We start from the raw sequence: 72,089 nt of genomic DNA, 5'->3' as shown, positions 1-72,089 counted from the left end.
GTTTTGCAGGGGCTACAATAGCGTCCCAAGGCTTAGGGTTTCACAGCGGTGCAAGGAGGAGGCTCCAAAATCTGCTCCACAACAGCGGTGACTAGCGACGGTGGTGGTGCAGAGCGTCAGTGCAGTGGGGACTGCGACCAGGTCTGTGGGTGAGTGATTTTGGGTGGTGCAATTTTTGTGGTTTTGATTTTAAAAAAAAAAAAGATTACCAAAATCTGAAATTAGTTGTACCGAGTATCTCGACTAGTCGTTTGAGATGGCAGAAGACGGGAAGTTCCGAATTAAAAATTCGATGGTACAAATTTCAGTTGGTGGAAAATTCAAATTAAGGATTTGCGAGTTCAGTTACTGAGCACATCAATAAAATGAATTCGATCTTAGCCAGACTTATGTCAGTGGGCATTAAGTTCGATGATGAAATTCAAGATTTACTACTGTTATCGTCTTTGCCTGACAGTTGGTTCAGAACGGTTACAGCAGTTACCAGTTCAACGGGATCCGATTGATTCACTTTTGAGAAGATTCGTGATCTCATTCTTGGCAAAGACGTCCGAAGAAGGAGTTATGGGGAATCATCTAGTGAATCGCTATATGTCATCAGAGGTAAGAAAAATATCAGAGATAGTGGGAGCAAGAACAAAGGAAGGAGTCAGTCAAACACTCGGGATTGCTTAAGTGTAACATGTTGTAACTGCAAGGAGGTGGGGCATTTCAGGAATCAATGCCCAAATGATAAACAAGTTAACATTGTAGAAGATTCCGCAGACGAGGACCTCTTAGTCTGTTGCGCGGATAACAGTGTGGATTCCTGGGTCATGGATTCTGAAGCATTGTAGAATCTAGTTATTGGAGACTTTGGAAAGGTAAGACTAGCGGACAACAAAACTCTTGATGTTACAGGCATGGGTGACATAGTGTTGAAGACACCAGTTGGTTTATGGACTTTGAAGGATGTCAGAGTTGTTCCAAGCTTGAGGAAAAGTTTGATTTCTGTTAGGTAGTTGGACGAACAGGGACATGAAGTGCAGTTCGGAAATCAGCAGTGGAATGTCGTCAAGGGAAATCTTGTCATGACCTGCGGAAAAAAGAGAGGTTAGTTGTATATGGTCGGATTACCGTGTCTGAGGGAGTGATCATCCCAGTTCAGAAGATAAACAAAGTCCAGTTCACAAAATCTCGTGGGCAGAAGAGGGTTGTCTTTACAAGAGAGAAACTCAGAGCCACAGGTCAGATTCAGGATGAACGAGCATGGAAAGGTTCAGGTAGACCAGTTAGAGGTACTTGTGGCAGTGGGAGCACGGATTGTGCTTCAGCTGAGGTTCCTAGACGACAGTGGGTTAGGAGAACCAGTATTCCAGCTGTTGAAACTTCTCCAGAAAATTTCTTGTTGAATATGAAGAGTGTTTGTTCTCAAGTTGTTCCAGGATCCGGCAATTCATGTAAGTGGGAGTCGGTAGGAAAAGAGAACGGGTCAGTGACTGACGTGTTGAAACTTAGGGGAGTTTTAACGAAGTCTTCAAAATGATTAAGAAGGTTGGTGGCAACTAGAGGTGAACATTGTTCCGTGACTTCAAGTGGGAGATTGTTGGGTATGAAGTCAAGACCAATTGAGTTGGGCTGACAAGACACCATGTACACAATTGAAGCGCAGGTGAACATTGTTTCGTGGCTTCAAGTGGGAGATTGTTGGGTATGAAGCCAGGACCAATTGGGTTGGGTTGACTAGACACCATGTTTAGTGGGTGGACTTAATCATTATGTCCCTTTTATAATATCTATTTAAAGAGATCATTGTACTTGTAATTGGTGTGCAACAGGACAAAATGAAAACCTAATAGTTGCCCGTGTGGATGTAGGTTGCAGTTGGCGACCGAACCACGTTAAATCTTGTGTTGTTTATTTTCCGTAGTTGATTCGTGATTGTGTGTTGCTTCCGCGTGCGTTTTTTCCATCAACACTGTCTACGTTGCACGCTTTAGCTTATTCAAACTCTCGTTTTTTATAGATGAGAGTGGGTTCTCTCGCTCACGCACTAAATTCACATGCAAGGGTCACAGCTTGGCAGGTTTGCTTTGCCAGATTTGCTTTGTCTTCATTCAACAATGAAAGAAGAAAAACTTTGTATTTTCAAGGTGCACCGCAGCTTTAAAGTAGATGTAAGAAGCGTGCTTCGAAATAGTAAGACAGACTCCTTGTTGACCAATTTTTAGTCCTTAAATGAAGGGGTATTTCCAAGCATATTTTTTGGACTGAAATGACGATGCATGCATAGCCTCACATATTGATATTAAATACCAACTTACACTCTGCACTCTTTAGCCAAATCACCTTCTTGCGAAACTTGAGTCTGTACGCATAGCCTCAGATATTGATATTAAATAGCAAGCTACACTCTGCATCTTTAGCCAAACCACCTTGTTGGGAAACCAAGCCGGAGAAGAAATTTTATTACCAACTACACCTGGAACCTACTTGTGGGCACTGTTCTGAAGAAATCCATCTTCTAGTTTAATATATAGACTTCTTCACTGTAGAACCTACTTGTGGGCACTGTTGAAGACATCCATCTTTTAGTTTGATACATAGACTTCTTCATTGTAGTTGAGTGTTGCTAACTCACTAATTCATAGTCTTCATAATATATGTTGTAAGTTCCCAACCAGAAAATTATATTTATTGTATGATTTAATTTATAAAAACTGTTTGTAGAATTTTTTTCTACTTATTACGATAATTATTTTCTATATAGGATTAGTAATATTTCATTAAGATAACTTATGAAAGTTTACAACTATTTTATTTGGATTTGTTTAAAGATATTCCAGTATCATGAATGAATTATAATCTATGAAGTTTGGATACGATGGTTGGTCTCCGCTTCCGCATGTCGAACGCGTATCAGATGCGGACACCCGACGGAAGCACGAATGACACGGTGTCAGACGACTTGAGCTGGGTCGGAAAACATAGAAGATGAAGGGTTTCTGAGAAATTTTTTCAAAATGAAAAGTGCAGACTGTAGGTAGATATTGTGAAGTGGGAAATTATGAAATGAATTTATTTATGACAATGACTCTGCTTTTTCAAAATGCATTCATTATTAAATTATTATTACTTTCACTCTAACACTAATGGTGTCGTGCCTCTCCATTTTAAATTTAATATTATTATGTTTTAATTTAAATACAATTTATTATATAATTATATAATATTCTGTATATTTTTATTTTACTTTATTTTTAAATTTCAAACATAAAATTATTTTTTATAATTTAAATTAATTTTTAAACAGTAATGTTTTGTTAAAGATTAATATTTTAAAATAAGATTAAACTTTAACTTAAAAGAAATAAAATATTGTTATGAAAATATAACCACTTAATTATAAATATTTTTATGATTATATAAATATGTAAATATGTAACTATAACTAGATAAATATTCGTATGATTATGCAAATATGTGAATATAATCTTTTAAAGATAAATATTTGTATAATTATGTAAATATGTAATATAACCACTTAATGATAGATATTTATGGTTATGTAAATATATTCACATAATGATAAATAATTTTATGATTATATAAATATGACTACTTAAAGATAAATATTTGTATAATTATGTAAATATGTAAAAAGAAATAAGATGATACCTAAAAGGACAAAGGATCTAGTATGTATCCATAGTAATCTTCGTCTTCTCTCAAGAAATTTCTCAAAATACAAAGAAGAAAAAAACTAAATTGTGGGATATTACATGATATGATTTTTTATTGGATGAAAATGGATTTTTTGAGATTGCTAATTTATCTCTTGATGAACTAGAATTAAAAGCTGTATTTTCCAATGAGGATGAATAATTCAATAAGGATGAATAAATATAAAAATTCAAACATTATAATTTAAATATGTTTATCTTTTGTTAAATTTTTTTATAAATAATTTTTTAATATTTTCATATTAGGAAGTATAATTTTAACTGTATCTATGGACATAACATTCTCCTAAGATATGAAAATTCTGTTTGACCCCATCTACAGACGTCCAGAAAATCTTTTATTAGTCCTAGAGTGTAATTATGGTTTTTTAAAATTTCGCAGCTGCAATTCTGACAATTCTGGCGACATCGCGAAGATATTTAGTGCCTTTGTGACCATGAAATTGAGACTACAGTGGTTGCATTTGTTTGCAGACTCAACTCAGAGACTCTTAGAGTATGAAAGATTGAGACAAAACTAAAAGTCTTAGTATGAAAGATTGAGACAAAACTGAAAGCATGAATAATCTGTGATTCATTGTAATTGTTTATAATTGTTTATTGTAATTGTTTATAATTGTTTATAATTTTGTTATTAGATTTGTTACTGTGATGCAATTATTTATATTATTTAAATTATTCATAGTATATATAAGTATTTACAGTTATTTAATCATTTGAAAATAATTATAAAACTTATACTTTTTATATTTTAATATAAATGGTATTTAAAAAAATAAACTGGTTTACGAAAAATGTATCATTTGATTTGTGATAAAAATAATTATTAGTTCAGACAAAAAAAAATCATAATTTATGATTTGTTTATAATTTAGTTATTTGTGATTTGCTACATTAGTCAAATTATTTATATTATTTAACTTATTTAAAATATATATAATTATTTATAAATTATTTAATTATTACAAAATAATTACAGTACTTATACATTTTTATATTTTAATATAAATGGAATTTTAAAAAAATAAACAGGTTTAAAAAATGTATTATTTGATTTATGTTGAGAAAAAAATTAATAATTTATTATTCATTATAGTGTTTAATATTTTGTTATTTGTGATTTCTTACATTAGTAAAATTATTTATCTTATTCATAATATATATAATTATTTACAATTAATTAATTATTTGAAAATAATTACAATAACTATAGAACCGTTTTTTATGGCATTCGGACGTCGTCTACCTTGTGATATGTCTCTATTGCGCCTTCAAAATAAGCATGTTACTAAATTCGGGAGGGTAACGAACGATTACTACGACCAAGACGACATGCCATCTGGGTTATTATCCACCTCCAATTTGTAGATCTCTGAGTCATTCATATGATAAATGTAGCTAGATTTGGACATCTACTAAGCATTCCCTCCATCGACATTAACCATCACTTGATCATTGCACTAGTTGAGAGATGGAGACCAGAGACCCATACTTTTCATTTTCGACTTGGAGAGTCCACAATCACATTACAAGATGTGGCTCTACAATTAGGTCTTTCCATCAATGGTCAACCTATCACTGGATTCACAAGTGGGGACATGGTTGAAGTGTGCCAATACTTGTTAGGGTCCATCCCTTCCCTTAATGTAATTAAAGGGAATACCATAAAATTATCATGGTTGAACAACAACTTTCAGCAATTTTCGGTTGATGCTACAGACGATGTCATTGCTCAACATGCTAGAGCACATATTCTTTCATTAATTGAGAGTTTGTTAATGCCAAACACATCAATAAGCAGAGTACATCTAATGTATATGTTATTATTAGCTGACTTGACCCATGTCGCCACTTATAGTTGGGGTTCAGCTGTGTTGGCGTGTCTTTATCATGCATTAGATCACAGAATTGACTATCACCAAGACAACATAGGAGGTTGTATGCTACTATTGCAGTGTTGGGCCTGAGAGGATTAAAACCCTTTCCTCAATAATTGAGTCATTAACTCCTAAGGACATTGCCGCCGGACATGGTTTCCCACTAGCCAAAAGGTATATTTTGATATTTAATGTCTCATGTATGCAAATGAAGTTCGATGTCCAATGTTAACAATTTTGTTATTTATACAAGGTGGTCTCGTGCACCGTCACAAAGGTACCACCCACCTACCTACGAGGACAGTTAGTTTGATAAGGAAGACAATTGATAATTTACAGCCAAAAAAGGTTCATAAAAACATCAATTTATATTCTATATCCAATGTTTAATTATATATTTTGTCCAATACTAATAATGCCAAGTATTTTGCAGTTCTTGTGGACTCTATACAACATGCCAAACGTCGTTGTATTGATCACTACTGAGGTTTCTCCAGTTAGTAGGCAGTTGTTCCCCTTATTAGTTTTGCCACTGTTGAATTTCACCAAGCTGACCGGGTTATGCGAAAATTTGGTTTTCAACAAGGTATTCCATTAGAGCCACAAAACTTAGATGAGTTGCACAAAGAAGATATGAGGGGCAGAACAAACAGATACTAGCCAGAATACCATCAGCGGTGGATAGTAATGTGGACTGATAGACATAATCATCTAATAGAAGGCATTCAGTTTAATGGTAATGGTCATTTGCATGATTCCACAACATACATGCAGTGGTACATTAACCATACTATTCGTTACATATCGACTCAGGAATCGTCCTCTGACGAAGATGTAAGTTAATTCATATTCATGCCTTTTATTTTTAGCAATAACAACATGTTTATAATGAAGTTAACATTATTTTTCGAAGAGTATGACATGCCACAGGAGCCCATGGAATTGGAACTGGAACCGCAACCACAACCACAACCGCCTTCGCATCCGACTTATTACCCTTCGAGGTTTCCTTATGGTCATGATTTTGATGTTGGTCAATCCAGTTATTCGGGTCTTCCACAACCATCCACATCCACACACATGGATCATCTTCACCACCTCTCACTTCATTCTCCACACCATCAAATTCCTTACACGTATAACTTTTTACCTTCTCCTTCGGGTACTTTTTCCACTCCACCGAATATATTTGGAACTTCGGCATTCACCCCTCCTTCTGCATATAATCCAACATCATCCATGCACTATCGAGCCACAATGTCCTCACCAACATCTCATAATGAAGCCAATAACAATGTTGATGAACATATCACTGATGATCATCTTCCACCTCCTCCTCCGTCTTATCATCACCCTCCACGAAGACCTCGACGACAAATATGAAGACCACATTGTGGCACGTCTTCCCATAAATAATTTACTTCTAGTTCAACTTTATATTTTTATTTTATATCTTGTAATGAATCTTACTAATTTGTTTAGTTCTAATTAATCTCTTCTCATCATTACGTGTTCTGTAAAATCATTACTTCTCAAGCTATTTATTTTGCAAATTCACAACAATAATTCTCTATTTATTTTCCAAATACAATAAATTTTCATTTATCTATTTATTTCCAAATTCAATAACAATTTTCTTCATTTTTTAATTAATCAAATAATCAAGTTATTGTATTACATTACCGTCAAACATGATCCATACACGATTATCCAATTTTTTGTTCCTTAAAACTAACACTCTTAGAAAATTATGTATCAAATTAATTTTTAACATTACATAACTTGCTACCTAATATATAAACAATAAAATTAAAAAAAAATTATGACGTGGATTTCAGTATGATATGACAAAAGTTATGCCAAGTTGGCACAATTTCAATATGACATGACAGAGTCATGTCAAATTGGGACGAATTGTCCATATGAAATCGTGTCATTGGCACGACCTGCCTAATTTTTTTTAAACGGACTCCATTTTGATAAAAAAAAAATCCTAAGATGATAAAAAAAAACCTCAAATTCAAGTGCCAAAACAAATATTTTCAACAATACAGTACATGAAGCGTAAATTTGTGGTACGCAACGCTACAATTTGGTGTGCAGTGAAGCATGATTCTGGTCGAATTTACAATTGAAGAATTTTTTATGTGGGGTCCACGAAAATTGAATTGGAAAGGGCCATAAAATTCTGCATGTTAGTTTGTAAATTGCACCACGGTGGGCCGTGCCATTCCAATTTGGCTGCAGTGAAATATTTGGGCCAAGCCATATATTGGGCAATAATTTTTTTTGTTCTCATGCACTATTGAAATTTTTTTGATTATTCTTTAATTTCTTTTTAATCCATTCTAGAAAGATTTCTCTAGGTAATTATTTTTTAGTGTCTAATTTTTTTAATAGTTTTTAATTTTTTGTTTCTCTTGAATTTTTGGACATTCTTTGAGTTTGTCTCATTCCTTTTAGTTTAGCTTTCTCAATTTTGAGTTTTTCTTGATTTTGAATTTTTATTGACATTTTGAGATGGAAATTATCCCTTAATTGTGATCTTTGGAAAATGTTACTAACATTGTTAGGTGGCATATTGGAGAAAAAAAAAATCAAGTTAAGGATGACTACTTTTTAGAGAACAAACAAGTGGAAGTTCAAAAGTAAGAGTGATAAACACATAAGAGGAAGATTTGGCAAGCTACAAAGATCAAACATCAAAAATTTATTTTGTTAAGTCATATTGTCATGGAACTTTGTGTTAATTTTTCATTTGTAATTTTTGTTTGTTTTGTGTTTGAGAAAATGCCTTTAAAGCAATCCAAAAGATAAACATTGTAATAATAAGTGTTTAGTCTTGTGGAAATGTGTCAATGGACTCAAAGTATCACTTGCGTTTTCACTTAGGAATTTTGTCTAGATTTTCTTGCTTTACTTTATTTTCTTTTTGTTAATTTCTTGATTTCCTTTTATTTTCTAAATCTTCGTGATATCTAGGGTGAATCTCTCAAATTTTATAGTTGACCTTTCTTTAGTCTCTAGGTCTCTTGCACACACATCTAGAAAAATCATTTTGAAGTTTCCTTTTAGGAAAATTTGTTAAAATTAGTTGAGGAGTATTTGACTAGAAAATACATTGGTCCTTAAGTAGTCCTAGTGACTCACTACTCTTTCTCGAGAGTGAACTCAAAGAAATTTTGACTTTTTGACCTTGAGAGAAACTTTCAAATTTTTAAACCTATTTTTTATCACTCATTGTTGAATCAAATCTCTTGTGAAATTTTTTGCATTTTATTACAAAGTGGACTTTAAGCCTAACTCAACCCCATAAAACAGACTTATGGGGTGAGGTTTGCATCCACTTATATACAATGAAATATTCTTATCTCTAGTCGATGTGGGATCTCCAACACATTTTCAAAATGAGTGATCATTCTCATGCATCAAGTGTGCCAGGTAGCAATAGGGATTCAAGGGAGGAATATAGTTGGAGGGAAGAGACAATATTTATGAGAGATAAATGGGAGGAATAATTGGAAGAACATAGAGAAATTACAAAAAAAAAATTGATGATTTGAAGGAAATGACAACATAAATAAGACCCATAGGGAAGAGGAGCCTAGACATAGAAGAAAGAGTCTTGACTCCAGGAATCAAAATAAGGGATGATATAGTCCTTATCATAATGAAGATTATTACCAACCACCCCTAAGAGATTATTATATACCAAAATATGAATCTTTCCCTAGAGAATCAATGGTAGATCTTCCTCTCTTTTATGGTAGAAACAGTGTAGAAGAATTTTTAGATTGTGAGATGAAGGTAGACCAAATTTTTGAAAGTCACCATATTGAAGAAGAAAAGAGAGTGTCCCTAGATACACTTAGCTTTTAGGGAAAAACTATGTAATGTGGACATTTTTTAAAGACCTTTTGGTTCATATTAGTTAGTGGAATGAGCTTAGAGATGCCCTTAGGAAACGCCATGTACCCTCCTATTATCATAGGGAGTTGATGTATCAACACCAAAGACTCCAACAAAATGATAAAGTTGTAGAGGAATACATGCAAAAAATGGAGTTACTAATGATGAGGGCTGGTATAAGGGAAGAATCAAGGGTTACCATTCTAGATTCTAAAGTGTCTTAAACCTTGAAATTCACGATAGGGTTGAACTTTTTCCTTTTAATGACTTTAATGATTTGGTCCAACGATATGTTAAGGTAGAACAACATATTGAGAGAAGGTATACCTCTAGGGAAGACTATCCTAAGACGTTCTATTTTAGGAGAAAGCCTAAGAAGGAGGGTTATCCCCCCATATCCGTATTTGAGGGGTCACAAGGGGAAGATAAGGAAAGAGAAATAGAAAAAAATAAACAAAAATTCTGTTATCTGGAGTTGAACCATGTATTGATAACATTCTACCTTCCATAAAAAACCTTGTAAGGACATGCTTGAAAGTTTGTGTCTAGAGTTGAAGCAGATATAGATATAAACTTTTCATCCACAAAAAAATCTAATAATTAGTGACTAAAATCTTGGTAGCTAATTAGATACCAATTCAGAAATTATTTATCAATAACAGAAAATAATTTAGATACTAATAATCTTTTTAGTCTATAAAATAGTATCTAATTTAGTCAATATAACTAATTATTTTTTGTCTCTAAAATTATTTTCTATTTAATGATTTTCTATAGTGTATGTTTTGATGCCATGATCGAGTTTGTTGCAACCAAGCATTGTACTTAGAGTGACTAAGTGTTCATGAAGCCTCAACATGATGACGGGGACTTCACCTTCACCTTTGTTTACGAGTACTTATGTTGACTGTCATGAATGTGGCACCAAGTCAAATGCATCCCAATAGTTGAGCTTTTTGAAGGCTTTTCAAGTCCTTTGCACCTATCTCTAGATTAGACTTTCTATTAATACTTTGTATTTTTATCAATTTAATCATGAGGCATAGGTCGGTTGGGCTTCAATTAATGGAGCCCAACATGGTCCTCTCTTTACTGTTTACTCTTTTTCTTTCAAAAATTAAAAAATTATATTTTTTAAAGTTAAAATGTGTACCGCAAGACCAATTTAAATGACATTTCTTTTATTTCAACTTCACACTTTATTTCCCTTTAATTTGGGAAATCACTGACAAATTTAAGTCCTGAGCCGAGTATCTATTCTCTCTCTCAAGGATATGGTAGATGTTGAATTAATAACGAGTCTACCTTGCTCGAGCTGTAATTTTTCGAGGTGGATAGATGCCCTCTTTAGGTGAGTTGACCTCTTTGTTAAAAAGTGAGTGATGATTCATCTATATAAGATTCTTCTAGGTTCATGTTTATAAAGACTTAAGAGATATAATAATATTTAAGTTAGAATACAAGATTATGATATTTATAGGGTTATGAGCTATGAGGCTCAGACACTTCTCTTAAATGGCGTATCGGTGTCGACACTCGTAGGACACTCATCAGTGAAGTGTTCAATTCAAAAAATATTTGTTGGATTTTTTAAAATTCTAGCACGGTTCTAACACAATTTTAAAAGGTATAAATACAATAATTTTCTAAAAACTCAAATTTATTGTATAAATTTTTATTATGACTATAAAAATAAGGAACAAATTCTTTTGAACCAATCATGAAAAATGTATTCCTGCTCCCAAAAAAATCTGAAACATACTTTTACACATAAATATTTTTTTTCAATTTATATAATTTAAAATTATATAATATATATTTATGTCCCGTATTCTACATTTTAGAGATTATACCTATCTCTCCGTATCATAAATGTGCGCCGATTTTCATGGACATAATACGGTTATTTTCCGTATTAACTGTATATATATATACGCGGTAATTGGAGGTGGTGGTTGAGTATCACGTTATTAGTTATTAAGTGTGACTTGATTCTAGCTATAATATCTACTAAACCTATAAGAGAGATTAGAGCGTAGGCGAAATTTAATAATCAAAACAACCTTTGTTATACGGATGAAATTAACTCTTGGTCAAAATTAAACACGCTTCTTATATATTATATAATATAACCATCAATAACTTTGAGTTCATAAAACCATCACAACTTTCTTGAAGGTTTTGGGCTTTGACCTTTCTCCAAAATTTGGCAAGCATTTAAACAACAACGTGACCTGATTTGACGATTGTCAAAAGCTGCACGATCTGCACATAATGCTATCAAGATTCTTTTGTCAACAATACAATCATGACGGTGCCACACGCCTCCCTCAATCCATCAAAGTTTATCCCATGTCTGGTTTAATTTTTTCAAAATTTTTAAGATACAAGCAAATCCCCAACCTTAAGCAGAATCTGTCTTCATGTGCTGCTGAGTGTTTAGATCACACTCCTGCAAAAGGAAAGACACAATTTGACAATTTTGCAGATAGACATGCTGCTGGACCTTGATGATGTATGAACTTCCTTGTCGCTTTGTTATTAGAACTGTTTGAAGCAACACCTGAAGCATACGCTCCACTTGGTTGCATAATCCACATTAGTGACACAAGAATTAAAGATGGGGTACCGTGAGCAAAAGCCTGAGAATAGTTGTTTTCTGTGTTTTTTAGTGGATACCCTTTTGATTATATGTTTTGCTTCTTGTGGTAGTATTGTTTGTGATGATCCACTACCACCAGCACCTCCACCACCATTTGTCGTATTGACCCTGTTACACTCTGTACAACAATTGACACCCTTTTAGGTGTTCTTTCAGATTTATGATACCTTCTTTTACTTTTGCACGTGCAGACCTCACTCCTAACATGTTCTTACCCCCCCTTGGTCCTACAAAAGATAAAACTCTTTATAGCTACCAGCAGTAGCAGCTACTTCTTAATGCAAAGATGAAATACTTTTTATTCCCAATAGTTTTTTCTCTCTTCGATTTTTTGGCCCTTCGTTAGTTTTTCTGTGATAACTATTCCATATTTCGTAACGGGGTTTTTGTTTCGAGTGAAAATGATGACGAACCCTTTTTTTGGGTTAGTTTATATGATGGGTACAGAGAAAAGACAATATGATATTCTGGCTAGCTAGGTACAGTGCTTCATCAACATAAAGATAAGGACGCGGCGATATGATAGACAATTAACTGTAATTTGTTTTGTAGTACGGACGTATGTTTAATTCGCATGATATTGTAATGATTCAAAGCTAAGAGCATGTAAAGCTGTTAATTATTTGATAATTGATACATACGATATGCTTCTAAACTCATACATCTCCAATGGAGCACCAAAGATCATAGAAATCTAAAGTAAAAAGAAGGCACATATATATATATAGAGAGAGTAATATGTTTGTGTATAATAGTGGAGAATAGCCTCATTCATGAATCATGTCTGCAGGAGTGATTAATTGGTTTGAGGGACCAGGTTTGTTGCAGGGAAGGTCCTCCAATTCCTCCATGGTGCAAGCAAAGGAGGTTCCAATTTGCATGTCTGCTAGCATTTGGCGAAGATCAGAAGCTTCTTCCTTGAGGCGTGTATTCTCTTGGAGGACTCTGTCATGGGAGTCGGACATATGGTTGAGTTTGTCAATCAGGTTGTGGTTCTCAGTTCTGAGCCTAACAACCTGTGACCACAGTTCATCCAAGTGCTTTTGCTTTCTCATCCTTGATCTGCGGGCGGATTCTCGGTTGGATATCATTCTCCTGTGCTTCCTTTCGTCGATGATGTTAAACTGAATTTCATCAGCTTCATCAGAGGTTGAGTTGCTGCTGAGGCATGAGTGAGGAGCAACAAATTCAAGGCCTGAAGGAGGGAAGTGGCAGTTTGGAAAGTTGCTTAGGAGGGTGTTCAGATGGAGGTTTGGGATGTCATTCTGCAGAAGGCCAAAGTTGGGTGGAACTAGGAATGGATTTTCAGGTGCTAGATAGTTGACTCCTCTTATCTCACTAGGAACCATGGTTGCAAGTTTGGAACTAATTTTCAAGATTATTCTTTATCGGTGTGGTTGTTGTAAGGTGTATTGAGAGTCTGAGATGATATTGGAACTGGGGAAGGTTGTGTTAGGATTGAGCTGAATTTATAGAAGATGATGGCTAGAAAAGTGGGGTCAGTTTGGGCAGAGAGGTACTACAACAGCTTACATGGGCAGAAATTCAACAATAATTGGGAAGTGCTCCTAATGTGTATGCATGTGGTATGAGATATACATCCAGGGGAAGACCACTTTTTATCATATAAGTGGCTGTGCAAAGTCCATGTCATAAAGTTGTTGGGTTATATGTATGTGGCTATGCGTATTAATGTTACTTCTATCTAATCTATGACTCTTTACATGTTCTTGTTACTCACTGGTAATATGATGTAAATGTGTAATGGAAATTTAAGACTTGAAACTTTTGGCAAATAATACTCATTGATAATCTCCACAAGGCTTGTGTACATATTTAACCAGTGTTCCAAACCACTCCAGTCAGTTTATGGTCATTGTAATCTGCAATCAAGTTACTAAATCGCATTTGTGGCGATGGTTGACAAATGAAACTGATGAAATTGCAATTATGATCATAAAAACATAAAAAATTTATTACGGTCCATTAAACTGTTTCATGAAACCCTGTTTATAATCACTGTTTGATGTGTTTTTAGTGGTCATCATAGTCCAAATGTTGCAGCCGCATCATGTAATGTGATTTCTAATTTAAATCTTTTTAGCACATTACAACAATGCCAAAATCAATTTCAAAGAACTTTTCTTGAGGACCCTACCCAATTTTGAAGCAATTTCGAAACCTATGAACTCTTACACCCAATAATTTATTTTCATACATGACGCAATAAAGGCTAACTTAAAAGATATAATTATGATGACTCATGAGCTACTAACATATATGGATTGGATGGACTATGCTGGAGCAATTGAGAGTTCTCAGCAAATAAACTTCTTGCACATAAATTCCAACCATTCATGATGTAAACCGTTCTATTAACCACACAAGGCAAATAAAATTACATAGACTGAGTGTGTGCAGTTCTAATCAAAATGATAAACTATAAACAATTAGGGCCATAGCTTTTGGAATCCATTACTGATATAATAAAATGACTTGTGTTCAGTATGCTTTTCCTTTTCTATCTCACTTTTGAGTTTTGATCCTTTACGTTAAGTTTCTCCAAATTGATTGGATGGGAACTGAATAGCACTATGTGCATGAGATTAGAAGCAGTTTATGAGATTACAGATGTCTCAAGAACACTGTAGTAACCATCACATTTCAAGAGGGTCTTCATCGCTTCATGCTCACTCAACACCTTGTTTGTGATCACAACATATCAGGAGCTGCCATGTCTATTTCCTTCTCTAAAATAGTACTTTACAACTTTTTATGCTTCCCTGTAGTTGCCTAAAATACCTTATTAATCCTATCTCGTTCAAGGCAACAAAAAGTGGCTGCCACTTTTTAACACATTTGCGTAATATATATAATAAACATTGTTCTTGATAACAGGTTTAGTTATTTTGGTAATTTGTCTCTCTATTATGGCCCACATGCATGATACGAGAAAGAAAATAAAATATGCCCCAAAAGATTAGATCTAAAAAGTTTAGGCAAATCTAAGAGGCTTGGCTGCAAGTTGCAAATGCAAACGTTACTGTTTTATGCTTTAAATGTCCTATCCCTCAATGGTCTTGTTAATTTTCTTGGACAGAAATGGTTATATTTCTGCATTTTACCTATATAACTTATTAGGCGATTCCGCACTATCGAACGTTTCCCTTCATTCTAAACTAATCTGATAAGGGTGAAGTACAAGATAGTTGGTATGAGAAAAAGAAAAACAAAAAGTCAGATAGTGGTGAAGTACAATTAAAGAACATTCCAAATAAACATCTCTGAAAGGGTAGTAGTAGTATGTGTTGGAATTTATGTGGAAGATCCTTGTAAGACCGTTGTACTTTATAAATTCCTTGTAAAGGGCATGTCATAGTGCTTTACCATTATATATGTAAATTAAGGGGCACGACTTTTAAGAATTCAAAACCAAAAGCCAAATATGATGTTTCTCCTAGTTAAGGCTGGATTTCTTGGTTAGTTAAGAAATTTTGTTCCTTCTATTTGCAGATAAAAAATGTATTTGGAAGAATCTATTAATGTCCACCAGAAAAAACACTGATTGTTGGATGCAATTTAATAGTAAAACCCTGTATATATCCTAATAATACGTGAGAGAACTTATCTTTTGTGAAAGAATCATGATTACAGAAACATTAATTTAGTAGTTGCAAGCTCTAGTCCATTATGATGCAGGAAATGGATTAAAATATATATTGAGAATAAAATAGATGATCTAAGAGTTAGGTAAGAATTTTCATTATTCCTCCCACTCTGCATTGCTAAAGCTTCAAAGAGCTATAATCAAATGACAAGTAACTACCATTAGCATTTATTTCAAGGTGGCACTCTTATAGTTAATGAATCCTATTTAAAAGTGAACGCATCATAAACAATTATCATATATACAAATGAAATTTGATTTAAGAATATGAAGAGAAGCTAAAATAAGATATAGTATTGTATAAACTGTTGAATGTACTTCATGGGGGTCATAATTTTCCATAGTTGAAAAGAATGACCCAAAAGCTTGGAGAGCAATACCTATAGCATGAGATGAGGATTTTGAGTACATTATTGACCTCTCTTGTATGGGTTATGTCCTTTTGAGGCACGGGGGGGTGTTAAGGTTTAGCTAAACACAGTGCACACCATTTCCATGAAAATTGGTGGCCTACAAATGCTCATCTCTGCATGGGCAAAAGAATCAGGGAAAGAAAAAGTTGGAGTGAACATGATGGCACTGTTAAGATGTCTACACATTTGGCCAATTTCAGTGGTTGCATCGTATTCTTGTAGGGTGTACGGAATTGTCTTGTCTCCCTTCTAATACCAATTTTATAATATTTTTTTTTTTTAAGAAATACATGTGTTATTAATTAGGTACTATCTAGAAGTATGTTTAAAAAAAGTAAAATAAAGAAATACACATAATTTACTAAGCTAGTATTGTTAAGATTTTGGACTATATGGCTAGAAGGTCTATTAAGTTCATACATGGTTTATGAAACAATTAGACACTCTCATGACCTGAAATCATATATGTGTTGAGTGAGTTGATGAAACAACACTTATAAGATGATCTTATAATATGAGTGTTTATATGTTTTGATGATAACAAACACTATAAGATGTATTGTGATATGACAAAACTCATTTATGTGTAGTACAATATCAGACAAAAACAAAAGAAAAAGTGAGCAAGACTCACTAGACATCAAGAAAAAATGTCGTTAGATAAAACAATATACACATTGATCAGACGATCCAATCTTCATGTTCACTCTTGAAACAAATAATATAGTCAAAGAGAACATGGAAAAGAAATACCGTTGTGCAGGAAAGGGCATCAGATGTAACAACATCACATAAGACAAAACACTCATCAAACAAAGACATATCAGACAAAGCTCATAGACAAAACGCATAAGATGAAGGATCAAACAATGGAGTTGAGAATGGTCACATTAGATGATCCAAATGTTGGTGAACACTTTAGAAGCTTACATCAAACAAAACCTCTTGAGCAACAACAAAGCATATGCATAGGCTCAGTAGCATCAAACACATGTTGAAACTTATACACATCAAATGATACAAGCATCGTCCAAGCGTCAGAAGGGCAAATGAATTTGCCTGCACTTAGCGAATCACAAATCTCCTTGAACCCCCATGATTCCTATTTCTAAAATCTATAAATAGGGACCTTGGGGAAACGTTCAAAGCATCAAGAGGCATCACGAGGCATTGAGACACTTAGGTTAGAAGGATCAAGTAAGATGCGAAAAAAAGATTTAGATAGAGAGATTTTGCTAGTTTGGACTCAGAGAGTATAAAAATTCAGAATCCAATCAGGCTACAAGGTCAAAATCTTAAAATAAGTGAAGGTCAGTCTCGGGAGAAAGGAATCTTGAAATAAAGTCGGTAACAACATTCAAGGATCCATGTTTGTTGTGTTTAGCTTCTCATCATAAGCTTTATTGTAAGATTTTATTATGAGTTGCTAAATCTATATTGTTGGGATTGGAAGACAATGTATTATTTCTAGAATTATTGTTGTTTATAAATGCATGTTTCAATGCTCAATAGTAGTGTGCTTAATGCTCAATGGTGAGGATTGACCATTGATTGTCCATAGGGTACAAATGAGACCGAAAGGTGAATTTATGTTACTTAACCTTATTCAGCCAACTATAGGATTTAATGGTCGCAGAGCACATAGTTGAGATATGGTGAATTGTTTCATATTAATGCAAATATAAGTCATAACAATGGCTTATTGCTCTAGATAACCTTGAGCGAGGAATCAACTTGGTTTGACCAAAACAAGAACAAAGATTTTGAATAAAATATTGCTTTTATAAATAACAATAACAAAGGAGATTCGCAATATTATTCCAATTCCAACACATGTACTATATTGTTAATTCCTTACTTCAATGATTTGTCTAACACTTTACCTCTCGATCTAAATATATATTAATGTTATTATTATTATAGTTATTATCTATAAATATTATATGCAAATCATCTCAAAATCTTCATTGTAAAAGATAATCATACTTTGATATCACTAATTTCCTGTGGATACAATAATCCTCAGTTGTACTATAGTTGACTTAGTTTGTTTGCTAAGTAAAATAGTGGGGATTTGACTAAACTAAAATAGATTTATCCTAGCCCACCACTGATATCTCTAAAGCTATCTCTTGTGAAAAATCTCCAAATCGCTACTGCTTTAAGTGGGATAGTGTTTATCATGACAATGGTATTGTGGAACAACTCTTATATATAGACAAGTACTCAAATAAACTTGTTAGAAGAAACTGGATTATAAAAAGCTATGCACAAAAGGAAAGATTTGGGAGCAAGTTCACATAAAGTGTCTTTTACCCAAGATTGGGTTAAAGTACCATATAACTAAATACAAAAAGTTTGTGTTATATCATCTCCACCCTTCAATCTTCCCCACTTGTTGTATCTCAACTTTTTGAAGATGTTGAAGAAGGTTGGTGATGCATCTTCATTTGTAGATTTTCTTTTTCATTATTTTGATTTGAATATCTTCTACAGAAAATTAGTGATATTGTGGAAGCATGAAGAATTGTAGAAATTTTGGAAGAAATGAAAATTATGAGATGAATCTAAGAGAGGTTCCACCAACACTTAGTTAGGCCAACACTATCGAGGAAAATCTACATATTTGCCTAGAAAGAAGACAACTCTAGACAGAACTTTGAACAACTAAAAGTGTCTTTTTCAAGTGTTTATCACTCTTCCTTTTGAACTTTCACTTGTTTGTTCTATAAAGAATGGTCATCCTTAGCTTGATTTTTTTTCTTCTCCAAGATGCTACCTAGCAATGTTAGTTAACATTTTTCAAAGATCACACTAAGAAATAATTTCCATCGCAAGAGGTCAATAAAATTCAAAATCAAGAAAACTCAAAATTAAGAAAGTTAAACTCAAGAGATTATAGAATAGACAAACTTAAAGATATTTTTTAAAGACTCAAAATCAAGAAATTAAAAGTTCATGAGAAGGTAAACGCTAAAAAAAATTACCTAAGATTTGTTCTAGAATGGATTAAAAAAACAAAAGTAAAGAATGAAAACATGGTCTAAATTTCCCAATGAAGCACAATCACCAAAAGAAGATGGGTGTTTCTTTCTGTACCCCTACATTTTTCTTCCTACATTCCTAACTTTTTTTAAATAACCAAATTACCCTTGACTGTTTTCGGTGATTCCGAAATAGGAGTTGAAGTAAGCAAAAAATATTTTCGGAATAGGAAATTAGAAAGAAAAAAATCCATTCTTGAATATCCATTCCAGAACACATTTTTTTGACTTTTAGAATGGAAAATCTAAAATTCAAAAAATTTGTTTTGGAAAGGGTATTCCAAAAGGGTTACAGACGATTTTGTTGGGGTAATGGACTACCCTTTTTTGGAATAAAGGAAAGGAATCTCATCGCCGCTTCTTGCTACTACTTGCTCTCAATAGTGTCCATGAAAATGCAGAGAAGAAAGAAGGAGGGTGGTTTGTGCTGGCTTTGGGATTTTTAAAATCTCCAGGTCAATTTTGTAAATTCACATGAATGTAGGGGTGCAAAAAAGGAAAATGTAGAGGCGCAGGAAGAAACATCCATGAGAAAAAGCTACAACACTAGTCCAATGTTTCTCCAAATATTTAACAGTTGTTTATTCCGTCATTCCTACATTTTTCTTCCTCCACCCTTACATTTTTCAAAAAATACCGAAATTATCCTTAATAGTTTTGGGTGATTTTGGAATAGGGAGTATTCTGAAAGCAAAAAGTATTTCCCAAATATGAAATCCAAAAGGCAAAAAAATCCATTTTGAAATACCCTTTCCGAAACACATTTTTGACTCCAGAATAGTAAATCCAAAATTCATAAAATGTATTTTGGAAATGATACTCTAAAATGATTATGGATTATTCTTTTCAGGAACAGGTTACGGAATGCTCTTTTCATAATGTAATATGCATGTACTCCTCCCTTTAATTATAGATTTTTTATTTCCACAAATATTACTATTATAAATTCCAAAATAAAAAAAGAGACTTACCTTATTCTTTGGCGAATCACGCTTCCAAAAACATCCAATTATTATCAAATTGTCATTGGAAACCATACAGGTCCACTAAAAACGCACCAAAATCATAAATAAAGGGAAGAAATCTTATCGTCGTTGCTTGCTCTCAACAGTGTCCATAAAAATACAGAGAAGAAAGGAGGGTGGTCGATGCTGGCTTTGGGATTTTTAAAAACTCCGAGGTTATAAATTCGTATGAATGTGGGGTGCATGAAGAAAAAGGTAAGGGTGCAGAAAGTAACACCCATATTTAATTTGTGTAGCCCAAAAGGAAGCAAGTCACCGTCTAGCCCGTCTGGCCCAAATATGCGTGGCCCAGTTTCAAAAACTGCTGCAGCCAAATTGGAATGGCATCATGGACCCCACCAAGTGTAGATTTTCACATGCAAAAAATTGGTTTCAGCACTTTTAATAAAAAATCAGCTAATGTTAAAAAATTTAGCTCCCAGTGCCATACTGATTTTAATTTGTCTGACTCCAAGTTCTTGGTGCCCACAATTAATTAATTCAGCACTTCCTAGCTTCACAAACACTTTCAAAGGATGTGCTGGTGCGTCAATCAAATTCCAGCACCAATTCAACCAATTATGAGCCAAACTTTTATTCAATTAAGCATTTCACCTCACAAATACTAGCTTCCAAAGAAAAATTGTTCAGTACCGCTTGGAAAAACTGTACCAAGACTTTCACCGAGAAAAGCACCAGGATTTTACCAAAAATTCAATGAATTAAATTTTAATAAGTATAAATTCTGGAAGAGATGAAAAACATCAGATGAATCTAAGATTCTGTTTGGATTGAGAAGTGGAAGTGTACAAATTTGAGGAACTGAATGTGTGGGGAATTTGAGAGAAAAGTGTGAAGAAAATTAGTTTATTTAGATTTGGGTATGTCAGAGTGAATTTGTGAGCAAAGTTCTATGAGAGTATTTTTATTTTTTTAAATGTGTAAAATATAAAATTACAAATTTATCATTGTCTTTATAAAAAATAGAATAATCGAATACTAGGTATTTTTTTTTTGCAAATTTGGATGAATTAAAAATATTAGTAGTATAATCCGATATAATTCAATAATTAATTTCTGAAAAAAAAATACAAATTACTTGACGAAAAAATAATTTACATGCAAAAATTCTCGTTCAAGTGAGTAAATTCTCGCTCAAGCGAAATCTGGGATGAAATTCGGGGTGCTCTCGACTTAATTCTCGTTGAAGTGAGAGAATTTTTGCTTGAGCGAGACTAGAATCCCTGGGTAAAAAATAATAATTTATTTTTCCCTTTAAAAGGTTGGTTTATTTATTTTTTTATAGTTTTACTTATAAATTATGTAAACTTTTATTTCATGTATATTTAATTGAAAATCTCTATAATTAGACATTTATATGATTAGTAGATGAATTGTGGTGTCTTTTGGAAATCCTAAAATTTTGTATGATTTGATTCTTTGATGTTGGATTTTGTGAGGTTCAAAATATGAATTTTAATCAAGACATAGTATTTTCAGGAAAGAAAATACCATGTTAAGATTGTTTAGGATGTGCATTGACTAGGGATTCGTCTAGAATGAGATATTCTTACTCTACTAAGATAATGGAATCATATAGATGAAGCTATTCAAGTGGTGAGAGTCGAAGGAGGTTGATATGAATGGGTAAGTTGTTTGAAAAATATCTTGACCTATTATATGAGTTAACCATGTCATACTAGGAGAGAGATGATATTGAGATTATTTATGCGCATAGCTGTGTGGATTTCACAATGATATAGTATGACATGTGCAGATTTTTGAGTCTAAGTCAACGTATGAGTCTTCCAGAAGTAGAGTCAAGTGTTTATCCGTTGTGAGTCAGTAGAAGTCTAACATGAGAGATATGAGTTGTGAATTTCTTAGATAGACACTTGATGGTTATGTGAAATGTTTGAGAAATGACATGAGACTTGATCAATTTTGTGTATTAATTTGAAATTGAAATTATATAGAATTTTTTTTATAACTCGCTTACCCTTTTGCTTTGTTTTGTGGTTGTTTTCTTTAATATGTGATGATCGTGTATTTACACGAGAGAAAATGATGTTACAGATGATAGAGTTCCTCAGTGAAAAGCTGGATGATGAAAATATTGTATTTTCTTTTGAAATTTTTTGTTAATTTTATGTAAATACTTAAAGTCTTATGAAGAGAGATATTTTGAAACATATGAAAGAATTGTAAACATTTGTATTATGTTTATATATTTATTTTGATATTTCATACATATTATGGTTATTAGATGTGGAAAAATATAGGGACGTTACAATTGTTATATAGAATAAATAATTTAAATATTCATAAATTTAAAAATTGTAATTAGAAAATCTTTTTTTCTAAATGCAAATAGTATCATTATATTTATAATAATTATTTTTATATAATTTGTTTATTATAAATAAGTATATAATTTTTTATTCAAATTTTTATTATTTCATTTTATTAAAATATTTGTGTTAGTTAAATTTATTTAATAAGGATAAATTCAAAAATAATTTCATGCTGACGTGATTTTTCCTTTGTTTCTCTTCCTTTTAAGGGGAAAATATATTTACTGTTCACACTTGTATTCTCTCGTTCTCTTCCCCAAAACCCTGAATCTAAATTAGTGATATCTTCTCATATCTTTACTTGTGAACGGTACATCCATAGAAACAAGCAAATCCTAAGGTTGTGTTTTATACTTGCATAGACAAAGTGGACCTAGATAGTACCTGAAACTGGTTGTATAATTGTTGACGTGTCGGTCGTTTGGTCGCTCCTTTGCTCCTCACTTTAAGTCTCTTTCTTTAATTGGTGGTGCTTGGTCAGGGTTGACTTAAAAAAGATACTCCGGTGATCAAGTAAGTACTCGGAATATGGAGTGTATATTAAGAACTGATTAAAAAAACATACTTTACACCTCTGTAGATGGTTTATTTATAGTGTGTTTAATCATGATCATTTATTGTAATAGACTGAATCTATCGTATATCAACATTAGCTTTAGTCTAGGGAGTTCTTGCAACTGCCTTAACTGATATTTATTGTAGGTGTTTTAATTGTGTCTTCACTCGGTGGGTCGATCACCGAGACTGAGTGACATGACTGGTCCGGTACCAACCCGTACATGTTTGGATTGAGGAGTGAAATTGTGAGGATTTGAGAAAGTGGATATGTGAGGACGTGAGAGAAAAGTGTGAAGAAAGTGAGTGTGTTTGGATTGAGGTATGTTATAGTTGATCTGTGAGGAAAGTTTATTTGAGTTTGTGAGTAATGTGATGGTTGTGAGAGAATTTTTGAATTTTTTTAAAGGTGTAAAATATTACTTTACAAATTTACCCTTACCTATTAAAAAAATTTCATAATAAAAAATAATTTATTTTTTAAATAATAAACACCTTTCACATATTCGTAAATTTAAAAATTATAATAAGAAAGTAAATATATATTAAATATAAATATTAGTATATTATTTTTATTAATTATTTTTATTTTATTTTATTAATAATATCATAAAAAAATTCTGTTAGTTCAATTTATGTGATAAATAATATTTGCATTTGGACAAATTTAATATTATTTGTTTCTATTATATTATGTTATATATATTAACTATGTATATTTTAGGTATATAAAAATATTAATAATAATCTAATTATGATTATTATTATGAAAAGTTAATATATTTTAAAATTAATTGAATATTTAAATATTTTTGTAATTTTTTTTAAAAATATTATTATATATGAATTAATAACAAAATATTTTTGACCAGCGATAAAAACAATAATAAATGATAATATTAGTTAGTAAGAAGACAACTCTAGAAAGAACTTTGAACAAGTAAAATTTTCTCACAAATTAGATAACTTTTCATTACTCAAATCAAAGTTAAAAATCATGTATAAGAGACTTCTCTTTATAAAGAAAGTCTCCCAAAATCTTTCAAATAAGAGTGTGACAAGTGTCACCACCTTATTGATGCAAGTGTCACCACCATTGGGAGAGGACATGTAAACCCTCAAGTCTTCCTTTCCTATATTTCTATTTGCACTTCTCTTCCACTATTTTACACCCTACATTTTTTTCAATTTACACCCTACTCTACTTTGGTCTTGTATAAAATAGAGGCTCAATACTTCCTAACTATTTTATACAATTTTTACAAGATTAAGAAGAATAAAAAGATTTCACAATCTCTTTAGTAGGACTTTTTTCTTCGTGTATCTTCTTAGTCGAAATTTTTGAGTTTTGATAATTTTAATGAATAATATTCCTTACACTGCCTTGGTCAATCGTCTTCTTGATTACTAGGGTATATACAAAACCCTCTCAAAACTAGATATCTCCTAAAAGAATGATATCTCTTGAGGAAGTAAGAGCCATGGTTGAAGAAAAACATGCAGAGTAAGAAAAAGATCATAATAAAAGAGGAAATCAATTGCTAGAAGAAAATCATATCCAAATAGAGAAAGCAGAGTTTTCAGTTAATGGAGATACTGAAGTTATCTTCCTTGGTGAAGAGGAAAAGATGTGGTTACTCATCTTAATGCCATAAAAGTCAGTCCAGTCAACACTGAAAAAAAAATTGGTTTTACCGAAGATCAAAATATGTTCGTAAATGAAAATTATTGAAAAAAAAGGATAAAAAATTTGTCGATAATTAATAAAATTATTAATTATTATTATTATTAGATATTTTTAAAGAAATTAAATTTAAAATTAATATTTAAGTGCAAGGAGTTAAACCCAGGTCCAATGAGTATGAACCTTTACCGTTAGACAAAAGTCATTTAGTAATCATGCTATTATTAATATTATTATAATTATTATTAGTATTAATTGTTATAATTATTGTAATTATTTTTTTAATATTAACATTAATATTATTAGTATTAATATTTTTTTAATTATTATTATTATAATTATTATATTGTAATTATTATTATTAATGTTATTAATATTAATATTATTAATATTAATATTATTATTGTTATTAATATTATTGTAACTATTACTATTAATATTATTATTTTTAATTTATGTTAACATAATTATTACTATTATTATAATTATTATTAATATTGTGGCTGACAAATTATATTAACATCCAATTACCGATGTATATTACCGATGAATATTTATTCGCGTTTAATTTTTTTATTTTATTTTGAGATCTATCTGTAAATCTATTAGTATCATCTATCAGTAATAAAAAAAATTACAGACGAACAGAAATATGTCAGTCATTTTTTGTCGATAAATCAATAATTTATTGTAGTGCAATGAAGCATAAAACTCAGGTGAGAAAAATCTTATGTATTTTGCTATGTTATGGATTGAACTATTTGTACGCTTGTTTAAATCAGTTCTCAATTAATTCATGAACTCGTACTTATCACATGACCACTTCTCTTAAATCAAGAAAACTCGTCTGATTTTCTAGGTGGTTGAACTAAGTCTTAATTGCAAATTCTAGGATGGGATTAATTCTTTGAACTACAATGTTTTCTATTACGCTCTTTTTACACTCCAACCTTACCCAAACAAGTTATGGTTATCATACTCTTCATCAAAATTAAATACGAAAATCAAGGATTTTATTCAAGACCTTCCTTAAATAATCTCAAAACATGTTTTCCTATATCTTGAGAGAAAAGCTTATAAAGATCTGTGTAATCTCCTTCAAACTGCAATGTCTTCATTTCTTATTTGAGTGATTTCAAATCTTCAAGTTAGAGACAATTATTCCTGAACCATACTCATCTCCATCTACCCAGATCCTTAGGAGAAGTTTTTTTACCAATTCCTAAACCCATTGATTCTTCTTTTTGATAATGACAAAAATGGGGACAAATATAAAGGGATGAGTTTATAAAGGGTAAGTTGGATGATAAGAAAAATAAGAAATTGGATGGGCATAAAGAGAAAGATAAGATGAAAGAAAGAAATCCAAATTTTCAATTGTCTAATATTTGTAATTGTCCTGGGCAGGAGCTCGGTCCTCGATCTTGGACCAGCTACTACTCGGTTCTCGGGTAGGGTAGAGGTCAGCTCGGCCATGGACCTGGAGTCAAGGTAGCGGTGTTGGGCCTGTTTGGTTAATGGGCCTAATTTTTTAACGATGTGCTATGATTTAAATTCAAGTTGCATGTGCTTAAAGATAAAATATAAAGAGATGTTTTATAAAGATATAAGATAAAATATAAAGAGATATTTTATAGAGATATAAGATAAAATATAAAGAGATATTTTATCTGTTGCACGTAAAATACATGTTGATAGATGTTGCTAACCCTAAAAAGATAGGGAGTGTATGTATAACAGAATGTGGCTTGCAGTTTAGCACCTAAAGGTCATTGGTGCACGTGGCAAGTGGTTTTATGTTAGATATATGTTTATTTTCAATTAATATGTGCTTATCTCAAGGGCAATTGCTGCATGTGCGGTTATAAAAAGGGGCTGAAACCCTAAGTGAAGGTACGCTATTTTTAGACGTTGTTTTTACACACTACATTGAGAATTATTGTTGCTTTTGTGAGCCTTTACTGACTTGAGCGTTGGAGTGCAAACGACCGTAAGGGCGCCCTCTATCTCTACAGGTAAAAACATTCAACAACCCAAGAGAAGTGTAGATTCCAAAGGAGACAGGCGGAGCTTGAACCAGTCGCCAGAGTCAACCGGCAGCCAAGTCACCGGCGAGAACATTTGGTGCCCACTGTGGGGCCCGATAAAACTAGGTCCCACCCACAATCGTGATCAGAGCTATCAGGCGATATGAGGAATACGAGACAAGGGATATCTGGACAACAAGAAAGTGACAACATTACCATGCAGCAAATCATGGTGACCATGAAAGCCTTCCAATCAGTGAATGAAGAAGCCAAGGCTGACCAATTAAGGCCATTCCTCGAGCGTAGAATGTGGCAAACCTCAAGTTGTATTTCAGCTAAGATGTTCTTGCTTAGTGCTTTCTTTTTGAACAATTAAATTTGTTCTTGGAAGATGACACATTTAGCTTTGTTAATTTATTTGAATTGGCACATGATAAGTTGACCTAACTCGGTATAAGTACGAGCATAGGTGCTCTATGGGATTCATTTGTTTGTTGATTTGCGTAAGCACAACACAGGTAAGTCAACCTAGCTCGGTGTCAGTACGAACACTTGAGTATAGGCGCCCCGTGTGTAAATGATTACCTAGTGGCAGGTAAGACAGGGGGCATGTGTACCATGCAGGAGAGCTCGTCATCTCGACCCAAGTGTTTGGGGAGGTAATCTCGGTGTTTGGTTACGAGAGGTAAGTTGTGAGCTCAGCTCAGATGTTGGTCAGCCCAGAAAAGGTAACAAAGATAAAGGAATATTTTATCTGTTGCGATATTATATTTTATCTGTTGTGATATTATATTTTATCTGTTGTGATATTATTATGAAGTTAAAAGATAAAGGAATATTTTATTTGTTACAATATTATTCCGAAGATGAAAGATAAAAAGATATTTTATCTGTTGTGATATTATTCTAAAGATAAAAGATAAAAGATATTATATCTGTTGTGATATTATTCTAGAGATAAAAGAAGATAAAGAGATATTTTATCTATTGTGATATTATTTTAGAGATAAAAGATAAAGAGAGATTTTATCTGTTGTGATATTATTATGGAGATAAAAGATTCTTTATCTATTGTGATTCTAGAGATAAAAGATAAAGAGATATTTTATCTGTTGTAATATTATTTTGGAGATAAAAGATAAAGAGATATTTTATCTGTTGTGATTCTGGAGATAAAAGATAAAAAAAATATTTCATCTGTTATCATGTTATTCTGAAGATGACGTGAATGATTAATTGTCATTTAAATATGTTGTGATACTGTTATCATGATCATGATCCCTCGCGGGAGAGAAGTTATTCTTGTTACTGGATATAAGCCATAGTAGTGTAAGAGTACATGTATAGGAAAGTTCTGGCGAGGAAAGACTTGGTATTTAAGCGCGTCCATTGCTGACCCACCTCTCTTTCCTGGGAACTTACCTGGTGTACTAGTTCACGATCTACAATATGTAGAACTCAGGTGTCGAGAATGACAAATGATTATGTCCTACCGTAGCTCGACGGCAAAGGGCAGTACAACATTAAACTTTTATACCATGCAGGTTCATAGAAGTGTTGGGTAACGAAGCTCATCGACTGAAAATCCCAAATAGGAAGAAGTAGACACGATTTTACAGGTCAGTACGTCAGAGACCTAGATCACCCCATACCAGTTGGAGAGCAAGTTGTCCCCCAAGTGGACAAGACCGTACCGAGTAGTTGAAGTGATGGGGAATGGTGCATACAGTGCAATGCTATAAGGTGGCGCTCTTTTTCTCTTAAAAAGGGTATCACCCGAGCTTTAGGTGCTCTGCAGGATAAACGAGTGCATAAATTTGTCTAAGTGCAGGATATGTCAAGCTAACAACATGGTCGATGCCATGTGAGAACTAGACACTATGAGAGATGAGCAAGTTGTGCAGGTGCCCGTGATCACCCGAGTTGGGCGCTCTGTGAGATTATTTTAAGTTGCATAGTTTAATTGTCCAGTGGTACGCTGGCAAGTGCCTTGCAAAAGTTGATGATGACGAGGGCACGTGATCAAGCAGAAAGTTGTGCTAGTATGTTGTAAGAATCACCATGCCCAGAAAGGCACAATTATCCGAACATGCGCCACATAGAGCAGTACTTGGCGAGATCAAGGTAGGATACCTCTGGATATGCCACATTCGAGCATTAGCATGTAGTGGCTATGAGAAACGGTTTAGTAAAGGCCAAAGCACTTGAAAGCCTCTTCGCTTAGGCAAGCTCAGCTCGAGCCTGGGGGGCTTGCATCCTAGGCAGGAGCTCGGTCCTCGGTCTTGGACCAGCTACTACCCAGTTCTCGGGTAGGGTAGAGGTCAGCTTGGCCATGGACCTGGAGTCAAGGTAGCGGTGTTAGGCTTGTTTGGTTAATGGGCCTAATTTTCTAACGATGTGCTATGATTTAAATTCAAGTTGCATGTGCTTAAAGATAAAATATAAAGAAATGTTTTATAAAGATATAAGATAAAATATAAAGAGATATTTTATAGAGATATAAGATAAAATAAAGAGATATTTTATCTGTTGCACGTAAAATACCTGTTGATAGATGTTGCTAACCCTAAAAAGATAGGGAGTGTATGTATAACAGAATGTGGTTTGCAGTTTAGCACCTAAAGGTCATTGGTGCACGTGGCAAGTGGTTTTTTGTTAGAGATATAAGATAATATGCTTATTTCAGTTAATATTTGCTTATCTCAAGGGCAATTGCTGCATGTGCGGTTATAAAAAGGGGTTGAAACCCTAGGTGAAGGTACGCTATTTTTAGACGTTGTTTTTACACACTACACTGAGAATTATTGTTGCTTTTGTGAGCCCTTACTGACTTGAGCGTTGGAGTGCAAACGATCGTAAGGCCACCCTTTGTCTCTACTGGTAAAAGCATTCAACAACCCAAGAGAAGTGCAGATTCCAGAGGAGACATGCGGAGCTTGAACCAGTCGCCAGAGTCAACCGACAGCCAAGTCACCGACGAGAACAGTAATAATTTTTAAAGAACATTAATAAAATACTTTTGCACTTCCATTCTCTCAAATTTCGCTTGTGCGTATTGATATATTATATGTTATTGTTGTCTGTTTTTTATTTGACTTATAGTTTTTGTCATCATAAAAGACTGGGGAGATTGTTGAGTCAGTAGACTAAACAACATTCATAAGATGATCTCATCTCAGGATATGAGTGTCTTTAAGTTTTGATGATAACAAAATGATGCAATTCTTGCTTGCTTCTTCTTGCTTCTTTTGCTTTGATGTTTTTTTGCGGTTTGATGTAGAAGGTTTATGGATTGAATGGATGAAGATTTCAGATTGGAAAAGGTGATTTTGAGTTTTGGAAATAGAAATTTAGAATAGGTGAGTCCAACATCTAAAAAGGATTATGGGCTAGTCACTTCCTATTTCTAACAAAGAGAGAGCTAGGAGACAAGTGTGCTGAAATTTTTGGAGCAATTCTTTATCAAATCCAAGTTGAATTACAAAAGGATTCATGGATCCCCAATTAATCAATCCAATGAAAAATAAGAAAATTGAAACCCTTACATACATCACCAACTATCTAGTTACATGGGAAACAAATGTATTTTGCCCCTTATATTAATGAGTAAGTATAGTTTTTAAGTCGTCAATGATTAGTATTTCACCCTTTAAAGTTTTACTAATTGTTTTCATTGATGATGCAGGTGTCACTTGCCATTACTTGTGATATCTTAAATAATAACATTGATGTGTGGTTCTGCTCATGCACAAGAAGTCACCCATATATCTCAAGAAAATAGTGGACTGTAATTATATTATTAACTTACCTGTGTATATTACTTAAAAGTCTTCTATCAAGTTTTTTTATTAATTAACTCATAAAATAGATATAACGTACTAAAATGTCGACCAAGTACAAAGTCTCAGAAGTTGGTATGGTTGAACTTAAAGGTTTATAATTCTCATTAATTAATTTTCATTAATTAAATTTTTGTTTTCCTTGTTCAAAAAATATTAATATCAACTTTTCATTAATATTGAATTGTAGTTTAATAAACAATTGAGGGGGTATGAACGTGGTTACTATGTAACATAATGGATGACTACCATTGTAAGAGCCGACATTAACAGAGGTTGAAACTAGGTAATCATATTTAAATTATTGTCTATAATAAAATATGTGTACTTTAAAGACTAATTTGAACTTATTTTGTGTTGCAATATTTTATGGATGTTCAACCACTGAATTCAAAATCAACTGACAATGTGAGGAACTATTGGGCCACATTATAAGACTCTAAGATAGATGATGAACAATATAGGTTTAATTTATATGTTCTTTAGTGTTATTTTACACCATTTTTCTTACTCTGATTACCATCAAACTTACAGATGAATTTTTTTTGATTTGGAAACAACAAATTTTTGCTACACTTCGTGGTCTCAATCTCCTGCATCTTCTTTATGGTACTCATATTCCATCTACGATTCGCTCATATGAAGATCAGGATCAAGAACCCATCTTCAACCCGTTTTTTCCCATTATCATAAGCAAGACCAACTTCTCGTTGCATGGTTGCTGGCCTCCATGTCCTCCTCCATCTTAACCAAAATGGTTAATCTGGACTGCTCTGCTGCTATCTGGACACACTTATCCACATATTACGCTTCCCATACAAGGGCCACCATCAAGAAACTTCGCCTTTTTCTTCGCACACCTAAGAATAACCGTACGGTTGCAAACTACCTTCTTGATATAAAAAAGATTATTGATTCTCTATCTGCCATTGGTGCTTTCATTTCTAACACCGAACACATAGATGCCATTCTTGATGGTCTATCAAAGGAATATGATGGTTTCATCACCAAACACATCTTGCGACAAACAAGGGCACACTGTTGATACCTGCTGGCATAGGTATGATCCTCCTATCACTTCTTCATTCACAGTTAACATCTTGCAATCTTCTATCTCAGCTGGTGATGATTCTGCTCCATCTATTTTGGGTGTTTCGTCGACCATCGAAGATCCTCTTTGGTACCCGATACTGGCGCTACCAACCATGTCACTAACGACCCATCTGTTTTTCACAACAAATCCATCTATCATGGCTCCGAATCTTTAAAAGTTGGCAACAATCAAGGTATGAATATTATACATATTGGATTTGCTTTCTATATTGCACCACACACACTCAAAGTTTATTCTACGCCATCTGTTACACGTACCACATATCACCAAAATCTTGATTAGCGTTGCTCAATTTACAAAAGACAATAATGTCTAGAGATGGTCTATATGTTTTTCCTTCTTCCCCTGATTCACTCTCTTACATTGCTAATCATGCGTCATACAAACTGAATATTCCTCCCTTACCGCTCTGGCATAACAGGCTTGGGCACAACAGTTTTCCTATTGTTCAACGTGTTTTAAAATCTTGTAATATACAATATAACTCTCAAACACATATCTATAATGCATGTGTGATCAGTTAGACACACCAACTTCCTTTTCATGCTTCTGTTAACAGTTACACTGCACCTTTACAATTGGTTTTATTGGCATTTGGGGACCATCACATGTATGTGCATCCAATGGTTCACGCTATTATATCTATTTCCTTTATGCTTATAGTCGTTATACATGGATGTTTGTTATTTCTCATAAATCTCAGGCTTCTCTTGCTTTTTCTCATTTTAAGATATTTGTTGAAAATCAAATTGGCTATAAACTAAAAGCTATTCAAACTAACAACGCCAAAGAGTTTCTATGTTTCAAACTGTTTACTACTACCTTTGGAATTCATATCGTCTTATATGTTCTCACACTCATGAGCAGAAAGGTTCTATTAAAATAAAGCATAGACGTATCACTGACATAGGGCTCACTCTCCTTTTTGTTGCCTCTTTACCTCTCAAGTTCTAGGCTGAGGCATTCATGACTGATGTTCACATTATAAACCTTTTACCCTCTCCTGTTATTGGTAACCAATCTTCTCACGCTCTTCTTTTCCCCCATGCACCTGACTACACAGTCTTAAGAACGTATGGTTGTGCATGTTATCCTCTTCTTCGACCATACAACAAACACAAGCTTGATTTTCGCTCGTCTTGTTGCATCTTTCTTGGCTATAACATTCACAATCACGGTTACATATGCCTTTCTTCATCTGGTAAGGTTTACATATTTTGTCATGTTATTTTTCAAGAAGATCTTTTTCCATATAATATACCACAATACAATTTTATTCCACATTCTTCTCCCAAAATCATTCCCCCTACCCTGCTCCCATTCCCTTAATAATCCTGCAACCCACATCTTCTCCTCCTTCTAATACTTTACCCATTTCCCCTGTTTCTTCTCATCATTCTGATCTTCCCTCCTCTGTCACTATTCAACCCTCTTCTTCTGATCTCTCTCTCCTTCATTCTCGCACTACTACCAATCTAAATAATCACTCCATGATAACACGATCAAAAGCAGGTATTTTCAAACCCAAAACTTTTATTTCTAACATTGACCTGCAGTCTTCCATACCTACTACTGTCACCGAAGCTCTTCACTCTCCACAGTGGTTTCAAGCTATGAAAGATGAATATGATGCTTTTATAAACAACAATACATGGATCCTCACCTCTCTTCCTAGTGGTTGCAAAATTGTTGGTTGCAGGTGGGTTTTCAAAATCAAATACAATGTTGATGGCTCATTTCAAAGGCACAAGGCACGTCTTGAGGTCAAAGGTTTCAGTCAAACTGCAGACACTGATTACAATGAAACCTATAGTCTTGTTGTTAATCCAGTAATCATTCGTGTTGTTCTTTCGCATGTTGTTTATGCTGCATGGCCCATACACCAAGTTGATGTCAACAATGCTTTTTTGAATGGTGATCTTCACGAAGATGTTTACATGTAGCAGCCTCCCGGTTTTCAATCATCCTCTCCTCATCTTGTATGCAAGCTTACACCATTTTCATTTTAATTTATGTAGATGACATTATAATTGCAGGGTCCTCAACTTCTCACATTCAAGATCTGATACGCACACTTGGCTCCTTCTTTGCTTTAAAAGATTTGGGACGTCTTCATTATTTTCTTGGCATCGAAGTTCAGAATCTCAAAGATGGAAGCATTCTTCTCTCTCAGATCAAATACATCAATGATCTTCTTCAACAAACCCACATGCACGAAGCTCATTCGCTTCCCACTCCCATGCAGACTACTCTTCGTCTCTCACAGGATACTTCTTCGGCTATTCAAGATCCCACCTTATATCACTATATTGTTGGTTCTCTATAGTATATTCTTGCTACACGCCCTGAGCTTTCCTATGTTGTCAATAAGGTCTGCCAGTTCATGCAAAATCCTCAGGAACACCACTGGAAAGCAGTCAAACGTATCTTACGATACCTTGTCGGAACTACAACCCACGATTTGCTTATCAGACGCATCTCATCCACGAACATTCATGCTTTCAGTGATGCATACTGGGGCAGTGATGCAGACGATCACAAATCCACCACTGGTTACAGCGTTTATCTTGGATTCAACATCATCACTTGGTCCTCTCATAAACAAAAGGCTGTTTCGAGAAGTAGAGTATCAGAGCATAGTTGTTGTCCTCACTAACGTTATTTGGCTTCATTCTCTTCTCCGTGAGCTCCACATATCCACTGGACAACCTCAACTCTTCTCCGATAACCTGGGTGCTATTTTACTCAGTGCAAATCTAGTCATGCACTCTCGCACAAAACACTTTGAACTTGACCTTCATTTTGTTAGGGACTATGTTCAAAAGCAATTTGTTAAGCTCATCCATCTTCCTACTAGGTTTCAAGTCATGAATGCTTTCACAAAACCTGTATCTGGACCCTCTTTCTATACTTTTCGTAGTAAACATATGGTTATTAACAAACCATAAGTTTAAGGGGAGGATATTAGGCACATAGTTTCCTTTATGTTATTACAGTTACATATACGTAACTGCTATATATACATATATCTCATGCATCCTGGTCAATACAATAACTCATATATTCAAATATACTTTTCTCATTTCTCCTAACAACTCTCTCTAGGGTAGTCTTCTTGATAGCCTCCCCTAGACTCTTTCCTAGTGAATTGGTCTAACCTTTCACTTAACCGAATTCGCCCAATCCATTTCAAATTTTTGAACTTCTCTTAAGTTCCTACAAGCTTTCGCAACCATCCTTCACTTCATCTTCCAACAAAAATCAAATCAAAACAATGCAAGGAGAAAAGGAGACTATAAGCTCATATCTCAAAGTAATTTTGAATGTTGTTGCTTGGTGCAGATATTTCTGGGACAAACATAAAAGACATTCTTTGTTTCTTCAAACTTAAGTTTTGGAATATTCTTCATGTGTGCCAACTTAAAATTTTGGTTTGTACTTATAGTCTAATTGATCTTTAATTAACTTATTAGACGAAATGAAACTTGACTTTATCATCTATTAGATAAAACATATGCATTTTTTATTTGATAAGTGATTGTAAGATGTCATTTATTCCAAGAACTAGTTTTTTGTTTTTGTTTTAGCACATATTCAAAATATTTAGGTTGTTTTTTTCTCTAGCAAGCTTTATATTTTTGAAACAACAAATCCTTATTGCTTCAAGACGTGAAATAGGAGGAAAAGTTTTAGTAACATTTATTCTTTCTTGTTGATTTTGTAGCCTTGTGTTATCAATCTAGATTTATTTCTTCCTACTTTTTTTCGTCCATCTTGTTCCAATCACGTTATGCTCACACAGAGGAGATACCAAATTCTAGACATCATTTCTACTTAACTACTTCAATTTTTCTTTCATGGCTAAAATCCAATCTTCATTATCTAGAGCATCTTCTATGATTTTGGGTTCAATATGAGAGAACAAGGCTACATCAACATAGTCTCTAAAAGATCTTGTTTGACACCATCATTCTCTCTCCAAAGATTTAATGCTGAGGAAAGATGAAAATTATCTCCATTTCCACTACAAAATCTTACCCCACTGAAAAGGTTATCTAACGCTTTTGTTGTGTTTGATCCTCTTTTGCGCATGCAAACGATCCTTCGTCCATGTTTCTTTCATCTAATTTGCTAATCTGCAAATCTACAAGATCATGTTCAAAATTTAATAGTCTTCTATTAGTATGAAAAAAGTCTTGAAACTTAAAAACCATATAATATATAGGTAATATTACAAATCCTTACTAAAATCTTATGGCATATTCTATTTACCTTATAGCTATTTAAACTTTATTCCTTGTTAACTTCTTGTTCTTTAACGCTCGGCTTGAAATGCATGTAAGTAAAAAATAGAAATGATAAAACTTTTTAGAATTTGTTATGACACGTCATTTGAAACGCAGAAACAAAACTGAAATGAAGCCCAATTTCACATAAAAATAAAATAAAATCTCGCTGTACAAAGTTTCTTCACAAGAATGAGCGAAAGTAGAGAGAGGAAGAAAAAAACATCATTTATAGGTGCTTTCCTACATAAAAAATTATTATCGACACCCACTTTTTTTAAAATAATATTTGACAACTTTTTTTAATAATAAAGTATTATATTCAAATAATAAATATAATATAAATAACATTTTGAAACAATTTGCGGTATTCAATTGTGCTATATAGCAAACATTATCATACCACAAATAAAATTGTTTGTATTTTCTTATATGAAAAATCTATCATTAGTTTCTAATTGAAAAAATAATTAATACAACAAATAGATAAAATACGAGAATATAAATTACTTAGAAGGTCATGGAATTGAGTGATTATGTAGTAAATGTTTTAGAACAGTATAAATAATAAATTTATAATAGTATTTATTTTGTTAAGAGAATGTTATTTTTTTGAAGTTACTTAGGTGCGTTAGCGTTAAATTGATGAAATAGTATAGTTGGAATTATTTATGTTGGACATTAAGTGTAGAAAGCAATGGTTTTCTCCTTTGTGTTTGATTATTTGAGAGGCAGTAGAAAAGAAAGAAACAATAAGAGGGGTGCATTGGCACAGACAATGTATCTTCTTTTAATGTGTTCCTTCTCTCTCCCTACGAACCTAGACAATGCATCTAGTAATAATAATAATCCTTAGTGCAAGACCCATATGGCTTGTTTTTGGTTTAGAAGAGTTTTTTTATATTAGAGGCAAAAAAGAAATGAGTAGATGACCCCAGCTAGATTTGGGGGCCTTGACCAAAACCAAAGGAAAACGCTTATTAAAGATCCTCCATGCACTTCTTTCAAGGCGTAATAAAGGACAATTCAATAAGATAAGAGAAAAACACCCCAGGTAAGAGTTGGCAATGTCAGTTGCTAGCTCAAACTGATATGATTATCACATAGAAGTTCTCCAAAAATATGAAAAAGTAGGATAAAACAATCATTATTAATTTCTCAAAATTGAGGAAGAGGAGCTTAAGGGGCAGGTCTTTTTATTACTATTATTTATTATTTTACAGTACCTGTGGCGGTGGTTAATCATCAAAAGCTCTCTTTTTGATGCGAGCGTGAGGTATATAAATGGAGCTTCTATGCCATTACCTTTTCTTTCCACACTCTCCTTCATAAACACATTGGTCTGTTAGCTGTATTTCCCCCTCTTTCTACCACCTTTATTGTTTTCTTTTTTCTCCTCTTCTCTCTCTAAAAATCTAAGCTTTATTTTGAGTTTGATGTGTTTCTCTCTCTCTCTCTTTCTATGTGGCACAGTATAAGGCAGGTTTGTTATGAAGGAGCAAGTTTGAAGAAATCCCAAATTGAATAAAGTGGTTTTGATTTGAGGAAAAAGCTTGAATCGAAGGCAGAGTTCCGAAAGTAGGAGGAGGATCAGAAATGGGTATCTTTCTCTTCCCACTTTTAAAGTTGGGTCCTTTTTGTAATTTTTTAATCTTCTTTTCTCTCTCTGTCTTTGCAGGGTTCGGTTCTGTAACACTGACTAGGGCTTGAATGGGGGTATTTATTATGCTGAAATCAATGTTGTTTGCATAATTGACTGTTTCCATGGACTTCTTTTCAGCTCTTTCTTTGAACAGTCTTTTTTAGCCTCTCTCTCTCCTGGGGGGCCTTCTTTATGATTTTTGGTACTTCAAGTTCAGTGTTGGCTTTGGAAATGGTAGCTGCCATGCTCGTGTGGGCTTTGGTACATCTTTTGGGTATTTGGATTTTGTTTGAGCCTCTTACAATTTTTACCATCATTTGCTGGAGCTGCTTTATCTCTTCCTGCTTCTAGACTTTTTATTTGTGCTTCAAACACTTAGACAAGTTTCTAGTTCCTTCAGTTTTCAAGATTGTCCTGGATTCTGGTTGATGCTTGTCATGGAATCATATTTGTTGAATTTGTATTGAGGCTTAGGAGGTTCCATCTGTTGGTTTGTTTATTTGAAATTTGACCACACTTCGATAATTTTTTCATGCTGTACTGCTGTAGGTATTTGTTGTTAAATTTTCTCTGATAATCAGTTAGTTGGGAAAATATCATAGAAAAGAATCTGCTAGTGGGGTAGTTTGGTATAATTTGTTGAGGAGGGGTGGATATGAGTGACAAAGAAAAGTTTGAGGTGGATAGAAGCGAGGATCCTATGGGTTATTCTAGTGGTATGCACTCGGATTGGAGATTTGGGGGTGCAAATCTGGCAAACTCTTCTGCTGGTTTGGTTGCCATGGGAAATTCTATGAATGCCAGCAGAGGGGATTTGATTGGTTCGTCTTCATGTTCCTCCGCTTCAATGGTGGACTCTTTTGGTCCAAGCTACTGGGACAACTCCACCGGCTCCCAAAACATGGGATTTTGTGACTTTAATGTCCACAACAATGGGGGTTCTTCAAATACTGCCGGAATAAGAAAAGATGGCTTTGGCTTTGGAAGAGTAGGTCAGGATCATCCTGGAACACTTGATATGGCTTGGAATCCTGCTAATTCTATGTTACCAAATGGCCCAGGGATGTTTCCGCACAGTTTATCTCAGTTTCCAACTGATTCTGGATTCATTGAGAGAGCTGCAAGATTCTCATGCTTCAGTGGAGGGAATTTTACTGATATGGTGAACTCATATGGTATTGCTCAATCAACAGGGGTTTATGGAGCAAGAGATGCTATTGCAGGCCATGGGTTGAAATCTGTAACTGGAGGGCAATCTCAAGGAGGTGATATGAATGTAGTTGAAGCTACTAAAGATTTGTCTCCATCTGTTGAGCATCTGGCTTCTAAAGGAAGCCCTCTCAAGAGTGATAAAAGAAGTGAAGGTCATACTATGTCTCATGATGATAGGAAGCTAACTCTTGTTAGGCCAGCTAATGAGTCAGATAGAGCTGAATCTAGTGATGATGATGGTGGTGGCCAGGATGATTCTCCAATCTTGGAAGGTGCTAGTGAAGAGCCTTCTTTCAAAGGGCTAAACTCAAAGAAAAGGAAAAGAAGTGGGCAGGTATGGTTGTGACTTGTGATTCAGATGTATCTGCTGTATGTGTGACGCTGTGATGTTATTTCCTCTTATCCTTTTTATTGTTTTCATGTTGGTAGGATGCTGATAATGATATAGGCAATGGAGCTCCAGAAATTCCTAATGAAGCTACAAAGGACAACTCTGAGAATCAACAGAAGGTAGACCATCAACCAACTCCAGCAACCAAGTCTTCTGGGAAGAATGCCAAACTGGGGTCTCAAGCTTCTGATCCACCTAAGGAGGAATACATACATGTTAGGGCTCGCCGGGGTCAAGCAACAAATAGCCATAGCCTTGCAGAGAGAGTAAGATTTTGTGAGAACTTTCTGTCATGAAAATGAAGTTTTTGGATGAAGCATTTTAAATTAGATTTTCACTGCAGGTTAGGAGGGAAAAGATAAGTGAAAGGATGAAGTTTCTTCAAGACCTTGTACCGGGATGCAGCAAGGTGGATTCTAAGTTTGAAATTAGAAGAATTCACTGCCATATTATTATCTGTTCTGTTATCACATCCTTTTAACCCTGTTATTATTACTTTCTATGCTTTTAGGTCACTGGCAAGGCAGTAATGCTAGATGAAATCATCAACTATGTACAATCACTTCAGAGACAGGTTGAGGTATGGAGGGAAAACTTCACTCTCTATTCCAATGAAACTGATTTGCACCTTATGTTCTTGTTCTACTTAAGCATAGTGTCAAAATATTTATTTGCATTCACCTTCTAATTATTTATCACGCTTTACTACCGCAACACTCTTCTATGTATTTGAAATTACCTCATTTTGAATCACTACTATTGATTCTTCTCTGATCACTGTTATCTTTGTTGGATATTGAACGAAGATGCAAGATTTCATTTTGCTAATTGCTATATACATATATACATACACATACATATACATATATACATTGATGCTTTGATTGTTACTGGCTAGAATGCCAACCTGGTTGTGATGGAGCCACATACATATTTATATTGATGCTTTGATTGTTACTGGCCAGAATGACAACATGGTTGTGATGGAGTTTACTGATGCTTTTGCATACCTGTTTTATTTAAAAAAAAATATTAATGAATGTTTTTCAAGTTAAATTGATGCACCCGCCTTTTTCATTTGGCAGTTTTTGTCTATGAAACTTGCAACAGTAAATCCGCGGCTGGAATTTAATATTGAAGGACTTCTTGGAAAAGATGTAAGTTATTAATTGATTTACGTAGCAGTGGGAAAAGATTTATGTTCTGTTCAAGTGCCTGATGTAATGAACATTATATATCAGATTCTTCAACATCGTCCCGGTCCTTCTTCTGGAATAGGGTTTCCTCTAGATATATCCATGGCTTTTCCTCCTATACATCCATCTCAACCAGGGCTGATTCATCCTATTATTCCCAACATGGTAAACTCAGCTGACATTCTTCAAAGAAACATCCATCAACAGTTAGCTCCCTTGAATAGTGGGTTCAAGGAGCCAAATCAGGTATTGATCCATTGGAATATCAAGCATTTCTAATTCACCATGCACATAATTTCTCTGTTTGTGAGTAAACACGTCAAGTTTGGGTGCTACTGCTACATATATTAATTGTAATTATGATAGATTTGTGAATGGATAATTTTTTTGCTGTAGAATGCAACACATGAGGAATGTTGAAAATCCTCCCTCAACCAAACTTACATTTAGTTTCTGTGGCCATCCTTTGCTGTTATACAACAAATTAACTATGCTTATGTTAAATTGCTGTTTATCCAATAGTTTGCCTGACTATATTTTGCAATCATTTTTTTTCATACACAATTTGTAATAGCTATCGGATGTATGGGAGGATGAGCTTCACAACGTCGTACAGATGAGTTTTGCAACAACTGCTCCCCTCAGTAACCAAGATGTCGATGGTATGCATTGCCCAACAAATAACGCCTTTTAGTCAAGTTACACTTTTTCAATCAAATTACCTTTTCTACATGCTGTTGTAGGTACTGTGTCAGCAAGTCAGATGAAAGTTGAACTTTGATGTTTACTCTACGTACAATTCATCTTCACTACAGCACGTATTTGGCTTTTATTCTTGTCATGCAAATAACTAAAGCTCAGAGATCTACACATGACTCACCAAACTTGAAGGCCATAATCACAGTTCCCTGCAATATATTTAGATGAGATACTACTGAGCAATGTTCTGGTGTCTAGCCCTTTTGAGGGCAGTGACATACTCTAGGTTAGAGGAAGTAGAGCAGTAGTATTCAAGGTTGTTTCCCTTTTCAAGCGTGAATACATGTATCATATGCTTAGAAGTGGAAGTCTATTTTATCATAATAGGTTTGCTCACAAGATATATTAAAGAATGTAAAGACAGGATCTCCCTGAGTCTAATCAACCAGGAGAAATGCTATAGCAATTTTTTTTTGGGCTGAACATAGTTTACAAAGTACTATGAGAACCTGTTCTTGATTTTGATATACTTGCTAGTTGCTTGCTTGCACATAATGTAATGTTTTTTCTGCCCAACAATTAGCCATGTTACATTCTTTCATGGACCATGTTCAGATGTAATGACGCATTAGAGAGCTTCTTTTTCAGGGTCTTTCATTGTAATGCGACTGTTGTGAGTTACGATGAGTATCACAATCAGAATTATATCATTGAGCAATTCGTGGACTCTGCATGTGTAAAAAGTGGAGGGAATGAAGAATAGAGTATCAGCCTTTGGTATACAATAATTTATTTAAATAGTTACGATATTGGTAAGCAAGATATAATAACAGTTAAATAATATAAGCAATTTTTATAGTTTTGCTAAAGTAAGCAAATTCTTTACACTTTGTGTGGATCCAGTCATGTACTGTATTTGCGGATTTGAGAGCAGAGAAACCAAAAACATTGGGCAGTTTCTTCCTGCACGCCCTACATTTTTTTCCTGCACTCCCACAATTTTGTAAATCCTGAAACTGTCCTTTACCTTTTATTTGAAATCGGGATCTATAGAGTCTTTACCTTTTATTTGAAATCGGGATCATTCATTAATTTGGAAGGGTATGTTGCTTTGTCGATAAAGTGTTTGCATAAATTGTTGATTTCCTTGCTGAATCTAGAAGCTTAATTTTTATGACGGATTAAAATTTGCATAAATTGTTGATTTTCTTGCTGAATCTGGAAGCTTAATTTTCATGACGGGTTGGTGGATTGGAATGATTTTTTTCAATTATGGATTTTTAAATTTGGAATATATATTTTGAATTATGCATTGGAGAATCTAGAATTATTTTTTTAATTATGGATGTTATGTTTTTTTTTATTCTGGATTAGTACTGTCATTCACGTACTACCGGAAGTACCAATCTGAGTGGTTATCAAAAGCGTCAATCTAAATTTTACCAGACTGGATTAGCGCTATCATTCATGTATTACTGGAAGTACCAATCTGGATGATTATTAGACGTGTCAATATGAAATTTTATCAGAAGCGTCAAATCCAACAAAAATTTCCAGATTTCTTAATTTAAAATGAAAAAAAATAGATGTACAGTTTTTATACAGGAACGATTTTGTCTTTGCACAACATTGTGGGATACAGGAAGAAAAATGTAGTTGTGGGGCTGCAGGAAGAAACTACCGAAACATTATTTACATGGGGCTGCAGGAAGAAACTACCGAAACATTATTTACAATGAGGCAGGAAAAAAAATGTGGGATGGGCTACAACCTGCTTAGGCCCTCAAATTTCCTTATGAATCCCTATAATTTAAAATTAAAAATTTTAAAATTGTCCATTCTAAATTTTACTAGAACGGATTATTCAATTTAAAATATTTTATAATCTGAAATATAAATTTTAAATTTTTATTTTATAAATGGTAAAGTTTCTGAATTCTGAAAAAATAATATCAAAAATAATTTGAATAATTTTTTAATTATGGGGTACAAGTAGAAAGGCACGAGGTACAAAATAAAATTACTTCAATTCTTAATTCAAAACAACTTTCGCAAAATTCGTTAATAATTTTTTAATATTAATAATGTTTCTTCTAAAAAATTTAATACTGATTTTTTAATAGTGTTTTTTATTTCTTTATAAAATACATGTTTAGATTTTAATATTTTAATACATCTAAAATTAAATGAATAGTGAGACCTTATTTTTTTATAAAAAAATTTAAATATATTATTATTATATATAATATTTTATATTTTCAAATTAAAATTAAAATAGTAATAATGTGATTACATATATTATCTTAAAAAATTATATATTTAATAAAATATTTTATTAATTAGTTTAATAGTTTAATTGAAATTTAAATTTCATTAAAAATGAAATTATTATATATGTATCGTGAAAATAAAAATTAAATTTATTTAAAATTTATTTTTTATTAATTTAAAATAATATTTTTGGAGTAACCCGCGAATTAGCGTACATGAAGACTAAATCAATAAAATGAATCTCCATTTTCACACAGGACGGGCTAAATACAGACGGACGGCAATTGCTTTGTGCACCATATGACTGCAACCAATTCCAGTTGAAAAGATGAAAGTACTCTTAAAAAATATGGGTACATATAAAAATCTGGACCTCCTTTTTTGAATATGTTTTTGAAATTATTTTTTCTTACTGTGAGTTTTCTTATCAAAAAGGGCTTTTGACTTTTGTTTCTAGATTTTTATTTCTGGATATAAAAGAAACTCATTCGAATCTACTTTTCTATAATGTATTATTTTCAATTTCAGATTTTTATTTTTAAAATAAATGATATTTTTAGAATTTTAAAAATTATGTTGGGTAGAAGTTCAAAAATATTGGGTATAGGAAGAGTATATCCAGACTCATATTACCATCTCTATTATTCACATTCAAATCCAATGGAGGTGATGAAAGGGATGAGAGATGTCCCTACGTTGAGCAAGGAAAAAAGGAAAAAAGAAAAATGTATATGGATTTTGGGTACCCCTTTCTCCTTTCCCATTAACGTGCATGCATTTGTGACACATGGATTTTGGATATCCTTTTGCTCCTTTACATTAACGTCCATGCATTTTTATGATGTACTACTGGATTGTTGACTCTCGATATATTTTCTCATCTGCGAGATTTTTGAAATATCTAAAAATATCATTAGTCACTAAATATATCAAATTATTCACTATGTATGACTAAGATGTGAATGGATTCTTTCTATACTTAAGTATGCACATTCCTACCATTAAGTAATAAAAATAAGACATATAAATAGGGAAGCACCAAGTACCCAAAGTCTAAACTAATGCTTACAAATTATATTCGGACTAATTTAAGTGTCAGAGTATATTTATAGGTACCACGCCCATACATTACAACTTAAATACCAAAGAGCCAAAGAGTCAAGCATTCGAAGATCATAGACAAAAAAAAAAATGAATAGGACACCAGGAATTCAACTTTGTAAAAATAAGAAAAAATCTTACCAAGTGTCCACGTGATAACGACTAGTAACATTACAAGCAACAATAAACATGTAACCAGAGAAACAGAGAACTACCAAAAAGATCCAATGATAATGATAAGGAAATTGAAGAGGACTGTAAATACTTAAAAGGTGGAACATGAAATAAATTTTTATAAATTTAATAACAAAAATATTTTAACAATTATGAAAAAATTATATTTTTTTATCCTAATAAAAATATTTGTCTTTCGTGTATACAGAGATAACATATATATTCAATACTCTTAGTTAATTATTTTATAAGGTGGTAGTTATATTAAAATATATGAACATTTATCAAGAAAATGGTTTTTTATTAAATTCAAAAGGATGGACACTAATTATTTTTATGAACACATTTTTTTTGTAAAATTTAATAAAAAAATTATTTTTCATAATTTTGATAAAAACAAATTTTGTTATCTAATAAAAATATGTGTTTTCCATAGTGTATACAGAGAGAACACACATTTAATATTTTATTTTTATTCTTAATTAATTATTTTATAATGTGATAGTTACATTCAAATTCTTATAATTAACTTACATAAATATTTAAAAAAAATATTTTTTTATAAAATTCAAAAATATCGACACTAGTTATTTTCATGAACATTTTTTTTAAGATTTAATAAAAGAAATTGTTTTAATAATTACATTATTTTTTTTTTAGTTTTTATTTTCCTAATATAATTATTTCCATATTGTATATAGAGAATACACATTTAATATTTTTATTTTACTTCCAATTAATTATTTTATAATGTAATAGTTACATTCAAATATTTATAATTAAATTACATAAATATTTATCCAGAAAATGTTTTTTATTATTTCCAAAAGATGGACATTAATTATTTTTATGAACATATTTTTTTATAAATTTAATAAAAAAATTATCTTAATAATGATTATAAAATAAATTATTTTTTTTATTTTTTGTTATCCTAATAAAAAAGACGTGTTTTCTTTTGTATATATAAAGAGAACACACATTTACTATTTTTATTTAACTTTTAATTAATTATTTTATAATATTATAGTAACATTCAAATATTTATAATTTAGATACTCTTCCTGCAAAAGGGGCCAGAAACTCTCCTCAAGCAGAATTCTTTGACTTCTCGGATTGGGCTCTTCAGATTGGACTCTCTCGGTTAGGGCTATGCAGGTTGGACTCAAGTTTGACAAGCTTCCTAGCTGGGCCAGATCAATTGTATCTTCCAATTCTCCTCTCGGTCTCCTCTCACAGGGTGTGTGTACCTGCAAGACGCTCCTCTGATGCCAAAGTGAGAATCAGTTTTATGTAATTATCAGATAAAATTCACTCTACTTACCTCTTAGACTGATGTCCTATTTATAGTGTTTTCTTGTTAGACTCATAACCTACTTGGGCCTTTCTTTTTTTACCCAATATCTTTTTAAATACACACCTATTAATTTGGGTCTTATCATGCTGGGCCTTGCTACAATAACTATATTTATTTTATATATATATATATATATATATATTACATTTAACTTTTTTACATATATACTTTTCAGCTAGACCTTTCGATTTAGTGTATCATTTCGGTTCGACCTCTCAGCTTAGTAGTACACATACATATCAAGATTTTTTTTATTAAATTAAAAAAATGGACACTAATTATTTTTATGAACATATTTTTTTATTAAATTTAATAAAAATAATATTTTAACAATTACAATAATATTTTAATAATATTTAAGAAAATTACGTGTTTTGCATAGTGCATATAGATAACACTTTTAATATTTATATTTTTATTCTTATCAAAATATTTATAATTAAAATACATAAATATTTACGATTAAAATATTTTTAATTAAATTTTAAAAAGGAACATTAATTATTTTTATGAACATATTTTTTTTATAAAATTTAAAGTCTAATACAAGAATAAAAGATTCAAATGAAGAAGCCAAGAATGTGATTTTATCTTTTCCAACTATATTTTGAATGTTCAAACAACCATAAATATAGAGATAATTCAAGAGTGTATTGGTGCAAATATCAAATAAAGATGACACGAAGAAGATTTCTTCAAAGGAAACATTTCCACATCAAGCATCCACTCCACCGTATTCATGAAGATAATATGTGACAAAGATGATTGAAGAATCAATCACAAAGCATTAAAATATCAACATTCACATCAGAAGATTAAATGAAAACAATTCAAATTGTTTCATACATTCAAAGATGCACAAATTTAATAAAAGCAGAAGTTATCAATATTCAATGTCTCATGAGAAGAAGATAATGAACAATACACAACAAATAAAGGATATGATAAAAATACTCAATATTACAATATTGAAAACATTCACATTTGGACAAAGAAAGAAACAATTCAAAATACATTTAAAGTTCAAGACGCAGAAGAAATATTCAGACTAGAGAGTTTTCATATAGTCTAATGACTATGTAAACAAGAAAATAAATCCTAAAACTATAACATTTACATCTGATGGAAATGATCAAGTCTCAAAACTTTCGGTTAAGAAGATAGAAGAAGATGTGCCTTAATGAAGATATTGTAGAATTTTTTTATTCTTCTTAGTCTTGTAGAATTTGTATAAAGTAGTTAGGAATATTAGGTCTTGTATTTTTGGCCAAAGTAGAATAGGGTGTAAATAGAAAAAAGAGTAGGATGTAAAATAGTAAAAGAGAGTGCAAACAGTAATGATGGCATGAAGATCCACATGTTCTCTCCCCAATGAAGACATGCCACTTGTCACTCTCCCAATGGAGAGGTTTTACACCAATAAGAAAATGACACTTGTCATACTCTCATTTTATAGGTTTTGAGACACTTCTACTTGTTCAAAGTATTATCGAGTTTTCTTTTTGCTAGACAATTTTGTAGACTCCTCCTATTAGTGTTAGTGTCTAACTCCACTTTGATTCACAATCAAAATTTTTATCTCTTTCAAAATTTCTACAATTCTTCATACTTATGCAATATTATTTATCATCTGTAAAAGATATTCAAATAAAAGACAATAAAAAAGAAGATACATATAAGAAGATGCAAAGCCGAATTGCATCATATGATAATCAGAACTTTGATTTAAGAGATAAGTACCTTCTTTAAAAAAAAAAATCCGTGTCGTTCATAATTTTTTCTTAATTTTCTTTATTGAGTGATAAATTGATACTTTTTTGCAATGTGGTCATATATTTACAAAGCTTTTGAACTTTTATAAATAAACTAAAAATAAAATGAAATAAAAAATTTATAGATTCAATATCATCTTATTAAAAATTATAATATATTATTAATGATAAATAATAATAAAAACTTCAAATAATATTTAATTAATTAATATTTGGATAATCTCATATAAGGATAAATAAGTAAACAAATACTTAAAACCAATAATAAAATAATAAACATTATATTTCAATTTTAATAGATTCTTAAAATTTGTTATCTTCTTTTGTAATTTTTTTTAACTCGCATATATGTATTTATTTTTGTAACAAGTTGAATGAAGATGACAATCTAATTACACAAAACTAACGAAGTAATAAACTTTTTAATTTTATTTTAAATATAGAACAAAAATACCCTTGCGGAAAAATAATTTTCTACTTTTATATTCAGAACTTACGGTAAGGTGCAACCGATCCCTTCAAAGGTGGTTGTTGTCATTGAACACAGTGTTCGTGCAACTGAATTCGTAAGAAAAGCGTTTTCCTTCCGAAATTCGCTACGCGAGTGAGAGTTTCGGTTTTGATATCAATTTTTGATCTTCGGTTCCGCACCGCATTGCCATACATGGGCGCTTCAGAATCTACTTTCTCAAGCGGACAGGTACTCTTTCAATTCCTCTTTTTTTTTTTTCGAAATAAAAGAAACTGTTAATTGTGTCCTTGTTCACTGAACTCTATCGATTTGTTATTTCCGTAGACGCCTGATGACAGAATCACCACCATAACGGAGCGATCGGAAGCTTCTGACCCTATTTTGGAGCGCCTTAAATCTCTCAAAATTGTATGTACTTTTTTTAGTATAAGAAAACCAATCCTTGTTATGAGTGTTTTTATTGTTGATTGTTTTATTTGGTTATGATTCCCTTAATTGGTTTGGTGCAGACACCACCGATATTGACCTCGCCCCCAACAGAGGGTACTTTAACTGATATTTTAGTGAGGAAGCCTTCATCGTCTTCGGTTTCAGGTGATGATCTCCAAAACGAACAATCATTCTTTTATTTCTTATATTCCCAATAGAATTAAACAGAGGGGTTATTGGCCAAAATAATCTATTTTATACATCTAACCCTGTTCCTTTTGGTAGATATTCTTTTCCTTAAATGACTGTGATTACTAAGATGTCATTGCCCTGCCTGGCTCAAACCATCTTTACTTTACGATAGAATATTTATTTTTGTGGCTATTTTTAAATAAAAATGAAGTTGCTGAGTTCTATCCGGTCCCAGTTTATGCTTTTATTGGTTATGATTTCAACACATGCTGGACAGCTTCTCTTGTAGCGGATTTGTTCTTAAAAGTAGATTAGCTTGCTAGCTGTTTTCATGAACTTTTCTCCTAATTCAAGCTATTAATTAGTTAGGGATTATTGGCAAAAAGGTTTCAGATTTTAAACTAAGTTGGTTTTGCTTGTAGCATTAAGATGAAATCCCCTCTAACAGGATTTCCCTGAGTTACCACAGTAAGAAGGCATCAGAACTGTAGGAATTAGTCTCCTACTTACTGTTAACATTAAACTCAAAGTCGTCATCAGTTTTATTTAGAAATTTGAATGGTCAATAATTATTAGCTTTAATCATAGTTTTGAATGTAATTTATATTGTGATTTTAAATGTAAGTTATAGTATAGTTTTGATGAGAGAGAATGTAGAATTTGAAAAGCCTATTGTAAGACTATTTACAAAGACTGTATTCTTATCTGAAAAAGTAGCAGTGAAATAAAAGTTTTATTCTCTGTTCACAAATTAGTATCAGAGCTATGACCAGTATAACCAATAATATGTCCCTTCCTCAATTAACAAAGATGACCAATTATGACAATTGGAGTATCCAAATGAAAGCCCTTATGGGATCTCAAGATTTTTGGGAGGTAGTTCAACAAGGGTTTGAAGAACCAGAAAATACTACTGGTTACTCGGCGACCCAAAACAAAGTGTTGAAAGAGACACGATCGAAAGATAAGGCAACTTTGTACATGTTGTATCAAGCTGTTGATGAGGCAAATTTTGAGATAATTGCTGGTGCATCCACTTCAAAGGAAGCATGGGACATCTTGGAAAAGGTGTTCAAGGGTGCAGTCCGAGTTAAACAAACACGTCTTCAAACTCTACGAGGTGAGTTGGAAGCCATGAAGATGAAGGATTCGGAAGATGTATCTAGTTACATCACTCGTGTGCAAACGGTAGCCAATCAACTAAAACGCAATGGAGAGACTCTCACGGATGCAAGGGTTGTGGAGAAAACCGATGACTTTGAAAATGTTGTGTGCGCAATCCAGGAGTCAAGAAACTTGGAAGAGATGACCATTGATGATCTCGCGGGTTCTCTTGATGCACATGAACAACGAAAGAAGAAAAAGAAACAAGAAGTCATGGAGGAAGCCTTACAAACAAAGATGACCATTAAAGAAGACAAGGTGATGTACATGCAACATAACCGAGGAAGAGGACATGGATGCGGAGGTCGCGGTTTTGATCACAACGGAGGTCATGGTCATGGAAATAACAATGAAGAGAGGGGACAAATGAACCAACAAAATTGGCGTGGACGAGCTTGTGATCGTGGTGGTCGTTCACATCGTTCAAATGTGGAATGTTACAATTGCGGCAAATATGGACAAAGGAGTGCTATGCCAAGAAAAGAGTGGAAGAAAATGCAAATTTAGTGGAGGAAGATGAGACAAAAGATGAAGGAATTCTCATGATGGCCAATGAAGACGTCACTCTAGATATTGACATGATATGGTATCTCGACACTAGTGCTATGGTATAAACATCTCTTTCTCGATATACAAGAGATAAAAGATGAACATGTGTTTTTTGGAGACTCAACAAAGGTTCCGGGGAAAAATGTGTTTTTCTCAAAAGGATGGAAAACAAGGCACTATGGAGGATGTTTATTATGTACCTAATTTGAAGAATAATATTCTTAGTATGGGACAACTACTAGAGAAAGGTTATTAGATTTTCATGAAAGACCGAATTTTGCACTTGAAGGACAAATATGGTCGAGTACTTGCAAACGTGGAGATGGCAAAGAATCGAATGTTCAAACTCAACTTAAAGAGTACATTGTCGGAGAAGTCCCTTTGTGATGAAAAAATTGAGCTTGAAGGTTTAAGAACAAAATCAAGTAGCTTGGAAGAATTGTGCAATTTACTAACTAGTGAAAAACACAATCTTCTAAATGAAAGGAATGCCTTGGTATCTCAATTGGAGAGTGTTGAAGCAAAATTTGATAACCTGGAAAAAAAGGTTTACAAAATTGGAAGAAAAATATGTTGATATGGAGAAAGACAAAGAAAGTAGAGTCAATCAAGTTGAAGAACTTCATTTGTTCCTTTTGGCTCAAAAAGAAAAAGTGAATGAACTACAATCCAAATTAAAAGCCCCTTTTGGTTCATGTGTTTTACTTGAAAATAATGATTTTGATTTGGGAAAAGACAGTAAATGGGATGCTGTCAAGGCATCATCTGAAAAGGATATATGGTCTAATCATTATGTTCCAAGCTCATTGAAGCCACAGTCTTTCTTAAATCCTTTTAATTCAGAGGGTGAAAATGCAAAAGATTTTGTTTGGGAGACTAAAAGTATTTCAATCCAGAACTCTACATGGGTTGGTGCAGTGAAGAAGACTGAAGTTGCTTCTAATCCAGAACAGTGTGGTGAGTGTTGGGAAAATATTGGAAATGTGGGTGATGACAATCAGAAAAACAATTTGAATGAAGAATATGAAAGGTTTGAGTTTAAGGGAGAAATTTGTTAGCATTAAACTCAAAACCGTCATCAGTTTTATTTAAAAATTTGAGTGATCAATAATTATTAGCTTTAATCATAGTTTTGAATGTCATTTATATTGTGATTTTAAATGTAATTTATAGTATAGCTTTGATGAGAGAGAATGTAGAATTTGAAAGTCTATTGTAAGACTATTTACAGAGAATGTATTCTTATATGAAAAAGTAACCGTGAAATAAAAGTTTTATTCTCTGTTCTCACTTACAACAAGATCCTAAAAAAAACCTTAATACTCTGACCGTACCCTGTGACATTTATTATAGAATGCAGCATGGTTGTGCCTGTGCAAGCATTCCCTAACAGCCAGCCAGCTCAAAATTGTCCCAAAAGTCATGATGGTTCAGTTGGGCGCCACATCTTCTCTTCACATAAAGCTTCCATGTGCTTGTTTAGCTGTTTGTCGTGGGTTTGGTTTTTGGCATGTTATGCTCAATCCATTGACCTATAATATTGGCAAGAGTACTTTTATTGTTCTTACTGCACTAATGTGTGAACTCTACCTCTGCATATGTTTGAGAGTTTAAGGAATCTCTTTTTTCTGTTAAAGTTTTTTACTCTACATTCCCCTATCATATAGGTCTCAAACTAGAGTTGAGAGCATAAATCACTTTGTTGTATGATAGCAGCTGCATTTAATACTAGTAGTTTTGTTGTGGCCAATTGCTTAGTTTCTCTCCTTTTCATGGTTGAAACAGCTACAGTGAATCCCAATGTTCTACTGGAGCTCTTCTCAATGTACCGTGATTGGCAGGAGAAAAAGGCCCAAGAGATAACCAAAAGACAGGTCTGGTTGATACAAGAATAGTTCATTGAATTTCATCTACTAATGCATACAAATCTTAGAAAAACCCACCATTTTCCCTTTTCCTCTAGAGGAAGCTTTTTCCTTGCATATGTATCAATTTCAAGTGCATTACCCACCCATTCCCCTCTTACATAAGATGAAACTGTTTCCTTGCACATGTATAATTCAATTTCATGTGATTACACACACCTCCTTTGCCCATACTCAGGCCCACCCTTTTATCCACTCCATTTCAAGACCTAAAACATGTATCGTCTGTTAATAGAAGGATCGGCGGTGTTAAATTTATCAGGAAAAGGCTAAAATACTGTCAATGGTTTCAGTTAAGATTTTGATATATATGATTAACATAGCTGGGTTTTTATTTGTTTAATAAAATAAAAATATAGTTGACTTGTACTTAAATATAATATATAGGACCAATAGTTATTAGATATAACAAAATGACTTGTATTTGCTAATTAGAATAAGCAGTGTTGTGGCACCAGTTGTAACCACCACACGGAGAAGAGATTTGTCTCTAATAGCTGTTATCACCATTGAGTTAACTGATAACTTAAAATTGCTATTTAGAATGTGAAATTCAAACAAACAGTTAATGGAGGGGAGGTGTGTACGTAGCATATTCTTGAATTTATGTTTCAGTTGGTCACCTTTGTATGCCAATAAATACAGAATACTTGTAGTGTTAACAAAATTCAGTACAAGGAATTTCATTTTGATGTGTTGGCAACACATTCCCCTTTTTTTCAGCCATACAATTATTTCCTATATAATAGCAATGATGATTTGTTAACAATTACGACAACAATTTTAATGAAATTTGGTACGTTCTGTCATTCTCTTTTCAATTAGTGAAGGGTGAGTATTTGTTAAACAAATGGTGAGACGAGAAGAGTTGCTTTTAAGCACACACTTTCTACGTTATGGATAACTATTAAGCTGGTTCCATGCTAGGAAAGTTGATTTTGGAATCTTCTTACTATTTCAATATGTTAATGTTGGTAGTAAATGATTGTAAAAAAGATATTCATCCAGCTAATAATATAAAATTTTAGGGGAAGATTTTGAATCGTGAAGCTAATTTCGTTATTTTAATTTATTGTACACAGGAAAAATGAAAAAGCTGGAACTTCCTTATTTGGTGATAAACTGCTTACTCTATTTCTAAAATAAAAAGGCCATTTAGTGGCCTGGATAATTATAATCTTTAGAAATTTCAAACTGAAATAACTTATTTCAGAATGTAAAATTCCTATCGTGTGACGTGATGGGCCTCCATTGTATACGAGAATAGTTCCTATCATGATGACCATTCAATATTATTTGTAATTTATTTATGTTGTTTTATTAGATAGTACCAATATTTGCATTGATGGGTCGACATTGTTGTCTCTTGTATTTCTCTGGACATGCCATGAAAATGGTTTCAATTTTTGCAGGAGGAGATAGAAAACAAAATAGAAGTTGCAGATGCTTTGGCAATCAAACTTCTTCAGCGATTTAATCATTCAACATCTACAATGAAGAGTGCTTCACAGCATCTATCCGGAGGTAATTATGGGACCCAGTTCGAACAATATTTGGACACTAGGATTCTCATATCATAGGGAGAGACTGATACCGTAAGACATGTTTTCATAATCTGCTGATTGAAAGGGAAATTCCCGCTTTCATCATTTACAAGGATCATGAAGTCATAAAATCTTAATTCATTTGCTTGTGAACATTGTTAACTCTATATTAGAACGTGCATGCAGTCCATGCATTGCAGGTGGAAATTGGAGAGCTCAAAGGAAGGCTGACTGAAGTGATCAGTAACTGCGATGCATTGTGCAAGAGGATTGAAGCAGAGGGCTCAGAATCTCTCCGGTCATCTATAAAACCTTTTTCTATTGCTTCGGCTGACCAAGAAACGGGCTCAAGTTCGTCTACTTTGCGGACAGTTTCAAAAATAAATCCACCTTCTGCCGAAGAATAGTTTGAATACCAGGTTTGATTTTTGCTCATATTTTCAGAAGCTTCCTACATTCTTATCGAATTTGAGGTGCTCGAGAGTCTGAAGAACGGTTGGATCACATTCACATGCTAGACTAATTTTTTATGGGGCCGTGTTTGGGAGGGCATGAAACTTCGCATTAATTACCAACTCATGGCAACCCACAGAGCAACACAGCCATGTTACGGTGCTTCTATAGGAGCTATGATGTCCGTCACCGACACGCACGCATTTGCTTTGGTTGCTAATTGGAGGCAAATAATTGAAAGGACGAGATAACAAACACGTGATAGGATCTAAAGTGATAACATTTGTCATTTTTTGTTGGATCTCTTAACATCGTTGTTTCGACGTTTCAATTGCAGACAACGGTGGTGATTTCAGTATAAAATAAGCACGTGATCGTGTGCGACATCTCGCCAATGTCTTTATCGATGTTAATCAAATAAAGATATATTTTGTCATGTGCAAGTTATGTCAGATGTCAAATAAAGATGTTAATCCATTTGTTACAGTACACACAAGTGTTAATGAAGAGTTCCCAAACATTATGCGATCCGTATTTTAATACAAAATTTGTAATTTGTGAATATAATCAATTTGAATACTTTTTAATTGCACTGTTTAATTAATTTTTACCAAGATTGAATTTAACTTCAAAACAAATGGATTCAAACACATCCAATAAAATAGGACATCGTAGAAGTACATGTGAATTATCCACATCTTGGTGTCCGAAAATACCAATCCATGCAAAAGATTCTTGACGGATGCACTTTGTACATATGATGGATGGTCCTTAAAGTCATAGGATTTATTTGTTTACACAAGATTTCGTAAGTGAATATAGTTAACATCCAAGCCATGATCTTTACATTTTTATAGAAAACTCTTTTTTGTTTTCACTTTATCTTTCAAGGCTGTCAGTTTTCATTCATATCTCAATTTCAACGAAGATTGTGTTTAGATCCGCGTGCAATTTGCCAATGACATTATTATGGTTTTGATCAGTGAAATTGATTGATCTAACCAAAATTTATTCGGTACAATGCTAAATATTAGACCGATTTGGAACTTCCAAGAAAAAACTCGACTGAAGAATGCAATAAAACAAATCAAATCATTGACATGATGATTGCAGACAAAATTACAAAATTTAGCACATTACAAAGCCGTTAAAAAGAAATCAGATTCAAGTCCCTTCATCTGCCGACATGTTCATGTAAAAATGTTTTCCCTCCTGAACCTACAAAAAAAAAATACCTGATCTACATGTGCCACAGAAGACAAGGTTGAAACAACAGATTCGTAAGTAGGCACAGGTTTCTCATCCTCAACCTTTATGCTTTTATCAGATGATTTTTTCTTCCAGAGCCAACCCCGGCGGTCCATCTCAAAATCCTACCTGCTCATATCATTTGAGTATCAGGTAAGAATCATTTTATAGTATTGTTATCGTAATAAAATAAATTCGAACCGAAGAAACCAGCCACAGAAACACTTTATAATAAAAAAAATTGTCATTGTTGCAACATGTAATCAAATCAAAATACACCATGTAACAAAAATGTGGTCTTTCCATCCACATCGTAGTATAGCACAATGATCTGTTTTTTTTTCTTGAACATGTTTCTCTGAATGATTTTAGTTAAAAGGTGAAGGAACTTCAAATTCTGTTATTTGTGTTGGTTTTAGATAAGGTTTCTGTTGTTATTCCAGTTATATAAGGTTGTATTTCAAACTCAATTCTCTATTCAAATTATGTTATTCAGTTTATTTCCCTTTTCTTCTATAATGTCAATCACAACTAAGCTGTTCTGTTTTGTGTATTCTTTATCAGCATTACCATCGCCTAAGAAACTATTGTAATTTATGTAGTCTGCTAAACGGCCTAACATTAAATATTTGAATGGAAAAAATTAGTCCAATATATTGGAACTGTGAATCCGTGACATTAACCACTTTCAACTTTTACTCATTTAAATCTAGTTCAAAACAAAATCAACTACCTCATGAACTTCAAATCCAACAGAAGAACCCCAGAACCAAACAGCAGTAACAGAGTAGAATGTACTAACTACTACCTCAGGTTCAAGAAACATAACTTCTGCAACAAATAAGTTGGCACACTGATACAAAACACAACATGGAGCAAGCAATGGACAGAGAGGGAAAAAAAAAAGAAAATTACCCCGAAAGAAGAATGAAGTTTCGTTAGTTAGTGTGATGGAAATAACAAAAACAGAAGGGCAATGAGGATTGGATTTGGAACTTCTAAGAAAAAACTCGACTGAAGAATGCAATGAAACAAATCAGATCATTGACATGATGATTACAGACAATTACAAAATTTAGCACATTACAAAGCCGTTAAAATAGAAATCAGATTCAAGTCCCTTCATCTGCCGACATGTTCTGCAACATCCAGATCATATCCACCCCTTACCTCAAAGGAGAAGGAGATCATCCAAACTTCCATAACCCAAAGCAAGCGTAGTCTTCTCCACACAAACTGAGAGAAACAACCGACAGCCGCAAACTAACCCCAATGGATTTATTTATCGGTTCTGTTATGATCCACACACTCTCATTTGCATCCATTCCACTCTCCATACACATTTCGTATCTCAGCAGTGGGATGTACAAACAAAGGAAGAAAAGTGAAAAAAAAAAAGGAACAATCGAAATAACTCAGCATAATGGCTTCTGCAAGACAATGGATAGAGACAGCTTTAATTGAATGAATCAGATGGCTTACAAAAAAAAATCTGAGAAAAGCATAACTACGAAATACCAATTGCAACAGGAAAACATAAATTGCTCATGAATTAAACTGTGTGCGCTATGATGAATGATTTAGAAGAACAACATTATATTTTATAACAAAAACAGTAAACCCCATCCCCGATTGAACAGAAATCTGAAAAAGAGAAATTGGAAGACGAAGATTCAAGGCTGTTGCTGAGCATCAATGTAACCAGCATCAACAAGAACCTTCTCCTTCTTGGCCATCTCAACGTCCTGGTCAACCATCATCTTAACGAGCTGCGCAAACCCCACTTTAGGTTTCCAACCAAGCACCTTCTTGGCCTTAGAGGCGTCCCCTTTGAGGTTGTCAACCTCAGCAGGACGAAAGTACCTCTTGTCAATCACCACATGATCTCTCCAATTGAGTCCCACATAGCCGAAGGCCACTTCCAAGAACTCCTCAACGGTGTGGGACTCTTCGGTGGCCACAACATAGTCATCGGGCTTCTCTTGCTGCAGCATCAGCCACATGGCCTCAACATAGTCCCCAGCGAAGCCCCAATCCCTGGAGGCCTGAAGGTTCCCCAAAAAGAGTTTGCTCTGGAGCCCGATCTTGATCCGGCCAACGGCACGCGTGATCTTGCGCGTCACGAAATTCTCGCCGCGGCGAGGGGACTCGTGGTTGAAAAGAATGCCATTGCAGGCGTAGAGTCCGTAGGCCTCACGGTAGTTGACGGTGTACCAGTGCGCAGCGCATTTGGAGGCGGCGTAGGGGGAGCGGGGGTGGAAGGGGGTGGTTTCGGACTGCGGCGGCGGGGTGGACCCGAACATCTCGGAGGAGCCGGCCTGGTAGTAGCGGATGTGGGAGCGGCCGGAGTCAGCGATGTGGGAGCGGACGGCCTCGAGGAGGCGCAGGGCGCCGGTGGCGACGACGTCGGCGGTGTAGTCGGGGATCTCGAAGGAGACGGCGACGTGAGACTGGGCGGCGAGGTTGTAGACCTCGTCGGGAAGAATAGTGTCGAGCCAGCGGCGGAGCGAGGAGGCGTCGGTGAGATCGGCGTAGTGGAGCTTCATGCGCGCCTTGTGGGCGTTGTGGGGATCGACGTATATGTGGTCGATGCGCTGCGTGTTGAAGTTGGAGGAGCGACGGATCAGGCCGTGCACCTCGTATCCCTTGTTGAGCAGGAATTCCGTGAGGTAGGAACCGTCCTGTCCCGTGATTCCGGTTATCAATGCAACCTTCCGCGGCGGAGCCACCTCCCCGTTGGTGGCAGATCCGGATCCCACGGCGTTCTCCATTGGAGTGACTTAGCTATGATTATGAGACACTTTATGATGAATGTAAACACAGAGTCTTCTGTGCCTCAATTTATGCAGCTCACCAACACAATTCTTCTTCTCTTTTCTCTGTCCTCTCTCCCCTATTCCATATTACTCACTTTTACTTTTCCTCCACATACTTTCTTTTTTTACCCCTTCTTTTTAAATCACTTCATTCTCAAATAATTACAACAACATCATATTTCTTTTTATTAATTGAAATTACTTTTTTACTCTCAAGTTCAAAATAACTTTTTAATTTTTATATTGTCAATAAACTAATTCTAATTTATGATTTTTTTTAAGTATATAAAAATAAGTTCCTCAAAGTATACCTAAACATGTAAAGTATTAAGATAAAAGAATAAGTTAATTTTTTTAATCCAGTACTAATTTTGCATTGAAATCTTAAGAAATTAAAAGTAATAAATGTTTAAATTGTATATATTAGCATGTTATTGTGTAGGAATTGAGTGCTGTGTTGGGTGTCGGTGAGGATCAATTAAGTCCTATCTTATCGTAAGGCAAATGACCCTTTTACCAAATAATTTACTCAGTTTGATTAGGCCATTTCTCACTGCACCTCCGTAATTTCTTTCTACAATTTCATTTTTTTTTAATTTGGAGAGTGTAATTTATTTTTTATTTTCAAGTGGTGATGGTATTTGTATTTTGCAAAATTAGTGATGAATATTTGTAATTTGAGTGTTTTATTTTATTTTCGTTCACTTATTATTTTTCATGTTTTTAGAAATCACAGATTTCAGACAAATAAAACACTAGTAAGATACAAAATTGGAGTATAAAATTCAAAAAAAATTATCTTAACAATTGAATACAACAAATCTTTTTGTCGACTCTTATACACACTCAAATTATATTCAAATTATGGAACTACTCTATCAAAGATGTAATGGAAGAAAAATGGAATTACTATCAAAGATCTAATGGAAGAAAAATGGAAGTAAGTCATTGAAAAAATATGTATACCAATAAAAATAAGATATGAGATGAGCATGGTGTTAAAGTTATTTAAAAAGGTGAAACTATTTTTCATTTATGATTATTTAAAAGTTTTAAAGCATTATTTTATTTTATTTTATAAATAATATGGAGATGTATGGAGAATGTACAAAGTTAAGGAGAATTTACCACTTGATTACCTATACACGTGAATTCGGATTGGGGATCTAATTCAAACAACAGTTTTTAACAGTTTTTATAAGCCCGTTTAAAATTAAGGTCCAACAACTCCAAATTTAACTTACTTTTCTTTATTTTTTTATAAAAGGTTTTCTTTTTCTTAAAAAAACACGCAAAAGTAATAAATAAATATAATACTTAATATTTTCAAATACTTATAATAAGTATATTTATAATAAATAAAATAAATATTTTATATTTAATATTTGAAATAAATATAATATATATATATATATGTATAATATTTTAATAAATGCTTAGCTATTACAAACTTATATAATATTTTTCGGCCCTTTCTACAAGACCTAGTTATATTAGAATAAAAAAATTCATTAGTTTATCTAGCAACGTTATGTTTTTCTAACGTATTATATTTTTTTTTTCAAGTTTTCAATATTAATGATGCATATTTTTATTATTTTAATGTCTTTCACGTAATAGATTTATTTCCTTATTTTTTGTAGTAAATTTTTGAATTATTTAATAAAAAATATAAGTAAAATTTATAGCCGTTTAGTTAATAAATTACTGATTAATGAATATTAGTTAAGTATGGAAGACAAATTATAATTGCAGATTTCGTATTGAATTTGTGATAAAATATAATTATTTTAAAGCCAAAAGTGAATGATCCCACTCACTCATTAAGTGCTAATATAAACCTTAAAACTTCAATGATTTGATCACAAATTTGTATGCAAAATAAAGGGTGATTAGTTTTAAATGAATTTATCATGTCATATTATTTTTAATACATTTTTTAGATTTTACTTTGATAAGGTCCCCTAAAAAAAATTAAATAGAAACTAATTTTAGAGATAAAAAATAATTAGTTGCTATAATGACTAAATTAGAAACCATTTTGTAGACTAAAAAAATTATTGATTTCTAAATTAGTTTCTATTATAGATAAATAGTTTCTAAATTGATTTTTAATTAGCTATCAAGGTTTTAATTACCAATTATTTAGATTCTAAATCTGGTAACAAAAACCTTGATAGCTAATTAGATACCAATTTAGAAACTATTTATCAGTAATAGAAACTAATTTAGAAACCAATTATTTTTTAGTCTTTAAAATGGTCTCTAATTTAGTCAATATAGTAACTAATTATTTTTTATTTCTAAAATTAGTTTCTATTCAATGATTTTATTGTATTAGTCATATAAAACTTATATTTTAATATTTGTTATTTGTATTTATAATACTAAAAAAATTATTAAATAAAAATTAATTTTAGAAAAAAAATAATTAATCATTAAATTAGATACTATTTTAAATACTAAAAAATTATTAATATTTAAAGTAATTTATATTATTGATAAATATTGTCATTAAATATGTCAATTTAAAACTTATATTAATGATAAAAACTACTTTAGATATTAATAATTTTATTAATATCTAAAATATTATGTAATTTAATTAATATAATAATTAATTATTTTTTATTTTTTAAATTATTTTTTATTTAATTATTTTCTTGTAGTAATGAAAGAGAGAATAATATAATATTTTAAAAACTTTACTTTTAAATAATTAAATTATTCTAAAAAATTTATTTTAAAATTCTATGTCTAGACAACATATCTATTCATAAAAGATTTAAATTCTCTATTAAAAATAAATATTTTTATATAAATATATTTAGGTTTTAATATCTCTCTAGAATCTCCTCCTCGGCTTCTTATAAAAAATAAGATATAAGATATGGTGTATGTATAAATTTTTAGATTATATAATATATAAGAGTATAAATTATATAATATGTAAAAAATAATAATATACATGTATTTATGTTAAAATAAATGTATTAATAAATTAAATTATTGAATATAAATTATTAAAAAAAAGATGATATTAAAATATTTAATGAGAACAACATTATAAAGGATAATTTTACTATTTAAATGAAATTTTTTTTTTAACATTCATTGCGATAATAAGAACAATTTTTTTTTGACTTATTTGAATTGGTGATCGATTTCATTAATTGATTGTCTGAATCTTTACGTAGCATGCGAGCTTAAATTTTTTCCAATATAATATTAAAAGAAAATATCAATTCGGTCACCAAATTTAGTCACCAAAATAAGGGGATAAAATGTTTGTAATTAGAATTTCAGAATGAAGATTTGCCTTCAGAAAAATTTGGTGTGATGGCATGTCACGTAAAAGAATCTAGCAACGTGTCATTTATAAGCACTGGTATGGAGTCCACACGCGGTGGAGTTTAGAAGCATGTATCATTAACAGGATGATGAGTAAACGAACAAAAAATCTGAAATATTCGAGTGCAGAACCTCTTAGCATAAGCACAAGATTCAACTGTTTCCACCTTTACTATATTGTCCTCTTTTGTTTTTTATTTTTCTATAATAGAAGAAATGATAATTATTCTGCTTAGTGGCCAGGATTCCCTGCAGTTGAAATAAAATATTTTTATGCCTTATATTTTTATTTTACTTTTAATTATAAAGTAAAAATTTAAGGGTGCATAAAAAATATAACTGCAGATGCAAATGTAGTGCACCACACACATTTATATATTTAGTACGAAGATGTTGATTTTCTTTTAAAGGTGAAATTATGTTTTAACTTTGTTTGGTGGTGATGGAAGAGGCCCAAGCACAAGTCCACATGTAAGTCCATCAAAGAGTAGATTTGGACCAATCCGAGAGTTATGGCCAAGAGGATCTAAGAAGAGGTTTTTTTACATGTTCAAATGCCATAAACTTTAGTGTAGAGTAGACTTTAATTTCTTGTCAAAATTAGCATAAAAACTTTATTTGTAATTTTTCTTAGAATTAATTTTGGCACCTAAAGCACCAACCTAGGTAAACTTAGAGTTTCTAAAAAAATCTCTAAATTTACCAAGGTCGGTTTAGAAAGCCCATGGAGGGGGTGAGCATACAAACTAGACACACCCCTCCCCATGTGCTCATTTAGGCTCCACTTTTGGGAGGAAATCATTTGAATTTCCCTCCACTCTTTTTTGAATTTTCAGTCTTTTAAACACTATAAATTGAGGTGTTTGACTCTCACTTTGTAAGATTATTTTGAGTATTGAAATGCTGCCAAATTTGAGTAATTCATACTTCCTTGCCTAAATCTCTTTAGATTTAGGGCTTTAATCTTCAATCCTTTCACCAACCAAAGGGAGCTGGCCGAACCTCTCCTATTTCCCTACTCATCATGCACCTCCAAGGCTATCACACCTCCTAGGAGAGCCTTGATCCACCTACAACCCATTAAAGCTTCCGCAAACCACAAAAAACCGTAAAAGAGAGCTCAATGCCATCAGGTGGGGTTTGGACAATTTATTCCTATATTTATTCTTGATTCTTGATTTAGGCAAAATGCTTTCCAATAAAATGGAAACAACGATTTGACAAGAAAATAATAATAAGCATAACAAGTGTGTGATGTTAAAATTTTTGGAAACTAATTGATTTTAAAAATAAATTATAATTATAATAGTTAACTATTATTATTATAAATAATTGTAATTTAAGTAATCCACTTTCAGAAGAACAGAGCACATAGTCAATTTTGAAGGCTGTCATCTTTTCTTTTGACACAATGTAGAGAAAGAAAATTTGTAGTAGTTGTGACCATTCAATATATGTTGTGACCATTGCATATACCATTTGTTACTGTATGTTGCAGGGAGTACCCAATATTAAAACTGCCAAATATTGATGTTTAAAAGAGGTTTATGATGGGATTTCTGTAAATCTTTTTTGTACATAGTTGCATATCCTAGATCATTATTAAGTGCCTCTAGTTTTTGTTTGAGATTAAAGATTGAAGTTAGGTATTATTTAGGGTTATGTTACTTCACTGATAGGGTGGAAAACTGTTGCTTATGAATTTATGAGATTTAACGGAAACCAGGTTTAAGAGTGTCACATTTAATAACAGATTAATGCAAATTGATATTTTTGTTTTAGAAACAAAAGAATATTGGGAGTACAGTTTTAATATCATCATTCAATAACTTTCACAAATTTTCTGATAATTAAATCTATTGACAATCAGACTAATTTATGAATATATTTATGCAAGTCCTATTCAATACAGAGTGAACCTATTTTTATAAGACATGAAATTCACCTAATAGCAGTTCACTGTGCGTTTAGAGAAATAGATGTTGAATTGTTACATTACAATTTGAGTTAAAATTAAAATGATAGTGAATTAGACAATAAAAAAATACCAATAATAATTACTCAGTTTTTAACAACTTAAAAAAAAAATGTTCCTACTCAACTAAAGAACCTTTGTTTATTCTTCCATCAACCTAAAAGCTTCTGCTCTTAAACAAACTTCTGCTTAGCTAATTATGTTATAAGCAGTATGGACGCCTCTCTTTATATTTATTTATCTAGCTTGTCTCTTGTATGTTATGTGTGACAATACACATAAGCTTTTCTCTCTTCTTTCACTAATACAAAATTGAGAATCAATGATAGCTTATTATTATTATGAATCTAAATCAACCCTAATAATAAATATAGTGGTGACAATACTGTAAATAAATTAAACTTTATAATATTAGTTATTACTAAAAGTCACATAATAAAATTTTACTATGATTTTTATTATTCTAAATGATATAGAAAGTTTTTATTATGTGAATTATACTTAGAACTGTCATAATAACTCTTTTCATTTTTTTTTCTTTTTAGGGTTGTTTTTCATTAAAGTTGTTTCCCCTTTTTTTCATTGACAACAAGTATTGTCTCGCATTTCCGGTGGCCCGAGTATTGTCTCACATTTCTGTGGCAACGAGCACTATCTTTTTTCCACTTATAACCTATAGTGTCATTCTTCTGCATTTTCCTTTCTCTTTCTCATTTTTTCTAACCATCAACGTTTTATGCGTTCAACCCTAAAATTTATTTGGTGTGAAAATTCATTCCTAACACACATTTTGCTTTATGCTATGTCTCGATTAATATTGTTGTGCAATTTTTCACAAGGAGCGTGAAGATCAATCACGAGGAGAAGCGGCTCATGATCTCTGGTGTGGTGGCTTGCGTTGCCTCGAGCGTTGTTGTGGTAGAGAATTTCGTGTCAAAGTTTGTGGCGACGATAAAACAGTGAGGTCTGGACTCGAAGGAGAAGGCAATGTTCTATATGATAAAGGCACAACATTTAATGCATCCTCCTTACATGCTACTTTCCTTTTGGTTTTGATGCCACTATGAGCTTCCATTGATTATGTTTCTTCACCAAATATACTTGCACACGGGTTTGCGGCATGGGATGAAACCTCTTTGCTAATGAATACCAAAGCAAGGGAAACAAGCTCCAGTTCTTCATGGTAATTTTCTCATATACTGATTTTTTATTTGCATTCATTTTCATATTGAATTTAGTATATTTCTTTCTTCATATACCAAAATGTTTTATTTTCTTTCTTCTAGAAGGATCCATATAGGTAGTTATGTTATGTATGCAAGTGCTATCTCCATGTTCTTGGTGTGTTGAATCGGACATATAGGTGTGATGAGAAGAATGCTTATTGATTAAAATTTAGCAAACAGATATAAATTCTTTGAATAAATTTTAATCAAATAAAGTGACATGGGTTGAAAAGAGTGCAAGGAAAGCATTTCTCTTGTTTTATTTTTTTCCTTATTTCCGAAGCTGAATTTCTTGCTTCTTTTCCCAAGTTTAAAAGTATTTCGTTTTAAGAGTTTAAGTTCATATATTATTAACAAAAGATCAATCAATTATAAATCATTTTACATATAACTTTATCAAAATAATTGTTATAAACTATATAGTTTTATTATATGAAAATCTATGATAGGAAAAAAAAGCATTTTAGCTAACTTCTTATTTTATTGAATTTTATAGAGGTTTTTAAAATTTGTGTTTTAAATTTAAATTATCTGAAATAATTACTAAATATATGTAAAAACATGTCTTTGATGCTTTTAATTGGACCTGTCAAGTTTAGTGGTTTGCTTTATCTAAATTACTAATAAAGAGTACTTTAAAAAAAAAAATTAACCAAATATTGAATCAACATTAAAGATTATCGTGTACCGGCCAGTTCTCGAACCTCGACGTTGACCACAGTTATGGTGGGACCCCAAAAGCTGGGTCCACGAGGAGGACGGGCTAGTGTCTTGCGAAGCACGTAAGTCAAGGTAGCCGAGGTGTGGTCGGCGTCGGGGCAAAAGGCGAGGATGCCTCGGACCTCGGTGACTCAAACAGTACAACTGGGCTGAAAAAAGTGGTTTCCAAGCCACACTCCAGTTATCAGTAAGGGAGAGGCCTAGATCACGGGGGTCCATGTATGGGGTGTGGACGACTCGTAAGGGTCACGTTCTAGGGGTGATCTGCATGCATGGCACATGAACAGCTAGGGCACTCCCAGGGCGGATGGCCCCAGAGATTGGGTGCATGAGTTGACACCCAAGTGGTCATCCCGTCGGAGGTTGCACTCTAGTAAGGGAGTCTTACAGGCTAGATGGCCCTAAGAGTGGGTGATAGTGGCGCTAAGACACACCTATAGTAAACCTAGTTACAGTTAGCAAAAAGAGCGGAAACTCTAGAGTATATAAAGGGTAGCAACAAACATAACAAGGTACGCAATTCTAACACAAGTACACACAGAATTACACAGGCTCTCGGAGTTAAGAGCTTTTTGGTGTTTCATAGCCCTAACTTTGACTTGAGCGTCGAAGTGCAAACTAGTGGGAACATTTGCGCCCACCATGGGGCCTGATCTAAAACGATTGTCTCAACTGCAAGAACTGAGAAAGATTAATCAAGATCCATCAAGAATCGATCAAGATGAGAAATACGAGGCAAGGATCTGCTGCGCTAAACGGAGGCGAAGGTCTTACCCTACAACAAGTTATGGAGATGATGCAGGGCCTTCAAGAAGCGATGGCAGCGTTAAGAGCTGATCAAGAACGCATCCAGATTGATCTGGCTGCGTCGCAAGCGAGAAACGAAGAACTACACCAAACCAATGAAGAGTTGCGCCGTGATTTGCGAAATCAGGAAGGAGATCGTGAAGCGGAGGAACAAGAGTGTGCTACACCTCCCAGGGAATTCCCCATGCCTTTTTTGTAGGCGATTATGGATGCTGTGATACCAGTTACGTTAGTGGGACCGAAAGCCACGTTCACAGGGATGGAGGATCCAGAGGCCCATCTCACAACTTTCCATACGCAGATGATTCTGATTGGTGGTTCTGATGCAGTAAGGTGCAAATTGTTCATGAGCACGCTGGTAGGAACGATGATGGATTGGTTCATCAGCCTCCCTGATGGCCATGTGACGTCATTTGCTCAGTTGTCAAAGTTGTTTAGGGAGCAATACATTGCGAATCATGCTCCCCCACCCAACTCTTACGATCTTTTCGACGTAAGACAGTACCAGGGTGAGTCGATGAAGGAGTTTGTTAACCGTTTTGGGGCGCAGGTGGTGAAGTTAAACACTAAGGACGAGATGATGATGGTTCACGCGTTTAGAAAGGGGATTTGTCCAGGACCTTTTAGTGAATCACTCATCAGGAGCCGCCCCAAGACCTTCAGCGAAATAAGGCGTTGAGCGGTGGCTCATATCGCAGTAGAGGGGGAAGTTAATGAGAAGCGCGCGTGTGTTGTTCCCACGCACCCACAAGCATCGGCGCGTGCGCAGCCTATGAGGGTGCATGAGGCTGCAACGGAGAAGAGAGCCCCCGTGGAGAAGCAGCCCTACGAGCCTAGGAAGCCTCAAACTAAGGGGCGTGCAAGGGAGAATAAGCCTTTGAGGCATAATTTTTTGGTAGAGCTGAAGGATTTGATAGCCGTGCCCAACATAGCGGAGAGGTTGAAGATGCCGCCCAAGACTGATAAGAAGCTGGGACCTCACAAGGAGGCTTGGTGCGACTTTCACCAAGCGTTTGGCCATCCCATATGCAACTGCTTGGTGTTGGGACACCGATTGGACGAGCTGATGAAGAGTGGGTTCCTAAACGACTACCTAGCGGAGCCACAGAGAGCTGAGACCTCAGCAGTGTTGGGTGAGGACTAGGGGCATGAGATGCCCGTTCACGGAGAGATCCACACCATCTCGAGGGGTTTCTCAGGTGGAGGGTGCACTGCTTTTCAGCGCAAGGAGTATGCACGATTAGTAATGTCAGTAGAGGCGCAAGTGGCAGATGACGTTCTCGACGTCGACCTTACTTTCACAAAGGCCAATCTTCGAGACGTCATTCCCCATGACAATGATCCTGTGGTGATTTCTGTAGTAACTTTAGGGAGGAAGGTGCACCGAGTGCTAGTGGACCAAGGCAGCTCAGCGGATGTGATGTTTTGGTCCACCTTTAACAAGTTGTAGTTGTCTCCCAACCAGTTGAGGCCTTACACTGGGTGCTTGTATGGCTTCGTGGGAGACCAGGTGGAGGTGTGGGGGCATTTGGAGTTGAGGACCACCTTTACAGATGGTGTCGCCTCCCGCACAAAGAACATAAGGTACTTGGTAGTTAATGCACCCTCGGCCTATTATATTCTGTTGGGAATACCAGCTTTGAATAGGTTGAGGGCGGTAGGCTCAACACGCCCCATGAAGATGAAGTTGCCGGACTTGAGCGGGAAGGTGATAACCATCAAGTCGGACTAGCAAGAGGCTAAAAGGTGTTATGAAAATAGCCTCAAGACCAAGAGGGGGGTGTTCATGGTTACAGAGCGTCCGCCCAGCAGAGACGGGGACACCCGTACAAAGATCTCCCATAGAGCGCCTGGGAGAGGCGACCCGAGCCCGCAGGGGATATCGTGGAGAGGCAGATTGGGGGCAGAACGTTCAAGCTTGATAAGTTGCTCTATGGATTAAAACCTAAACCTACTTTTCCGAAAACACAATTTTGAGATGCCAAGATAGTCTCAAAGTTGGATTTAGCCTTTGAAAGCCTATCCCCACTTTTCACAAGGTAGTGAACCTTCTTTTCAAGAGATTTATAATTTTCACAAACAAGTGAGTCACACTTGCAAGAAGAGTTCTGGTAAAGCATTTCTAGATTTTCAAAATCATTTTTTGAATTCTCCAACTCTTCTTCTAGTGCCTTGACTCTGTTTTCAAGCCAGTTATTCAACTCTTTTAACCGGTTGTTCAAGAGTGTTAATCGGTTAGCTTCCTCATGTGTTTCTTTAAAAGCTTGAAGAAGTTGACTATAATTTTAGCATTTAAAGAAGTACAAGAACTTACACTACTTGCATCATCCTCTTCTTTGGCAATCAAACACAAATTAGCTTATTCATCTTCACTTGATGAGGATCTTGATGAAGAGACATCATTTTCATCCCAAGCAATGTAGGCTCTTTTTGATTTTGCTTTCTTTTCCTTCTTGCTTGACTTTTTCTCTTTATTTGGGCCTTCAACCTTTATGTGCCCCTGCTCTCCACAACCATAACAAGTATAATTGTTAGCATTAAAATTACTAGTTTTCTTGTTGCCATACCTTTCTTTATTGGAGTCTTTGTTGCGGTTCTTCTTCAAGAATTTGCTGAACTTTTTGGACAACAAACTAAGAGTTTCTCCTTCACTTTCATCTCTTGAAACTTGATTGTTCTTGTGCTTGGTAGTTTTCAAGGCAATGTTTCTTACTTGCTTATCTTCACTCTCTTGAATCTTGAGTTTATTCATCTCCAAGTCATGCTCCCTAAGCTTTCCAAACAAGGAGGTTGTAGTCAAAGATGTCAAGTCCCTTGATTCTGAGATAATCGTGACTTTAGGTTGCCAAGATCTATCAAGACATTTGAGAATCTTGATATTCAACTCTTCTTTGTCAAAGACCTTTCCAAGATTCCTGAGGTGATTGACTATATGAGTGAACCTCTTTTGCACATTCTCAATTGATTCTCCTTTGAGCATTCTGAACATCCCATACTCTTGGATTATAGTATGTTTCCTTGCTCTCTTTACATTGTTCGTTCCTTCATGAGTTACTTCTAGAACACGCACTTCTCGGGGTTCAGCTTCAACCTGTACTTAGCTATTGTTGCAAATAGCTCTTATAGATCAGCCACATGCTGACCTCTGACCTGCGAGGTCACCACCATATCGTCCACATAGACCTGGACGTTCCGTCCTAACATCGGTGCAAGGACCCTATCCATCAGCCTGTGGTAGGTGGCGCCTGCATTCTTCAGCCCAAAGGGCATCACTGTATAGCAGTAACAAGACAGCTCGATCATGAACGCCGTCTTGCACTCGTCTCTGGGGTGCATCTTAATCTGGTTGTACCCAGAGAACGCGTCTAAGAAACTGAGCATCCTGCAGCCCGAGGCACTGTCCACCAAGGCGTCAATGCTCGGCAAAGGGTACGAGTCCTTCAGGCATGCCTTGTTGAGGTCGGTGAAGTCCACACACATTCTCCACTTCCCGTTGGCCTTCTTCACCAAGACCACGTTCGCTAACCACTCAGGGTATTGGATCTCCCTTATGTGGCCGACACTCAACAACTTCTTTGTTTCTTCCTTTATGACCTGTCGCCTCTCTTCATTGAACTTACTTCTTCTCTAGCGGACAGGCCTGACCTTGGGGTCCATGGTGAGGCGGTGACACAGGAAATCTGGGTGTATGCCTGACATCTCCAAGGCGAACCATGCGAAAGCGTCCAGATGTTGTGCTATCACCCCAACAACTTGGTCTTGCTCCGCTCGGCCCAGAGAGTATCCCACATCTCCTTAGCAGATTCGCATTGAGAGACCCTGAAAAACTCATCAGAATTTAAGGCAGAGGTGATAATATTTTTTGCAATGCAATCAAACTTTGCTTTTTTTTTTTTTTCTGCATCAGTCCATTGGGACCAAGGCTTTTCAATAAAAACATCATCATTTTCAAACTTAGGAATAAAAGGGCCATTTTCAATTGCATCCCATATTCCTCTATCAAGAGATTCAACAAAGATCTTCATACGTACCTTCCAAAATTGGTAATTCAAACCACAGAACAAAGGTGGTTTGTTCATTGATGCACTCATGAAGTTGTGCCTTCATTCCAATTGGTTTTCTTGGTGGAGAGGTGCGGAAGCTTCACGAATTGCAGCGGACAAGGAGCTCACTTGGTTTGGTGGAAATTTAAAGACTAAGTGTCTATCCTAAAGAGGTAGAGACAAGAGTGAGATTGGCACAATAATTTAGCAGCAATTCACTCATTCATTAATCTTGAATTTACATGAACCAAGCACCTCATTATATAGTAAGTGAGGGCTAGATTTGAACAAGAGAATTGGAGGGAAATTCAAACTAAACCTAGCTTTGAAGTTGGCGCCTAAATGAAGCACATGAAGGCATGATTAGGTTTTGGACGTTCACTTCCTAATGGGCCTTCTCATGACTGACCTTGATTAAATTAGGTGTTTTAGAAACCCTAATTTAATCTAGGTTGGTGTTTAGGTACCAAACTTCAATTTAAAAACATTACAAATAAAGTTCCTAATCTAATTTTAACAAGAAAATAAATTCTACTCTACACTAGAGTTATGGCATCTTTGAACATATAATGGGAGGTTTCTCTGCCATCAGTAGTTGTATTCCAGTCCTCTTGAATCTTCTTTGCCATAACTCTAGTAATTGGCCCTGATCTTCTATTTGTTGGGCTTGTACTTGGGCTTGTGCTTGGGCCTTTTCCATCATCCTCTCCCTCTTGAAAACGATTTGTCCTCAAATCCAATGCTTCTGCCTCTTCATCTTCACTACCTACAAAAGGTTAAATCCATAACATTGAAAGTAGTATGTACTCCATGTTCTTCAGGCAGGTCTATTTGATATGCATTATTATTGATTCTTCTGAGGACTTGGAAAGGACCATCTTCTCGGGGACTAAGTTTAGATTTCCTCTTAGTAAGGAATCTATCCTTCCTAAGGTGAAGCCAAACCCAATCTCCTTCCTCAAGAATTATCTCTCTCTTCCCCTTATTGTTATGTTTCAAGTATTTCTTTGTTTGAGGCTACATTTGTTCCTTAATCCTCTTATGCATTTTCTTAACAAATTCAGCCTTTGTTACTCCTTCCTTATGCACAAATTCCTGTGGATTAGGTAGAGGTGACAAACCCAATGGAGTAAGAGGATTGAACCCATACACAACTTCAAATGGAGAAATATTGATAGTTTTATGAACTACCCTATTATATGC

General features: G+C 33.8%; 5 protein-coding genes across 10 annotated transcripts; 3 read left to right on the top strand and 2 right to left on the bottom strand.

The window, feature by feature from the left end:
* Nucleotides 1-12,734: 12,734 nt before the first annotated feature.
* Nucleotides 12,735-13,733, bottom strand: LOC137810982 (basic leucine zipper 43-like). Its single transcript, XM_068612508.1, has one exon. The coding sequence runs from the start codon at nucleotides 13,517-13,519 to the stop codon at nucleotides 12,938-12,940; it is 582 nt and encodes a 193-aa protein (XP_068468609.1). The 5' UTR covers nucleotides 13,520-13,733; the 3' UTR covers nucleotides 12,735-12,937.
* A 23,290-nt stretch (nucleotides 13,734-37,023) lies between these two features.
* LOC137810980 (transcription factor bHLH49) lies at nucleotides 37,024-41,824 on the top strand. Of its 5 annotated transcripts, XM_068612505.1 has the most exons (11): nucleotides 37,024-37,211; nucleotides 37,381-37,433; nucleotides 37,631-37,757; nucleotides 37,836-39,345; nucleotides 39,441-39,668; nucleotides 39,746-39,811; nucleotides 39,914-39,982; nucleotides 40,488-40,559; nucleotides 40,644-40,844; nucleotides 41,173-41,260; nucleotides 41,342-41,824. In XM_068612505.1, exons 4-11 carry the CDS (start codon nucleotides 38,455-38,457, stop codon nucleotides 41,377-41,379), a joined length of 1,653 nt encoding a protein of 550 aa, XP_068468606.1. In that variant the 5' UTR covers nucleotides 37,024-37,211; nucleotides 37,381-37,433; nucleotides 37,631-37,757; nucleotides 37,836-38,454; the 3' UTR covers nucleotides 41,380-41,824. The 5 variants fall into 5 exon arrangements, with proteins under 5 accessions (XP_068468606.1, XP_068468604.1, XP_068468607.1 ...); XM_068612503.1 differs by lacking the exon at nucleotides 37,024-37,211 and having other exon boundaries at nucleotides 37,290-37,497; XM_068612506.1 differs by lacking the exons at nucleotides 37,024-37,211; nucleotides 37,381-37,433 and adding an exon at nucleotides 37,474-37,508.
* Nucleotides 41,825-48,440: 6,616 nt separating this feature from the next.
* On the top strand, nucleotides 48,441-55,136 carry LOC137810979 (uncharacterized). Of its 2 annotated transcripts, XM_068612502.1 has the most exons (7): nucleotides 48,441-48,672; nucleotides 48,769-48,852; nucleotides 48,954-49,038; nucleotides 52,564-52,652; nucleotides 54,116-54,227; nucleotides 54,434-54,666; nucleotides 54,766-55,079. In XM_068612502.1, exons 1-6 carry the CDS (start codon nucleotides 48,637-48,639, stop codon nucleotides 54,652-54,654), a joined length of 627 nt encoding a protein of 208 aa, XP_068468603.1. In that variant the 5' UTR covers nucleotides 48,441-48,636; the 3' UTR covers nucleotides 54,655-54,666; nucleotides 54,766-55,079. The 2 variants fall into 2 exon arrangements, with proteins under 2 accessions (XP_068468603.1, XP_068468601.1); XM_068612500.1 differs by having other exon boundaries at nucleotides 54,434-55,136.
* A 2,236-nt stretch (nucleotides 55,137-57,372) lies between these two features.
* On the bottom strand, nucleotides 57,373-58,905 carry LOC137810975 (GDP-mannose 4,6 dehydratase 1). Its single transcript, XM_068612497.1, has one exon. It carries the CDS (start codon nucleotides 58,717-58,719, stop codon nucleotides 57,622-57,624), a length of 1,098 nt encoding a protein of 365 aa, XP_068468598.1. The 5' UTR covers nucleotides 58,720-58,905; the 3' UTR covers nucleotides 57,373-57,621.
* Nucleotides 58,906-67,048: 8,143 nt separating this feature from the next.
* On the top strand, nucleotides 67,049-67,522 carry LOC137809227 (uncharacterized). Its single transcript, XM_068610362.1, has one exon. The coding sequence runs from the start codon at nucleotides 67,049-67,051 to the stop codon at nucleotides 67,520-67,522; it is 474 nt and encodes a 157-aa protein (XP_068466463.1).
* The last annotated feature ends 4,567 nt before the right edge of the window (nucleotides 67,523-72,089 follow it).

The sequence above is a fragment of the Phaseolus vulgaris genome, chromosome 2 (genome assembly GCF_000499845.2).
Source record: "Phaseolus vulgaris cultivar G19833 chromosome 2, P. vulgaris v2.0, whole genome shotgun sequence".
Classification (NCBI taxonomy): domain Eukaryota; kingdom Viridiplantae; phylum Streptophyta; class Magnoliopsida; order Fabales; family Fabaceae; genus Phaseolus; species Phaseolus vulgaris.
Note: the sequence above shows the minus strand (reverse complement) of the source record. Positions and strands in the feature narration are given on the sequence as shown.

Coding starts and splice junctions, on each gene's coding strand:
- LOC137810980 (XM_068612505.1), top strand. CDS start 38,455: ATGAGTGACAAAGAAAAGTTTGAGGTGGATAGAAGCGAGGATCCTATG. Junction 39,812..39,913: donor TTGTACCGGGATGCAGCAAG/GTGGATTCTAAG, acceptor CTATGCTTTTAG/GTCACTGGCAAGGCAGTAAT. Junction 39,983..40,487: donor CACTTCAGAGACAGGTTGAG/GTATGGAGGGAA, acceptor TTCATTTGGCAG/TTTTTGTCTATGAAACTTGC.
- LOC137810979 (XM_068612500.1), top strand. CDS start 48,637: ATGGGCGCTTCAGAATCTACTTTCTCAAGCGGACAG. Junction 48,853..48,953: donor GCCTTAAATCTCTCAAAATT/GTATGTACTTTT, acceptor GGTTTGGTGCAG/ACACCACCGATATTGACCTC. Junction 54,228..54,433: donor TTCACAGCATCTATCCGGAG/GTAATTATGGGA, acceptor ACGTGCATGCAG/TCCATGCATTGCAGGTGGAA.
- LOC137810982 (XM_068612508.1), bottom strand. CDS start 13,519: ATGGTTCCTAGTGAGATAAGAGGAGTCAACTATCTAGCACCTGAAAAT.
- LOC137809227 (XM_068610362.1), top strand. CDS start 67,049: ATGGATGCTGTGATACCAGTTACGTTAGTGGGACCGAAAGCCACGTTC.
- LOC137810975 (XM_068612497.1), bottom strand. CDS start 58,719: ATGGAGAACGCCGTGGGATCCGGATCTGCCACCAACGGGGAGGTGGCT.